At 36.2% G+C, this 72,089-nt stretch overlaps 1 pseudogene; it reads right to left on the reverse strand.

Annotated features, from left to right (window-relative positions):
• Positions 1-13,292: 13,292 nt before the first annotated feature.
• Positions 13,293-14,157, reverse strand: LOC149224323 (uncharacterized; annotated as a pseudogene).
• Positions 14,158-72,089: the final 57,932 nt, after the last annotated feature.

The following is a 72,089-nucleotide window of genomic DNA, read 5'->3' on the forward strand; positions in this document are numbered from 1 at the left end:
TCAGAAGCTAATCCATGGCCTCTAAAAATAAGTCTTCCATCAAACCTATCTTATAAGGTTATCCAAATAAATTATAAGACTAAGGCTCCACCCAACCTCGCTACAACTTACTCTATACAGGACTTCACCCTTCAAGCATGGATTCATCCATGGCTTGGTTGCAATGGATTAATAAACACTTGGACCTACACCAATATTCCATGAAGGCTTTCTATAGCACACATTGGTTTATCCTTCTAATCTTACTATAAAACCACTCCAACAAGTTCTTGGCCTTTAGATATTCCCCATATAGGAATAGGGTATTTTAGGAATTCCCATGATGGTGATCTTTCGACGGGCCTTGGCTAAGTACTTCTAATGAACTAATGAAAGGTCCCCACTATTCTTTCCACATGCCACTAGTTCCATGCTCCAAAGAAAGCATGTAAGTAACTCCATGGCATTACATGTAAGCGGGGACTAGTGCCCCTAGGGAAACGACACATGCTATAGAAAATGCAAGGTTGGAAAGCCTTTATGCAAAGAACACTGGTTATATAGTTAGGAGAGGAAGTCATCCTTGGGATCGATGCAATGCCACATAACCGTAATATGGCTTGTAGGCAACATATTTACACCGAAACTATCAAAATAAGTTGTCCCAAATGTGACCATTACACATTAATGGAATGAGTTCTTATATCAAGTATTGTTATAGTTCAGTTCTAATGGTTACATATATTTTCAATTCCTTGAAGGAATGCAATGTATGTTATTCATTTGTCATATTAGGACATGTTCACATATTTCAGAACCACATCATTTCAACCAAGAAATGTGACATATTCTTTACTTTCATAAACACCATTTCAATCTAGAAATGCATCAAATGTTCATTACACATATGCACACCATTTTAATCCAAAAAAGCAAACACGTAGTTATTACACATATATACACAATTTCAATCCAGAAATGCAAACCCATGTTTAGTGCTTGTTTAAATGGTCCATATTTCACACATAAGGAAACCTTACATATCCCCATGTCATCAACTATGGAATCTGTGTCCCTTTTGATTCAACCCTTTTTTATATTTTGTAAAATATTTAAATTTCATTTTCATGAGGAAACACTAGTTGGGGATGTCACACATGAACATAGGCCCATTAGGTAGTTGTTACACCACAATACTAAGGCCGATTAGGGCATCGTTAAACCACAAGAACGAGGTACAATTTTGTAGACCCATAGGATGGAATGATCATTATATCATTGCTAATTAGTTACAACTCATAGTGTGCATTTATTTACGGCACAAAAACCCTTCCTTTTACCCTATGAAATCCATGCCATTTGGAGTATTTTTGAACAACAAAAATATATATGTGAAAAGTTAAAAAATATTTAATTATATTAATATTACGTATGAGCAAAAAAATACTCTCCAAGTAGAATCAGTCAATTTGGCCTTTGTATCTTTGTCATAATATTTTCTCATATCACAGATACAGATGCCCAAAGAGGTCATTATCAAACAAAAGAACCAAGGTTGATTAGGGTGTTGTTACAACACAAGTATAAGGCCCATTACGTCACTAATTTTTTCTTGTTGTTGGAAAAGATTCACATTATATTAACACATAAATATACATAGATTACATGAAAAATATCTTGCAGAGTCTTTTCCCATCAACCATTGAGGAGTTTTTCCCTTGGAGAGGGAAACTAGAGAACCTTTCCAAAATTTCCAAATTAAGACTTGTAAAATGCATCATCAAAAGAATGTTTGAGATAAACATTACAAAATTTACAACCATCATTCTATGGTGGGACTGAGCCACCGAGACTTAGACCTTGAAGAGAAGACAAAACATAAAAAAAAAAAATCATTGCAAGAGGATTCACATTATATTAACATGGAAATATACATACAGTAAATGAAAAAAATATTGGGGGGTCTTCACCCATCTCTGATCAAGATTTTCTTCCCTTAGAGAGGGAAAGTAGAGAACCTTTAAAAAATTTGCAAATCAAGTCTTGTTTAATGCATCATCAAAACAATGTTTAAGCTAAACATTACAAAATTCAGAATCCTCGTTCTATGGTGGGACCGAACCACTAAGAAATAGACCTTGAAGAGAAGAAAAAACATAAAAAAAAGTAATTGTAGGAGAAAAATTGGGAGTGCTTAGTTGGCTCTGTGATGCCTTGGGATTGCATTGACTCGTTGTAGCTACTTTCGACCATCGTTGAGATGGTCAGGTATATGCACTTTAGCAAGATTCACCTTGATAATGTAACACCCATCTGGGCTTCGACAAGGAAGAAAGAGTGGTGGAGCCTTCTGATGAGTGTGATCCAGAGGCACCAAATCTATCTGATACCCCCAAACAAAGGAAAGGAAACTATCAGTAGATAGATCAATTGGGGGAGGTGTGAATTCAATGGACATATAGATGGAAGTGGATAGTCCAAGGGAGGAGGGAATGTCGGGAGGTAATTCGATGTCAAGGTCACGTGATAAATATCATAGGAAGGTGTTGGCATGGGAGTTGTTAGTAGAAATCTTAGCTATCTAATTGGTGGCCCAAGATTTCTGCTTTCCTAAGCCAAGAGATGATGAACCAGAATATTGTAGAGTGACTAGATAGTGTTGCGACGCCTTGGAGCTTCTTCAACCTCCAAATCAAAAAATTAATAGTGAATGTGAGCAAGGATAGCATGGTCATACATTATCCATTCTTACTGTATGATAGGGGAGGTGGGTAGGTGACCTCTACGTCTATCGTGCCCAGTATGATGGCCCCTTCCCCTTTCTCTACTCATGGTGCAAAAATTGGAGCATCGGGATAAATGGAGGACACGGATTTAAAAATGGTAGAAGGAAAGGAGAAAGAGGTTGAAAGAGACTAGACTATGAGTTGGGTCGTTTTCGAGAGAAAGTTAATTCTTGATAACATTAAATGGAGCCCACTATATAATTTGACCCACTGAGTCAATCATATTTATGAAAAAACTTCTAATCTAATAGAAGAGTAATACTTACTAATCACTGGATCAATCAAGATCTAGGAAGTAGTGTACGATGATACCATAATATATATTCTAAGAAATTTCTAACAGGGAAATATGTACTTGTCTTATATGGATCATGAAATTCAATTTCTCCAATGGAATATTTTATAACCCGACCAGTATTATCTTCCACATTCAAGAATATTGATGGTGCTCCAAACATTGGGAGGGTTCCCCAAAGCTATCAAACTCAATTTGAGATAATATTCCACATAAATTTATTTCTTGTACACATTCCTATATCCATAAATAAACCAAATTAAAATTCCTTGTTGGTTACCAACCCTAGAAATTGCATAAACCACTTTCATAGTACCAACTTACTTCCCCTCCAACGACCCCCATTCTAGAGAAATATGCCATACCAATTGGGAGACTAGGGATCAACTCCAAATTCCCCTCTGATTAGAAGTAGCATAGCATAGATGTTACCTTGACAAGTTCATACGAGACATTCTATACTTCTTTGTTCGAGTAATGTATAACTAGTATCCTAAGAAAAATCACGACATGGCAATATCAATCTTAAGTGTAATTTTTAGCAAACCCCACAAGTAGTGACCTTCAATAGATCCAAATAAAATTAGACATAACTTACACAAGACAATAACATCTACACCAACATAAATTGAATCTATCCAATAGTAGCAACAGTTCCATCCTAATTTACCATCCACATACCTTTCGTTCTTTAGGCCAACCACTCCACCCACCTGCTTACTGAAGCACCTTATAAGTGAATTGTTCTTAATATTATCATGTATCTATTTCACTTTTACTATGATGTAGCTTTGGTAGTAACTTCCATATATTCCATCGAAATTTCCATTATATACTACACCAGCTCCATTTAGAGCAAAAAAACCATCTAATTCTTCAATAGCAACTTAAGCTTTGATGATTATGAAATTATCATTATGCTTGTTCGACTGTGTGGGAATGCACATTAGAAATTGATATGGATTTCTTCTATGAATTTGTTGTAAATCTTAAATATATTGTAGAAAAAAACCTGCATAAAGCTTCGACTCATTAGCACTTTTAAATTTCTTCTCTTGAATTTTCTTTATAATATGTAGTAACTTTATCTTGTCAACTATAAACTTGTGCACTTTGAATAAACATTACATCAATTCTTAGCTATAATCATAGACATATACAAAATCATACCTCTATGCTTCTCATTCAACTCATACATCAACCTAATTCCCTAATCTCACCTTCTGCATGAGCTATGGCTTGCAGGAGTTGAACACCACTATACTACCTTGACGTTTTAGCGTCAAACTTACACCACAATACTTCCTTGAGGTTTTAGAATCAAATTTACATACATAAACCACCATTTACAAGTATTATTTCACATGGTAGCAACAAAACTAGTTCCTATGCACCAATCGTCACAGTGGACAGCTCCTCTAAGTATAATGTGGTTGCCTAGTAATTTCTCTTCTTTACATATTTTCAAATGTGCATAATGATGAGGGCAATGAGTAGAAGCGTGCTTGCTAACAACCCCAACGACTGCCAAATTTCAATCACCAACAACATATAAACATCCATTTGTTCAAGAGCATTCATCTTCAAATTCTTCTCTTTTACCATTGGGGTTTCAACATCCATTCTTTGTTGCACCCTGCCACATGGCCAATTTTCTTGATTTTTCAATTTTCTCAATTTGTGGTCTTCTTTCATGAATATAAGGTGAAAAACTATTTTCCACCCTTTTTTTAGAAATTATATTGTATCCATTCTCCTTACCTATTTATCTTCAAACCCTACCTAGGCCACTTTACATAATCTTAAACTTAAAACCCTAAAAAAATGTACAATATAGAAAAAAACTAAAATAGACCCTACAAACCCCAAACCTAGTTACTCCTTAAATAAGGTCATACAACCTTTTCTTATAGTGTTTGAACCAAGAAACTACAAGTTTCGACTATTAAAATTTAGGTTTTATTTTTCTTATTCGATCATCTTGTTCCCAAATACTCTTGGTGTGCATTTATGCATAGAAGACCTACCTTTTACCCTTGAAAATCCATGCAATTTGGAGTACTTTTAAAAAACACAAACATATATGCAAAACATTAAAAATATTTAATTTTATTAATGTTACCTATGAGTAAAAAAATACTCTCCAAGTTGAATAATTCAATTTGGCCTTGGAATGAAGGTTGGGCGTGCATTTTTGTGAAGCCAAATTTTCCTTGCTTCACTAAAATGCGCACCCAGGCTTCATTTCTTAGCCAATATGATTGAATCAAATTTTAGATTGTTTATTTAATGATTTTACACAGTTTTTCCTTGTTACTTTGAGCTTAAATATTTATACTTCATATTTCATACAACATTCTAAGTTTTTCTTCAACTTGCCATATGTGAATGTTGTGTATAAGTGTGAAACATAATTATGTAGGATATTTCTGAGACATGATGCAAAGTTATATCCTAAGATTAGGAATTGTCCAATCATGTCCCATTTCAAATTTCATTACCAAGGGTGTAATTGGTTTTGCCTAGGAGTGCATATTCATTCTAACTTTTGTTATTGGAAAATATTATCAATTACTATTCCAACATACTTGGATTTCAGTGTATAAAATTTCCTTTATGAAAATTACTATACTATGTTGCATAAAATGGTTTTATATTTAGGTTAGAATGATCATTATCACACAGTCAATTAACTACAAGTCCTAGTGTGCATTTATTTGAGGCACACAAACCTTGACTTTAACCCTATGATATCGATCCAATGTAGCATATTCTTGAAAAATTAATGTTAATTATGAGTAAAAAAGTACTATCGAGGTTGAATCATTCAATTTGGCCTTGAATTAAAGGCTAGGCATGCATTTTGTGAATCGGGCCAAAATTGCCTTGCTTCATTAAAAGGCACGCCCAAGCTTCATTTCTTGGCCAATCTGATTGACTAAAATTGTGGATTTTTTATTTAATGATTTTACACACTTTTGCATTGTTATATGTTTATTTCGAGTTTAAATATTTATACTTCAAATTCCATAGAGAATTTTATGTTTGGCTTTGACTTGCCTTATGTGAAAGTTGTGTATAAGTGGGAAATATAGCTATGTAGGATATTTCTTAGACATGATGTGAGGTTATATCCTAAGGTTAGGAATTGTCCAATCATGTCCCATTTCACATTTCATTACCAAGAGTGTAATTGGTTTGGCTTGGGAGTGCATATTTGTTGCAAGTGTGACCATTGGAAAATATGATCAATTGTTATTCTAGCAAACATGGGTTTTAATGTATAACATTTCCTTTATGAAAATGAGTATGTTATGTTGCATAAAATGGTTCTATATTTATGTTGGAATTATTATTATCACACAATCAATTAAGTATAGTTCCTAGTGAGCATTTATTTGACACACACAAACCTTGACTTTAACCGTACAAAATCGAACCAATTTGGCATATTCTTGCACAATAGAAATTTATCAGTGAAAATTAATGTTAATTAGGACTAAAAAAGTACTCTCCAAGTTGAATCATTTAATTTTGCCTTGAAATGAAGGTTGGGCATGCATTTTTATGAAGCAAGCCCAAATTTCCTTGCACCACTAAACTCCACACCCAAGATTCATTTATTGGCTAATACAATTGATTCAAATTATAGATTGTTTATTTAATGACTTTCCATAATTTTGCATTGTTATATCTTTACCTTGAGATTAAATATTTATACACCAGATTTCATACAACATTCTAATTTTTTCTTCAACTTACCTTATGTGAAAGTTATGTACAAGTGGGAAACATAGTTATGTAGGATATTTGTTAGACCTAATGCAAGGTTATATCCTAAGGTTAGTAATTGTCCAATCATTTCCCATTTCAAATTTAATTACCAAGAATCTAATTGGTTTGGCTTGGGAGTGCATATTTGTTCCAATTGTGAATATTGCCACGTATGATTAATTGTTATTCCAACACACTTGGATTTCAGTGAATAACAATTCCTTTATGAAAATGACTATGCTATGCTACATAAAATGGTCTTATATTTAGGTTGGAATGATCATTATCACACAATAAATTAAGTACAAGTCCTGGTGTTCTTTTATTTGAGTCACACAAACCTTGACTTTAACCCTATGAAATTGATCCAATTTGGCATATTCTTGCACAACATAATTTTCTATGTGATAAATTAATGTTAATTATGAGTAAAACAATACTCCCCAAGTTCAATGATTCAAGTTGGCCTTGAAATGAAGTTTGGGTGTGCATTTTTTTGAAATAAACCAGAATTTCCTTCCTTCACTAAAATGCATGCCCAAACTTCATTTATTGGTCAATATAATTGATTCAAATGGTAGATAGTTTATTTGATTAATTTACACACTTTTGAATTAATATATGTTTAATTTCACCGTTAAATAATTATGCTTTAGATTTCATAAAACATTCCAAGTTTTTCTTCAACTTGCATTATGTGAAAGTTGTGCATAAGTTCTTCTTTAGCTTGTTATGGGAAGAACAATTATCCTTTTAATTCATAGCAATAGTTCCAACTCTTCAAATTAATTGTTAATTTGGGTAGGTTTTGTTATTGCAAGTCTATTATGCAAAATATATGCAAGGGAAAATGATGACCAGTGATAATGAATTTCAAACTCAATTGTTGTATTCATACTCTCAGTAATTCAACACTCCCACTATTACACTCTCAAACCTTTTTCACACTCTCAGGAAATAAAAACACTTTGCCACACTGTCACTCTTATTTAGAAAAGAGGAGAACTCCTAGAAACCATTCTCTTAACAAATTCTAAAATTCACATTCAAAATAAATGAACACACCATCAAAATTTAACAGGAATTAAATAACCATCACACTAACAAAGGGACTGGTCCAAGAACTATGTTATTACATAATACAGAGGTTAGAAATATGCAATCATTAAAGTATCAACAAGACTTATAATAATAGTAACAACAATCACACTAAATTATAAATGAGAGGAAACAAATAAAATAGCTACAATACCTCCATAACCAATGATCCATACTAAGAAGGAGCACTCTTCCTTGCTAGTAGGGGCTAGTACACTACGCACCACACAAGCTAGTCAACAAAAAGGTATGGTGTCATTCCATAATTCACTAACATTTATTAGAATTGTTGCATGCTTTAAATCATTGGAATGACATCTTAGTTATATCTTAATTGAAATTGTGTTATGGTATATATGTGCACTTTGATATGATTTAACATGCTTATGGTTCTGTTTCATATGTTGTAATATGAGAAATATAACAAAAATATTAAATATTGCATGAAATAAATATTAACTTTTCGTTTTAAATATTCTTTTGGCAGAACATGGGTCTTCGAAAAGATCCAGTTGATCCTAAAATCGATCGCAATTATGTTAGGTATGGTTCAGACATCCAAGACAAAGGCAATGAGGTAGATGGAGAGGGCATTGAGGAAGACCACAATGATGATGATCATGATAGACATGATGATGATGACGATAAATATATTGGTAGTATCCATTGACATTGATCATGTATACTTCATCACGGATCATTGTTGATATATTGTTATGATGCCTCTTTTCATGTTTATTACACTACAACAAAAAAGGTCATTAGTGAGGGTCAAAAAATGTCACCATAAGCTCATTGGTGACAGTCAAAAGAGCCTTCGTCACCAAAACCTGAACGTCACCAAAGGTGCCATCTCCAAAAGTATAGGTGTTCTGATGACATTCAAGGTTCGTCACCAATAATGACTTATAATGATGGATATTGATCGCCACCATTTCATATGAGCAATGGTGACGGATCTTAGACTCTTTCACCAAAAATTGAACGTCACCAAAGGTGGCATCACCATAAGTGTAGGTGTTGTGGTGAAATTCAAATTCTGTCACGAATAATGATTATAATGACGGATAGTGACCGTTGTGATTTCATATGAACAAAAATGATTTTTTGTGATGGAATTTTCATGACCATCACTATTTATGCATATATATGGCAATTTTCATTGACCGTCACCATTTCATATGAACACCAACAATTTATGGTGATGGACCTTTCATTCTCGTTATTATTGATACATGTATATGGTGGTGTTCCTTGACCATCACCATTTCATATTTTGGTGAGGGTCAAAAATGTCACCATAAGCTTATTAGTGATGGTAAAAAGATTCTTCCTCACCAAAAACTAATTGTTTCCATTCCATATGAATATTAGGGCATGATGGAATTGAACCATCAACCTCCTGCTTGCAAATCAAGTGCTCTTTCATTGACCTAGCACCCTTTAAAGAATTCAACTTTAAAAATTTATACCTTGAAACTTTATAGATTTTAAATTATACAACTTTCAATAAATTATAAAACTTTTAAAGTCTTGGCAAATCTCTTACTAAACAAACAAAATAGCATCAAAGATGTAGGTCCCTACCTAATGGTCATGGAAGTAATGAAAAGTGGGTGGAAGGAAAATAATTACGTATAAGATACTCAATATTTTTTTGTTGAATACTCAATTATAAATGAAACTTTTAAGACATTGATAACCTATAAATGACTTATAATTATCAAACCTAAAATCTACAATTACATCAAATATTGATTTCTTGCCTTGTGAATCATGTAAATCTGTTGTGATTGATTTGCATGCCAAAAATTAAAAAACAGGGAGTTTTCATGTTGCAATTATGACTAATGAGCTACATGGTTGGATCTCATTAGCTATGGGGTCTAGAAAAATAGTTGGGAGTGCTTCTCATTATTAATTAATTCAAGATGTCAAAATACAACAATCAATAACAATGATCCCGAAATGTAACCAATAAACATATGGTAAAATTGTAAGCACAAAGTTTGGCTAATATCCATAGTGCATACTAGGATACACAGAAAAAATAATGCCTACACTCCATAATAAATAAATTAATTAATACTACAATTTCTTTAGCATTTAACATATTATATTAACATAAACAATGTGTGATACTTCACAAGTTCCAAATGAATAGGGCATTGATAATGACATGCATAGTTTCTAATTTAAAGTAATTGAAGAGCCTACCATAGGAAAAACTTGAAATAGAAAAGCATAAATCACATTTGTATAATGTAAAATGATATAAATAAATTTAAAAAAAATCATTGCAAGGTCATCAAAGCACTTGTTTTCACATTGTGTAAAAATTATTCCATTCCATACATTACCGTCGCTATTTCATCATTACTAGTTTTCATTTTCACTTCCATCTCATTCTATTTTCTATCCATCCCATATTCATCCTTGTTCATTTTAAATAAATTTTCATTAAGCTCTATCCACTCAAGAATAATTTCCATCTAAATGCTTACAAACAAGAAAATTCTACAAATTCCTTTTACTTCTACAGAGAGGCTATAGAATTGAGGAAAAGATACAAATCATTGAAATTTTCATATCCAAGACTTAAGATTTTAAATAGAATATCCTAAAGGCATAACTTATACTCAAAAAAATATGAAAAATTGGAGTACCTCAACATCTGCATTGTACCATATACCTCCATAAGAACCCCTGCAAGTAGTCATATAGCAGCTTCAAAATATAAAATGCCACTTTGTACATAGTATAAATGACACCATTATTCACTATGGGGCTCATGTCTTACACGTAATAAGTGAAAATATGAAATTATATAAATTTTCTCATAATTGGTAGAGATACCATAGTCATATGAGACAATCAACAATATTCATCCAAAAGGTGACACAATGTCATATCACCAATCGAGGATCAATGAGAAAAAAATAGTGTTTAACCAAAGAGTTCATTAAGTTAAAGGAGAACTAAAGATAATAGATGAATAAAGGTTATGATTATATTCTTCGTCTTGATCCATTTCATTTTCACCACCTTTTCTGCTCAACTATTCCTACATGTCATTTCAATTCTCCTCGTCAATTTGCTACAAGAAGAATAATTATTTCTATAGAATTAGCAACATGAACGGCTATAAGATTGCAATGATCTACAAGAAACTATAAATAGGAAGTACAATAAGCTCAATAGAATAAAATCATAGCAGTAGAAAGTCATTTCATTTTGTTTTACCTCTTCTTTGACTTTTTTTTGGATTCTTCTATACAATTGTTGCTAGAATGCATATGTTGATTGTTCAAAATTTAGAACCCTTCCTATAATAATTTCCATAAACAAAAGTACAAGATACTAAAATCAAGTTTATAAGGCAAGGAAAAACAAATATAAAATAATAGGATAACCCCCTTTCTTTCCAAAAACAACCTTCTATGTGTTCTTCTATGGAATGGGAGTAGGGTTTAATGGAAGAGAGCCCACAAACGCTGCTAGATTTTATCAAAATATTAGGGTTGTAAACTGTTTTTAGAGAAGTTCATGGTTGCGGTATTTTGAGAAGATTTTATGATGATGATGATGAGGCGACCCTTGAATTTTCCTCAGCTTTTAGAACTACAGGGGGAAAGAATATGTGGTTGTAATGAGAAGCAATACATAAGGACTACCAATAAATATTGGAAAGATTTTAAAGCTGATATTGTGAGGAATGAAGTCATCAAATAAAAACTATTATTTACCTTTTTGGGCTTAGATATCATTATCATATCTTCTTCTTGAAGTGAATGAATGAAAACCATAAGAGAAGAAAAGACAATGTTGAAAAGTCAAACTCAAACTACGCAACAAGCACAATATATATTATAGTCTCCAAAAGCATACAATTTAGTACACGTATCGAGTGGAAAGTTATATAAATTCCATGAAATAACAAAACCTAAAATAACAACAATGCAACTCATGAAAGGAGTTTTTCTTTAGAAAATATGAATCCTTGCCTTTTCTTGAGTCGCACTTACTACTTTTATGCTCCATGGTCGCATTTTCTTGAGCCAAATCATGCAGTCATCTCAGGGCCCAAAGCACTTATCAAACAAAAAATAAAACATCAAACAAGCAAAAAATGTATTGGATTTCGGACATGCAGAGACAAACTCAAATCTATTGAAACACAACAAATGCATCCCAACATATATCATCTTCTTGTTAAACAATCATGTGCTTCTGAGACACTTTCCACTCATCATAATTCAAATTCATGCCAGAAAACGAGACAAACTTCAAGCCTATTACACCAAGAATAAACCTCATTGGAGTCACCAGATCTTTTCCAACATTGTGGTTTTGATTTCAAGTCAATGTTATAAGATACAACCAAACTAATAAAACATACAAGAAAATACATCAAAAGTTGATGTAAAATAGTCAATTGAAAAACTCTAGCATACACCACAAAAACTCTATGATAAAAGAAAAAGAAGAGATGGAAATCAACATTGGCTTAAATAGAATCCATAGTCAAATGAGCTCCAGCTGGCACCAAAGAATAGAAACAGATATGCAAAACATATTGATCTCATTATGAATTCATAACTAAGAACAATATTGACATGAAAATAACAAAGCCACAAGATAAAATCACAACCTAACACTAAAGATGGACTACGAATTCATTCAAAGTTTTCTCCACTTCTTGCAAACACCCTTTTACCTAACCGCTCTCATACAATTCAATATTTTTTGGAGTTCTTATTTGCACATAGATTAACAACAACTGCTAATTTAATAATAAAATCAGTTAAGATAACAGATTCAGAAAATGGAACACATACTAAAACATACACTGTAAACCATGTTCCCTTTCTGCCCATGACATCTTGCCTACAATTTCCCTCACATTTTGTAACCATACATCATAATTATAACATAGATTTTCTCCATGATTTGGCCAACCTAACTTTAACTCCATACTTCATACAAACTAGTATCCTCAATTACCACAATGACTTATGCTTATTCTCATCACATCCCCTAGAGAAAGAAGCTAAGGCATTTGATTATTCAAAAGGGTACATTTTAAAAAGGAGTGACAATAAACTAAAAACAAGACAAAAATTTCTAGAAACGAGTTGTTTTTCTGACCTTTCTCCGAACTTATTCTCATCAATTTCCAGAGAAAGAAGTTAGAGGAAAAATAATAAAGGAGATCCAAATCAAAAGGCTCGAAGAATCATAAGTGGTGTTTGACATATAGTGGAAGAAAAAATACCAAAACAAACATTTCAAACATATATAAAGACAATTGAAAATAAAATAAAGAAAATGGGAGAAGAAGAAAAAGAATGAGCACAAACCTAGGATGTGTAGTAAGACCGCATGCCAAGAAGAACTCTTGATGATGGAGATGTCCCTAGAAGTTGACTCTAATGATATGTAAGGGGGAAATGACTTGCTTCATCATATACAACAATTTGGGCAACCAATGAAGTTGAATAAATCCCATAGTGAGATGTTACACCTCCAAAACGGATATATGAGTGACTTCCATATCCAAAGGATACATATGGACCAAGACCATAACTTACCACGCCTAGTGATTCCTGACCAAAAGTTGTTCCTTGGAGAAGAAGTTGGCAGCCCAAGTCCAACTGTGCTGAAGAGTTTAATGAACTATAAGGGAGGTTTGTTGCAGCAGGGTCTCTAGACAAACTTGGCAATGTTACATCACTTAATCCATATGGATTTAGATCGGTAATGGGTACCAATGTTGGGTTCACAATATTCCGATGACCAATAAGTGGTAGGTTGACTAGCCCATGACCTAATCCACCATATTATGAAATGTGATTTACATCACCTTTATCCTTCAAATTAGGAACAACTTGGCCCTAGTTTGCTGCAACTTTCTTCTTTTTTCCTTCAAATGCTAATTTACAAAAAAGTTTTATGCCCATCTATTGATTTAATAGGATCTTCCAGGGATCGATTTCCTGCTTCAATTGTTTTGTGAAAAATAAGGGAGTTTCCTTTGGACTTACCAATTTGTCTGTCAAAACCACCAGGGCCTTCTTCAATCTCTCCATAATGAGAGAAAAAATTAGTCATTCTAGCAAGTTTCATGTCTTTAGGAACATTACCCACATAGATCCTCCTTAAGTTAGGATCTATTGTAGCTAGTTGAAAGGGATTAGCTAGTTGTATGGGTTGTACAAGTACCATGGGTGGAAGAAGGTGTTGTTGGAGTTGAAAGGGATTAACTAGTTGTATGGGTTGTTGAAGGAGTTGGTTTAGTTGCAATTGTTGCTACCTAGCAGTAGCCAGATTACAAACAACCATTCTACCATCAATCATCTTGTTGGGTTCTTCCAACGCACTCAAGGCATAATTAGCATGTTTATAGGTGGTAAATTCATATCCCTTGTTCTTACCAGTGGTCTTGTCAGTCACGACAACTACATTTACAATTTCTCCATGCTCGGAAAAGACTAATTTGAATGACTCTAAGTAGTTTCATACCCAATCCATGTAAGAAATAGCTCATTTCTCTTATTCCCTTAATTTCTTTTATCTTATTGCATGCTCTGCATTCTCATTGAGTGCATTGTAAGCTCCCACTTTACTGTCTTTTGGTGGCTTGTTCCTTGTGAGGGCACATTTATTTTCCACCCCCTCCTTTTGTGCTAACACATCTTGTGTATCTCTTTATAGGTCCCATTAGTTGGGGTGAAATTCTATCTAGTACTCAACCTATGTGGGACCCCTCCCAATTCCCTAAATTTTTAACTCTGTCCTGGTCACTGCTCTAGTTTTATCGAGTCCCTAACCTTTCCCCATGCCTCATCAACTAGCGCCAGTGAATGATCACACCCGATGGATAAAAGTTTGAATCTACGGTTCTTAATGCCTTGAAGGGAAGTATCATCTCCAATAAGAACGAGATGTTGTAACTCTATATTTTTAATTACTCATTTGGTGATTCAAAATCCTGATTTTAATTTCAAAAAAAAATGAATTACAAGTGAGTAACAAAAATAATCAATCCCCAAGGGCATTAATAAATTGGTTTTTAGTTGAAGCTACTAAATTCCAGGAAAAAACATTTATAAGTTATGAAATTAGTTTTGAAAGTCCCATTTTTGAGAAAAGCATAATTTTTTTGTTTCTACAATCAAATTGTATGATAATGTTGGAGAGAATCAATGTCTTGATATCATAATCAATTAACTTCTTGCATTAATTGTCCTTGCTAACCATCGTTCTCTATGCGGACACCCTAACAATGGGTTGAAGCTTTGGAAGAGGTGGGTGTTGTAGATCATTCCATCCATATTCAATCAAGGTTGTGTGTTGGTCTTATTAAGCCCTTAAGAGCCTAGAGCACGACCAGAGGAATAAGAGTGAATCAATAAATGACACTCTGATCCAACAACAGAGAAATGAGTTGAGATTCATATGGGGTGTTTGAAGTGGAACGATGTTGACACAAATCAACTTACCACTCCAATACACATGTTCACTCATGATTGGTAGAAGACATTAAAATGTATTTTAAAAACACCTTAAAAATGTCTAATACCACGTATGGTATCATGTCACATCAATCTGACCAACATGTTTTCCAGTCAACTGGCATGCTACTCGAGTAGTTCGGGAAATAAAACATGCCTATGAATGATTAAGTAAAAGCAAATAAGAAGTGACAAGTGTAAATTTCAATGTGAAAAATTAATAACCGTTAACTTTTATCTATTTTTTAAAAGTCACCAGCCTTTCATTCTACTATATGTAAACACATTGAAGTTTCAAGTTGCAACAATTTGATTTCAAAACTATTATAGCTCCAAATCTCACCCTTGACATTTGTGATGCTGGATTTATGGCCTAGGGCAACCACTCCTTCCAGACTTGGTCCAAATACTTAAAAAACAGTGTTTTATTCCCTGTACGTGACATTGCCCCGAGCTAAACACGTGTGTATGCAGGTTACTGTATACCCAACCCACGTATATGTCTTAAAACACTTAAAAATATTAAATCTCCTTAATTTCGAGCGGAGATCATGGGTTTTACCTATTGACTACCTATTAGTGCTTGTGGTCTCAACTGTTCCCAATGAATTCCCAACCAAAAAAATACTTTGGGAGAAGTATAAAAAGGCTTCAATGGGAAGGCCTTAAGGAGGAGAGAAGAGAGAGAATTACTCTGCTGAGATTATCCCTGGTCAAGTCTAAAGATCCATGTGCTTCCAACACTTCCCCCATCATAGGAAACCCTTGTTTCCTTGAGTTTTGATGTCATTTCACTAGTTGAGATATCCTTGTGTGAGTCATGGAAGGAGCCTTTTGAAGACTTGGGATTGGATGGACCTAGAGGACGGTTCTGCTTGGAGCTAGCAAGAGGAAGATTTAGGTGATATCATTCCTTGCTTTGTTTTAGTTATTTGCAATAATGAAACACTTGTCTTGTTCCCAAAATCAATATTCTTTATGCATATGATGTTATTGTTATGGTTTACATATGAATAACTATTTCAATGTATATTTAACCATCTTTTAATAAGTTATGAAGCTAATTTCTATATGATACTTTGTCCATATATTGCTATGCTTCTTTGAATTGGTTGTTTTGCAGGTTCAAGGATCGAGAGGAACTCCAAGAGGGTTTGAACCCTGGCTCGATGTACCTAAACGAAGGACCCCTAGGTGCACCTCTCTTTACATAGTTTGCTTATTTAAGTATCATGTCTGCGTGGAATGCTTATTTTTTACCATAGGTAACCCCTTGCTCTACCAGGGTGTTGACGCAAAGCCCTAGGGGCTTAGTCCCTCAACAAAATTGGCCACTTCACTGGGAACAACAGTATTTTTGTTCCTAGTTTGGGTTAATTTAAGCTGATTAGGGCTCAGCTATTTGTTTTGTTGTTGTAACTGATTTGTTTGTTCCTATAGGAACTCAGACTTTAAGTCTGAGCAGTTTCTTTAGACCTCTTTTTTTTTTCTTGTGAATTGTTGTATATGCAGTTTTTTCAGGTTACATTAGCATATGTATGCAAGTTTCCCCATATGAACTCGCGTATACATAGGTTTCTTTGGGCTGAATCGTGTATACATATAACTATGTATTGACACAGTCGCATATACCCTGATTTTCCAAGATTTATTCAAGTCTTTCTATCTCAGAAGATTTGTTTGCTGGTCTGAGTATTCCCTAAGCAGTCAGTTTTTGTTGTCAGTCATTTGTTTTGCAGCAAGCTTACGGTTTTGAATTCTCTCCTATTGTGGAATGTTTTGGTCTTGTTTTGTTTTATTACAAGTGTCGTCATTTGTGTTTGAGCACACAAGATTTCTTTATGAGAATCTTGGCTATTCTGGTCTTCCAGAGTAGAAAGATTGGTTTCAATCTTTGTGACAAACTTTATCTTTGTGATCTTCATTCTCTGTGTCAAAACTACATCTTGTGGCCATGTGCTTTTCTTGCTTTCTGAAAGTTGTTGATTGACGATTTCAAAAGTTGTCTTTCTTGGTATTTTGATCATTGTCACCAAGCTATTTTTGTTGCTTTTTGGTCATTCAGGGCATCTTGAAACACCTATTTCGTTGAGTTTTCGTCCATATTGAGTTGATAACTCGCAAAGTGTTTTTTTTCCTATTTTTCGGTCTTAAAGTCTTCAATAGTATTTGGAGCTCTTTTGAAAAGTTGCATTTTTTGCTTTTGTGAAAAAGAAAACTTCTTAAAAACTTGGTTTTTGCTTTCTTTTGCCTTGTTTTAATTTGGTTTATCTTTGTGAGTGAGAGTGCATTTTGTTTGTCTTAAGATTTTCTTTTAGTGTTTGGACGAAAATTAGCATTAGGAACTTATATTCTATCTGAAAATCTAAGGTGGCCAATTAGAAGCGATAAACAATTTGCTTTCATTCTTTGCTTTAGAGTAATATTAAATTCTTGCATCTTTATTACACCTTGCATTAGGATAGTTTGCATGGTTAAAGCATTAGTAATATTTTTGTGAGTGTGAAGTGTGTTTCAATAAAAGAAAAGAAAAAAGTATTTTGTTTTTTAGGAGTTTCGTAGAACCCACATAGAATTCTCTTTTCATCGAAGGAAAAATGATTGCATTCATGTAGTTACTTTTTCATTGATTCCGATTGAATCATACACACATCATTAGTTTCACTTCCACTTTGTCCCTTTGACTTAAAAAGAACAACCTTTAAAATCAAGTGCTATTAAAATATACTAGATTTTTTTTTGTCAAATTAGACACACCAACAAGTTTTAGGATATTTAGGGCCTTGGATTAGGCTATTGGAGAGAAAAACTCTCCAAGGCCACTTTAAACTGTCAAACATAGAAGTCTGAATAAAGAGTGCAAATCCAATAGCGTTAGGGAGACCAGGAAAGATCTGGATCTGGGAGTTAAGCATGAGGGTTTTTTAAGATAAGGAAGAGAGATACCCCTCTCCCACTTGTCGGATCTCACCTCAAGACTGTTCCACTTGGATTTTGACACGATTTGGTAACCTTAGTTGCTTATCCTAGGGATCTACATAGGTGGCTGTGGAGGGGAATCCCGTGGAACCTGAAGTCGACGTTGTATCACTCTCAGCAGTACTTCTAGAGGGCACCCTTGCGAAGCTCTAGGGTTTGCGCCGACATAGGCTACTATTTGGAGGTCAGCATAACTTCCTCTAATACCTTTGCTGGTAGGCCTGGGCTGTCATTATCCCAGAATATCTTGGGAAGGCCCCTACTTCACTTTCTTGTATTTTGGTGTCTATTCCTCATCACCCAGAGCAGAAAAACTTGGAAGTTGCTTGATTGGTTGTATCTTTAGGGACTTTATAGTTGAGTGCTCTTTGATCCTTGTATATAGTTGTCTTTAGGTTTTTTTGTCTAGTCACTTTTGGATTTTTTATTCTGAGTGACTGACCTACCACTCTGCCAATTTTGAAAGGCCTTTGATCTTTTTTTCGAAGGTTGTGGAGTTGCCTCCTCAAGAGCAAAGGTTTTGATTATGTGTCTATCTTCCTTGAAAAGTCATTTCTACATTCCCGTAAGCGAAGGGTTTGCAGATATGTTAGATATGCCCAATCTTCCTATGGAAACCAACCAAGGTACCCTCCCAAAAGGGGATCCTTATGCTTTTCCTTTCTTTGGAAATGTTGGTACTCCCTTGATGGCCACTTTGAATATTCCTAGATTAAATGTTGGACTACCAGTTTGGTTGTGGGCCACTCCAAATATTCCAGATGTTCTTGAAGCTTATCATATGAATGCTTTATTTTAGGGGCAACACATGGATATTAATTGTTCATCTTCTTTCAAAGAGAAATCTAGGATTCCTCTTTCTCCTAATTCTTGTAATAAGAAATCTAAAAAGAGGAGAAAGAGGAAGACAAAGAAGAAGAATAATTCTATCCATTCATCATCAACCTCTGCCAATCATGTTGAAGATGAGCCTTCAGCCACTGCAAGTCATGCTGGGGACACAAGTCTAGTCATTGCGAATCATACTAGCACCTCATCATCAACCTCTGCCAGTCATGTTGAAGATGAGCCTTCAGCCGCCGCAAGTCATGTTAGGGGCACAAGTCTAGTCACTGCGAGTCATACTAGCAGCTCATCATCAACCTCTGCTAGTCATGCTAAAGATGAGCCTTTAGCCGCTACAGGTCATGCTGGGGGCATAAGTCTAGTCACTGCAGGTCACACTAGCAAAGAGTCATTGACCTCTGCAAGTCATGTTCAAGACTCTCCGCAAACCATTGCTAGTCATGTTGGTGGAATGGATGTTGATAAGAAACCTAGATGTAGAAGTTTTAAACCTAATTTCCCTTGTAAGATATGCCAGGGAGACCATCTTACTCATTTGTGCCCTGGTATTCTAGAGGTACAAAGGATATGGTCCGAGTCTAAAATTTCTTCTACTCCTTGATCTGATATGGTTTCCCAATAGTCCCATCAACCATTGGTCAATAATGTGGTTGATCCAATGCAATCTATGGCTGATTACACTCCTCTTTTGGGGGGTGAAATGCCTAACAAAAGAGTCTGTTTGATTTCTAGTATAGAGTTTTCTGGTATATGGGGCATTCCGACTGCTTTGAATGTTCTCCCTCCAAGTTCTAGGAGTGTCTTCGTTGATTGGGATAGTCTTGTTGAGCCTCGTCTTCCTTCCCCTGCACCTTTCCAAATAAAGGTCAGAGTTAATTCCACAAACATCTATTGATGTGTGGTAGATGAAGGATCCTCTACAAGTATTATATCCTCTTTGACTTGGAAAGCTTTGGGTTCCCCAAAGTTGTTGACACCTCAAAGTCATTTGTTAGCCTATGTTAGAAGGCCTGGTGAATCTATGGGTGTTCTTCCTCAACTACCTATTACTTTAGGTGGGAAGACTGTCTTAATCGATATGATGGTGGTTGATAGCCTTTTACACTTTAATATGCTACTTGGGCATGATTATGTCTATGCTATGAATGTTGTGGTGTCTTGCTCTTTTGAGTGATGTATTTTCTCATAAAGGGAATAATGTCACTATTGATCAACTTGCATACCACCCTATGTAGAATTTGCTACAGAATACCCCTTGGTCTATTCCAAGTGTTCAAATAGACTCTACCCCACCATGGGTGAATTATGTGGCATTGAATCCTCAATGTTCAATTGCTTTTGAGAAGGATCCTTTGACCTATTATTCTCCTTCTTGGGACTTGTTCCCAGCAGTTGACTGAGAGATTCTTCCTATAGGGACATGCGACCCCTTAATTCCCTCTTTTGATCCTTGTAGTTCTCATGATTCCTCAGAATCTGATTTTCCTTCACAGAATGAACTCTTTGAAGCCATGAGTTTTGACTACCAAAGGAGTCCTTGGCCTGAGCCCTACAAGGGGTTTGTCCAGAAGAACTATATTGCATAAGCCACAAGGTTGAGTTGTTCCCTGTACCATATTGTATATATAAGGTACGCATTTTCAAGTTTTGTATTTTATAACATAAGATTTTATATGAAGTTTATATTGGGATGTATTAACTTAGTGTCTAGTGTTCCTTTTATGTTTACAGAACTTGGAAGATTTCTTCTTTGTAAATTTTTATGGTTGATCCATTCTGACAAGTAATGGTTCTCAAAACTGGCATATAGATTAGGTTTTTCCACCTGCATTATGCACTTATCAGTTTCCTTTCCCATTTTGGCCTTAGGATCGACCCCACCAAGTTATCGTGCAAAACCTTCTCATTTCTTAGAAGTATCATGACTTGTGTGGTAGAGCCTACCATATCATGTGTGCCCTAGTTAGTATCTTGTTGTCACTTGGTACCCATGCTAATTTTTTGTTCCTAGGCTCGGGAGTCCTCTTTAGTCCCTCCATGACTTATGTATTGAAGACTCATTCCTCTTTGCTTCTTCGCTTCGTTCTGGACTTATACCCTAGAGGCTCCTTTGTGTTGAGTTGTACTACTGCATTGCATATTCACTATGTGCACCTTTTGTCCTTGAGCTAGCTTCACTTGGACTCGTGTTTAAGCCACTTTTTGACCATGTCTCTTGTAAAATCAACCTTGCAATCCCTTAACTTCTGCATCTTGACGCACTATGACCCGTGGAAGGAACATACCTTTGAGTGTCCTTGACCAGTTTCACCTCCCTACATTGAGCATAGGAATGTTCCCATCCCAGGAACTACATCATATGTTTCACTGACACTTGTTCTTTCCATTGTATTATAGCATTCTTTTATTCTTTTTCAAGCTTAATGAAAAAGACAAAAAAATTATATATTCCGAAAAGAGCGGGAACAAGAAAATATTTCCATTTATTGTTGGCAACTAGAGTTGTGTCGCCCTTGAACAAAGCACTCAAACAAAGTGTCTCCTCTATTTGGGTGGGATTTAGCTTGACTTAGGTATTCCTTAACCTTGTTATTGATTCAGTCCTCGTCCGATTGGTTATCTCTTCCAATCACATGGAGAGTTTGCTCATGCCTCCTGCGTGACGAGCTTATACAAAGTTATCATATGCTGCCACAGAGTCATCATTTGAGTCGTGCTTTTGTTCAAGGGAAGTAAGCCTGAGTCAACCTATCTATACTGTCTCTTGACTCATTTTTCAATCGACCATTCCTGGTTGTCAGTACATTATTTTGTATCACATCAGTTATATTAGTCCTTTACTCATGCCAGTTTGAGAAGGTACCCATTGACTTCTTGATGGTGGGTCTTGTCCTTATCGACAACAATGCCTTGCTCTGAGGATAGGCCTAGAGCCACACCCTGGCCCTATTTTCATTATTGATAGGTCCCCTTGTGCTCAGCATCGATCAATATCATGGGTCTTTGACTGAGTGGTTTCCCTTGTGTTCAACGTCAGCTTACATTATCACACATTGGGATTCATGTAGTACCTTGGTTTCCATTTGACCCTATCGGTGGATACCTCGTCTCTGTGTCAGATTTCATTATTGGTTGGTTTAGAGGGTTTCTGTCGTGCGCTAGCTACATCTTGCGTATGCTGGAAATGTGATTCGGTTGGGTTACTACATCTTTTTCATCTGATTCCTTCTAGATTATTCGCTTACATGTTACACTCGTGCTATATTAATGAAGGATGCCTTAATGCCTTCCTTCTAGTAGATCTTTCCCTATCGAATACAACTCATTTCTCTGGGGCAAAGGTCTAGAGTCCATTTGGCAGTACCTTGGGGTTTGCAGTCATCAGTGGAAAATCCTTTGCTATCGATGTTAGGTCCCTATAATACTAGTGATTACCCCATTACTATTGTAGTTATATCCCTTGCTAACATTGTTGTGCCCCTATTGTCCTCATATTGTTATTATTGTGCCCCATAGAATCCCTCTATTGTTATTTTTGTGCCTTTATATTATTATTGTTAGGTCGGCTGGGTTATATTGTGACTTCATAGACTCCTATATATAGAAAGGAGGGTTTTTCATTTGAACCATCAAAGAATCATTCATTTGTGTAATGTAAAGGAGGTTGCCCCCTCGAAGAGGCTGAATTCTAAGGCGTTGATCTTTCTTTTCTATCTTTTTGTGAGCTAGTTTCATAACATTTCCATTCCAAGCCAACGTTGGGAGGAGGTTTCAATGGGTTTTATCACAAGTTTACCCAAGTCTGAGGAAAAGAGTGTCATCATGGTGGTAGTTGACAAACTTACCAAGTATGCACACTTTTGTGCATTATCACATCAATTTAAAGCCAGTACAGTTTCTATTGCATTTATGGAAACAATTCAAAAGCTACATGGAAACCCAAAGATTATTGTAAGTGACAGAGATCCCATTTTCATTGGAAATTTTTGGACAGAATTATTTTCTTGTCTCGGTACTCAGTTAGCTCATAGCTCATCTTATCATCCTCAATCTGATGGGAAAACTGAGATAGTAAACAAATGTTTGGAAGGATATCTTCGTTGCTTTGTATCTGATAAACAGACACAATGGGTCAAATGGTTGCCTCTGGCTGAATGGTGGTATAGCACTTCCTTCCATATAGCAACAAAAATGACCCCATTTATGGCACTTTATGGATATCAGCCACCATCCATCACATCATATTTAAGAGAAAAATTTAAGGTTCAAGCAATGGAACATCATATTGAGCATCAACAAGAAGTCCTCCAACTCTTAAAGGATAACCTCATGTTGGCACAGAATAGAATGAAACAATAGGCAGATCAACATCGCAGCGAAAGAAGTTTTGATGTAGGTGATTGGGTATCTCTACGGCTACAACCATATAAACAAATTTCCCTCAAGCAAGCTAAGAAGGATAATAAATTATCACCAAAGTATTATGGTCCATACAAGGTGTTGCAAAAGATTGGTACTATGGCATACAAATTGGAGCTTTCTGTAGCTTCTCAAGTGCACCCAGTTTTCCATGTTTCATGTTTAAAGAAGTTTATAGGCGACAAGCTCCTAGTTCAAACAATACTGCCAGAACTTGATGAGGAAAGAAAAATTATATTGGAACCGGAAGCAGTCACAAAAACAAGAACTCGACAGCTACAAAATCAATCAATTTCAGAGTATCTCATCAAGTGGAAAAACTTATCTGCTGAAGATTCCACATGGGAGGATGCAAATTTTATACAAAAGCATCCAAAACTACTCAAACGTTGAGAACGACACTTTTTGAAGAAGAGGCGCATGTTAGGTCCCTATAATACTAGTGATTACCCCATTACTATTGTAGTTACATCCCTTATTAATATTGTTGTGCCCCTATTGTCCCCATATTGTTATGACTGTGCCCCATAGAATCCCTCTATTGTTATTTTTGTGCCTTTATATTATTATTTTTAGGTCGGCTGGGTTATATTGTGACTCCTTAGACTCCTATATATAGAAAGGAGGTTTTTTCATTTGAATCATCAAAGAATCATTCATTTGTGTAATGTAAAGGAGGTTGCCCCCTTGAAGAGGCTAAATTCTAAGGCATTGATCTATTTTTCTATCTTTTTGTGAGCTAGTTTCATAACAATTGACAATGGGAAACCATCATTGTCTCATGATCGATAGATTCTTCCAGATGTTTGACTTCGGATCATTTATTCACACTTGTTAGATTGTACTAGGGTACCTTAACTCTCATTATCATTATTGGTGAGTAGTCTCGCGTTTGTTAATGGTATACATCAATGACCGTTAATCAAACAATTTCTCACATGGTCGACTTCAGCTCATTGATTCCCATTGTGTAGAAATGTACCAATGTGGTCGATGAAGACCTTGAGTTGCATTAGCATTCATTGGTTCACTTGACAGTTGCTCATGTTGCTGCTAGTTGATACCATTCCACCTTTTATGTTGCAGTCATTCATTGTGACATTTTATATGCTGACAGCTAAGTTGGTAGTGTAGTATCATCTTATTCCATCATGTTCATTTGGTACTATTGGGATTATTTTTGACATTAGTGATCAGCTTCATCTTTCAGCTTCATTGATCTTCTTATATATGACATTCAGACATGTACTTGTTTGATCATGATCAGATGATCCATTACGTATTTCCAGTCTCCTATACTTATATACATAGTGGATCCACTTGTGCTTGATATGCAGACATGATTTACTTTCTCTGAGCATGGGTATGCCCGCCTCAGACAATGTTTCTTTCTGATCTCCTTTTGTGGCTTAGTAGGCTAAAATCTAGTCAAGTCCTTCTCAGTTTTTGACAGGTTTCCTTTCCATGTACTTAATACATTTCAGCCATCATGTACCCCTTCTGACCTCATATATTAGGGGGCATCTGTTATAGATCCAAATTTCACCCTTGATATTTGTGATGCTTCATTTATGGCCTAGGGAAACCCCTCCTTCAGGACTCTATCCAAATACTTAAAAAAAGTGTTTTATTCCCTTTATGTGGCATTGCCCTGAGCTAAACGCGCGTGTGCGTGGGTTAGTGTATACCCAACCCATGTATATATCTTAAAACACTTAAAAAAAATTAAATCTCCTTAATTTCGGGTGGAGATCATGGGTTTTACCTTTTGATTACCTATTAGTGCCCGTGGCCCCAACTGTTCCCAACGAATTCGCAACTAAAAAACTACTTTGGGAGAAGTATAAAAAGTCATCAATGGGAAGGCCTTAAGGAGGAGAGAAGAGAGAGAATTACTCTTCTGAGATTATCCCTGGTCAAGTCCGAATATCCCTGTGCTTCCATCACTTCCCCCATCATAGAAAACCCTTGTTTACTTGAGTTTTGATGTCATTTCACTAGTTGAGATATCCTTGTGTGAGTCATGGAAGGAGTCTTTTGAATACTTGGGATTGGATGGACCCGGAGGACGGTTCCGCTTAGAGCCAGCAAGAGGAAGATTCAGGTGATATCATTCCTTGCTTTGTTTTAGTTATCTGCAATAAAGAAACATTTGTCTTGCTCCCAAAATCAATCTTCTTTATGCATACGATGTTATTATTATGGTTTAAATATGAATAATTGTTTCAATGTATAATTAACCATCTTTAAATAAGTTATGAAGTTGATTTCTATATGATATTTTTTCCATATATTGCTATGCTTCTTTGAATTGGATGTTTTGCAGGTTCAAGTATCGAAAGGAACTACAAGAGGGTTTGGACCCTGGCTGGATCTACCCGAACATAGGACCCCCAGTTGCACCTGTCTTTGCATAGTTTGCTTATTTAAGTATCATGTTTGCATGTAATGCTTGTCTTTTACTGTAGATAACCCCTCGCAATGCTAGGGTGTTGACCCAAAGCCCTAGGGGACTTAGTCCCTCAACAAAAACATATTTTTAAATATGATGTCTACTCAAGTCAACGTAAAGCGTTAATCTTTATCTATTTTTTTAAGTCACCAATGTTTCATGCTACTATATGTAAACACATTGATGTTTTAAGTTGCCACAATTAGATTTCAAAACGTATTTTTAAAGTTAGTGTCTACTCGAGTCAAAGTTACATTATATTACAGGTATTTTTACAAGAACCTCATTTCCCAACAATGTTTTCCTCTAAAAAACTTTTTAAAAGGGGATTTCTTTAAATATCTAATAGAAGTAGTAGATGATGGATAGAGAGAAATGGATTCTATGAAAAGGAGACAAGCTTCCCAACAACTTGTTTCATAAACCTAGACATAAAATACTTTATTGATAAAGACCAATATGTTGTTGAAAACAAATTTTGAGGAACTTCAAAACCTGGCTTTTTCAAGGTTTAATGACATTTCAAGTGATATTTCTGCTTAGGAATTATCAGGGAAAAATTATGAGGAACTTTAAAACCTGGCTTTTTCAAGGTTTACTGACATGTCAAGTGATATTCTTGCTTGGGAATGTGGTCTAGAACAAGTTATAATCCCTATAACTTTCCATTTTCTTCAATTCATTTATATGTGCTTTAATTTTATGACCCTATTCATAAAGTTGTGAAAGACAAGAGTAGTTTGTATGTTACTTTTCATGTATTATAAAATGCTATATTAGAACTATTGTTCTTACCTGATAATCAAGATAAATTATTTGAGGATGAATTGGGGAATAATTTCAAATTATTGATAGAAAAACAAAAGATGAATTTTTTTTCCAAGCTATTACCAGTGGATCCAAGCATGCATGAGTTAAAGTTTTCTTTAAGGTCATATTTATTTAATGAATTGTTGATTAAAGTTGTAGCTATGATATGCACATTACCAAATATTTTACTTCTCTTAAATACCATGCATCTCCAACCCAACTGCACAACAAGAACATCTCAAACTATGCAACAATGAATACAATAAGTGCTACAATATCTAGCCAACATTCTGAAATAATAAGCTATATCTACTTACATGGGAACATCAATTTATATGTCCATAAAACTTCAGATTTCTCTTAATACTTTTTTCACTATTAGTGTGTAAAATCCACTAAAAACAAAGTAATTGCTGAAGAGAGATATTTGTAAGAATACCTTTTTCTCCATTTCTTCTGCATCCTTCTACCTTGATTTCAAAGTGTTATGTTCATCCCGACTTAGCTGATTTACAAAATTAATTTCCAAAAATATCACTTGGGACTTCTGTTGAACCGGCTATTCATTATTCAGTCCACTTTGAGGTGTTTGAAATCACCCTCACATATTTCGAGGAACAACACATGCATACTAGGCCAAGAAATGATGACTGCATGCAGTTGTAACCCTATGTTATGTTAAAGTGCAATACCCAAGTTCACTTTTAATAGACCACAAACAATCAAAAAACATTAACCAAACAAATGGATATTCTTCCAGTGAATGTTATTGTAACTAAAAGAAATCTACTAAACAATTACCAACTTTGAAGAAATCAAAATATAACTGCATCTATTCAAAAAAACAACTGATGCACAAACCTGTATTTACAAGACTTGAATACAAAATGAAATGAATGTGTGAATTTCAACCATATGTATTTTTTTAGAAAACTATAGTAAAAATGAAAAATACTTGGGTTATGCTGCCAAGGCATTCCACTGAACGTTGTCTAGTAGCTTTCACCTCAGCTCCAGACTTCAGTGCTTCATCAATATGGATACTAGGAAGAAGTACTCGAGGAAGGGGAGAGCCTTATCTATATCGTTCCATCAAATAGAGTGCAATGCAAAACTCCCTTAGAGAAAGCATACTGTCCCCATCCTGGTTAGAAAAATCCCAGACCTGCTTTAAAGCCTTTACATGATGCACCAAAAAGAACACTAGCAATTAAAGTTAGGATAGTGTGCACATGGATTTCAATCCTCAAATGATGGAACCAGAATATCTAATGCGTAGCATTATGATAGAATTATTGATTGAAACAACATAAAACACATAATGAAATGAGCATTAAGAAATTCATAGGCCCACTAATTTATTCTTTCATACAAAATTGAGAACCTTTAGAAAAGTTTCGTGTGTCCACCAACATGTCTATATCAGCCTTCAAAAATGTTACATTAAATTCAAATTTTAATAAGCCAACAACCATGAAGATATTGCGTAAACTCACATAACGAATTAATTAATCCAACACTTCAGTCAAATGACATAGAAATAATCATCAACTTTATATTCTCATTTTTCTCTTCAATACCTCTTGGAAGCTTCCAGCTCAGGAAAATATCATGAGCTTGTTCACTAATGATTTTTCCATCCCTCTCAATGTCCACCTCAGAGAAAACCTTGGTATACTTTTGAGCATCAGACTGCATCATCCTTGGCCAGGACAATTGGGCATTTCCTGTCAGGCTTGGAGTAGTTGCACCAACTCCAATAGATACCAACACAATTGATGTGCTCTGTGACATATCTAGCTGATAGAGTTGGAGAATGTGCAACTAATGTTGGTAAAGAGCCATAGAAGATGTAATATTTTTTACTAAAAATAGGGGTTGGGAAGCTACAATATATTTAGATTGAGAGGTGGTAGAAGAAAAAACATCTCTACTGAAAATTGAATATGAAGAAAAAACATTCCATCAGCAGACAAGCCTTTAACATCATTTAGTCCTGCAGATAAGCTAGAATTTAATTTTTATGTTATCTTGTAGGGGATTTGATGGTACTAATGGAATTAACCCTCCCTAAAAAGCTGAAATTTCTTGCTAGAGACCATCTTGCTTGCGTTACAAGGGAGAATTCCCCCTAATTTGAACACCTTGTGTAGTATACAAATTGCTAATAGGTACAACAGAAGTTGGTCCAATAATCCTTGAACCTGGTTACACTGCAAAACCACTAGAAATTTGTGTATGTTGAACTATTGTACCAACTCCATGAATTCCCGTGGAATCTCCCTACAATGGGGTTGGTGTTGGAATAGTTGGTGGAGATATAAGCCATAAACATTGATTATTTCCTGGCAATTGATCAACTCCCGCACTCGGTTGTATCATTGGACCTATAATGCACACCGAGGGAAGAACAGGAGATGGTGTAGCTATAGTGCTTGGTCAAATTTTGGGTGCAGGAATTTGAAATGTTGTTGGTCCAAACAAATTTGCCTTCATAATATCTTGTGTCAACTCACGACCACTCTATGCTACTGTTACTAGCTTTAAAGCATTGTAAAATTGTGACCTTCCAAGGAAGCTTGTGCCATTCTGATAAGCTCCTTACCATGCTTAAACCTTTTCAGGTGATGAATATCTAATTGTAGTTATGGATCATTTTAGAAAAATGAACATAATGATATTGAAACTAACTCCCATGGTCTACTCAGGAGTGGAAGTGGAAAATATTTTCTCAGCCTTTCATGAATTTTACCAACTACACCACATCGATCAATAGAAATACATATTCAAATTCATAGTCATCTTCTTTGCTCCTAAGTGTCCTAAAATCTTGGATTTATGATCCTAATGCAATAACTGCAAATAAGTGATCTTCCCAAGAAACACAAAAAGAGGTTAACTTGTACCAAAATATGTCCTTTAGTAGGTAGTCAACAAACTCTTCATCAAGCAGTTTTTCACAAAGTTCTGCAAGACTACATAAACACACACAAAGTTTGGACATTGCGTAAATATTTTCAAGACTCAATCTGAATGTTGGTGGTTGCAATAGGAAATATGCCACTATTTGTGCTTCCTTTCCAGTGCTTAACCACTTATTGAACTGTTCCAAATAAGTAATAATGAAGCATTGCTTTTGCATTGAACCATCATCACCACGTTATAATCTCAATAGTCTTATCCCAAAGATACTTTTGTTCTTTCAATAAAAGCAGAACAGAATAAAAGATGAGACAGAAAACTAGATTATTTTTGGTACTATAAACAATGTAAATTCATACCAATGACATCTTCTATTGCATCTCTTTCTTTGCAATTTTAAAATCCTCTACATATGCAACTATTGTGTGTTTCTGTTTGTTTGATTGTTTTTTCTTTATTTCAAACCACTGACGTGCATTTGCATGGGATAAAAGTGAGAATTCAACTTAGACCTACATACATGTTAGGTCAAACAAGTGTCAATGTTCAAAAAATAAAGTATATAATTAATATTACAATTTTAAAATGTAGATGCCATATCGAGTTCCTAAACACCATGATTATTTGCATGTTTCACTAATTTGATTACTTTCCATCAAAGTGTTCCTATAATGTGGTCATCCCTAGATTTGAAACTTGATAAAATCTCAAATTAATGAAGAAAGAATAACAATAATGACTTCGAGAGCACCCTCTTACATCACACAAGATGAAATATTATTTACCTAAAATCTAAACCCAACATATGTAATAATTCTAGTGCTTAGTTCTGTGAACTATATATTTGTTATCACCTTCGCACATCTTAAGGTCCTCTAACCTCAAATATCTCATTAAGTTCAAGAAGCTTAAATAAACAACCATTTGGTGAAAATAAAAGTATATACACATCAATTATGATGATACGTCACCCCTCCCAGAATAAAATTGCTACTATATAGTACAAATAAAGGATTTCCTTCAATTTAATATAATCTTTCTTGGTTCCATATGTAACAACAAAATGTCATCCCAAATTGAAGGAAATCCTTGATTTGTATTGTATAGCAACAAAATTGAGGAAAAAAATAGGAAGCCTACAATTTATTTCTTTGGAATCAATGATAACGATGTTAGATATTTATCTGAGTTGTATCCTTATCAATAGATTGAGTTTCAAAGGGATTGAAGTATTTAGGATTTTATCTATAGCCAAATGACTAAGGCAAGAAGGATTGGGAATGGCTTATTGCACAAGATAGAATGAGGCACTTTTTTTGCCATAACTATGGTTGTCCAAGGATGTCAAGATTATATTAGTAAAATCAAGAAGGATTGGGAATGGTTTATTGCATAAGATAGAAAGGAGGCTCTCCGTTTGACATAAATGTGGCTGTCCATGGATGTCAATATTATATTAGTAAAATTAATAATTGAAGAAATGAAAATGTGTTGGATGAAAACAAATTTTATATGAAAATGTGAATGGAGCACTGGAGGAGAACTAGTTATATGTTCTTATGGTCTAGCCATCAAGGTAAAAAAGGAATTCCTAGGAATTAAATAGAAAAAATTAATAGCACCCAAGGATATAGGAGGTTGGGTCATATTTTCTTTTTTCCAAAGCCCTATCTGCTAAAAGAATATACAAGTTAATAATGGGAAAGGGTTTATGGTGTCAAGTGATAATTCAGAAGTACATTGAGCTCGACTCAATAGAAGATTACATAAAATCTTCAACAAAGTTCTTGTCAAAATGCCTCAATTATTTGGAAGGCTACTATTGTTTCTTTCTCTTATTAGGAAATTATTTAATCAATACTCTCAAAGGGAAGGGAACATTTACTCTTTTCTCATGTAGTAGATATCAACCTTACTGCAATTTGGAGTGAAGAGTCAAAATCACTTGAATAACTCGGTCTCAGAGACGAAGAATCAGAGATGTGGGAAAGATAGATCATTTCTAAGATGAAAACTAGTCACACACAAATCAAGGTAATAGGATGAGCTACTCTGGTTAAGGAACAAAGTTGGGGGTTCATACTATCCAAAATTAGGATATAAGACATTATGTGTTGGACATGATATTGGTACTCCAATGTGGTGGTGGAAGAAAATCTGGAAATATAAATTCTCTTTAAATTTCATATTTTCATGTAGTTAACATTAAAACAATGAAGTTCTCACTGGGGACAATCTCCAAAAAATGAATAAGCTCAGTTTTGGAAGATGTTCCTTGTGTATGAAAATGAAGAATCTATTCTACATTTTTTATGCTTGTGCTCTTATGGAATACAAATTTGGAGGGAATTGGCTAATCAATTTGAATGAAATGTCGATTGAGAAAAGTTGCAGCAATTGGGATGGAAATGTGGTTGCGATGAGTTTCAAGGCATTACCTATGATTGTGACCATGGGGATAGCTATCTAGGAATTTCAATCTCTTTGAATACATATTTGTACTTTCTTTAGAGTGTGCAATAAAAAACATGAAAACACTCAAAATATTTTCACAACCAAAGAACATAAAAGCCTCCAAGGGTGATTGTGAAGGAGCAAATTGATAATCGGGGGCATATTTTTTTATGGAGATGCTTATGGGGAACCTTAGTGTTGTGGAGAAGGGGATACAATTCATCTGTCAGAATCCCACGGGATCAAATTCACGTCTCAATTGGGAAGAGGTACAAACAATTATGCAGAGTTTATAGCCTTGAAACTGTTTCTTAAACTGGATGCAGATAACAGGGTTTAAAAGGTACATGTATTTGTATATTTTCAGTTCATAATTAACTGATTGAGGTTCCCATTCCTTTGAAAATTTCATTTTACACCAAATTGTTGATGAGATCCTTTACATTATTATCAATTTTTAACTCTATTTCACATCAACACATTTATAAGGAAATGAACGCTCAGGCAGATGTTCTTTCAAAAGAAGGTTTTTCCTTGGAGTCAAGATCCTAGAAGACCTCGGAGGAGGAGAATGGATTCTCTTCTGAATTTGAAAATTATCTCTTTTAATGATTTTTATTTTCATACTTCATATGATGCGGGGAAGATTGTTTCTCTGTTTCTAAATCTGTAATATTTTAGACTGTTGTCAGAATTGTTTTCTTAATAATTATGTTTAAGGGGTAGGTATAAGCAATGTTTAATTATGTTTCTTAATTATGTGCATTTAAGGGGTAGATATAATATTTTTTTTAAACTTGGAATCAGAGAAGGGTCAAATCAAAGTAGGACTCGAATCGATTTGATTTTAATGGCTCGGTTTAATTTAAAAAAAATACATAAAATATTTAAATGCTAATACCAAATTATATTTTAAAGATTTCAAACCCTGTTCCAAAGGTACCTATGCAAGTATCTTCTTGGGAAAATTGACCCCATGAAAGAAGATCAAGGCTTCCAAACCAATGATCGTGCCATCGTAGTCCAAATATGCCCTGCTAAAATAAGTGTCGAACAAATCGATGTTTGGTGGGCGATCCATTGAAGTGATCCTCCTCGATCCATCGATCCCTCATATCATCCAGATTCAACCCTGAAACCCTAACTTCCAATGAATCACTACAGCATTTCATTTCAAAATATAGAACAAATCTTCAGCAAAGACATCAAATTTCAATCAATTCGAAGAACGAGAATCGATCTAGATATCCTAAAAATTGATCTAGTAACCTATACCTATTTCCATATAGTCAAAGGGCATATTGGAGATCGATCTTGGTGTGGTGTGATGCCCAACTATTGTTCTAGCCTTTCCCTTTTTACAACTTCAACATTCATTAGTATAAAATATTATTCAAACCCTGATTTTTCAAAACCCCCAAGAAAGGAAACGTATGAAAACAGTTTGTCTCATGTGGGTGATGTGCTATAATATGTCAAGCATTTGGATTCTAATACAGCCTCGTTCTGTCTAGCATAGATATACAATTGCATGACCGTCGTGCTTTCTCTCTATCCGGACTAGTGTTATGTCAATCTGGCGCTACTTTTTCCTTTTTTTAGGAATTAGCTCTAGCTCAAATGTTTATTTTGAGCAATCTAAATTAAATCATGGAATGGCGCTACTTTTTTTTTGTTTGATGTTTATTTTGAGAAATGCTTATTAATTTATGGGATGGATATGTTGGATTGGGCATTTTGGAATAATTTTGAGAATTTTAAATAATATTATAGAATATAATTTTTTTTATAATTTTTTTAACTAATTTTATTTTTGGATCGGGTATTTTGGAATAATTTTGAGAATTTCAAATAATATTATTGAATATAATTTATTTATAATTTTTTCAAATAATTTTATTTTTAGGAGTTGTTTAGTTTTAATTTTATATAATGTTATTAATAAAAATATATTAATATAATTGGAGAAATATCTAAATTATTTTACTTTCAATGTTTGATATAAAATTGTGATTTTCTGAGCTTATAGCATGTTGGATTCTTTTTTCTTTCACTGGAAATAAAAATATATTCATTTACAAGTTTATGGAGATTCAATCTGTATCTTATAATGGTTGGTAGGTATTCTCTATAAGTTCTCAATCTAAGCTACTAGCTAGATAGGTTATTGACATTAAAGGAAAGGTTTCATTATCTCACTTTCCAACATATTTACACGAAATGAAATAAAAGGGCAAACTCCTTATTGAAAAGAGCTCTTTCCTCAGCTTCTAGAATCATTTTCTTTGAGGAATGGCAATCCACTAATCTAGTTGAAAGAGGCAGTTTTTTGGTTAATTTTAACGAAAATTCGATGAAGATTTTTAAAAAGCTTGAGTTTAAGTTGTTTAATCTGTAGAATTCGAGTGTCTCAGGAGTTTTTTAGGGTGTTTAATCCATTTATGCATTCAAAAATGTATTTCAAACAACAAAAATTCATAATCTTACTTAAGATTGTATAGTCAGATTCAGGTGAAAAGGCCATTTCGTCTATAAGTTAGATTACGCCAATTATAATTTTATATGTAACTCATCTTAATTTTTTTCATAACTATGAAAATATTTAAAAGTTTTAGCTTAATTATAACCTAAGTAAAGCCATAAGTAGCAATTGAAGTCAAATCACAAAAGATTATTACCCAATGTCTCTTTTCATGTAATTTATGTCAATCGTGGTTCACATTATCTTTTATTGTGTGGAGGCCCTCTAACAAAATAAATGCTACTAGGTCACACTAATTTTATGTCGTCATGTAGGATTTTCAAATTTCCATGAATTACGATTGTGCTAAATGGTCATGAAGAGCACATTTAACTAGGTTTTAGGGTACATTTTAGCACCAACCATTAAGTTTTAACAAGCATGTCAATCCATAACTGACTATAACATGCTGATGCAATTCATTATTTTTCTTCGTGTGGACACCCTTATAATGGAACAAATTCTACCACAACACAACAATTTTATGCCCTCACAAACTTTTCAAATTTGCATGAATTGTGAATCTACTAAGTGGTCTTGAAGGGCACATTTAAGCATCGTATGGAGCTTTGAAGTTTGACGGCACATTTTATTCATTGAACTAAACAAAGCGAACCTGAATAGAACCAGAAGAACCTCAACTGAACTTAATTTTTCTTTTAAGGTTTGTCAAACTTAAACTTCAAAGTTCAACTTTGGCAAACCCTATGACATTGATGGGGATTTGCTGTGTTTGAAAGTTTCTTTTATGTTGGTTTATTTAATGGAAGATGATATGGTAGGTATTAGTATATTATATGTAAAAATCAATGTGTTATTTAGTGGCTAAGGGATAAATATCAATGATTTTAGTGGGTTTTTAAGATAAAAAAGTTTCAATTTCAAGATTTGAATAGAAAAATTATTTTTGTTTATGATGAGTTGTATTTATGTAGCTATTGAAATTAGTTAGCTAAGGTTTTTTTTTACCATGTCAAGATGTGTACATGGAAAAATGTATAGATACCATTGTATGGGTTAAGATAAGGAGTTGGATGGTTGAGCACTGAAGCATTAGGGAAATTTCTGGTTGAACGTTGATCAAATTGTTATTGATATGATGTATGGATCATAGTGTATATGGTGGTTATATTTGAAAACAATGGAAATATACCTCTTGTTATGGGATTTTTTTATTCTGTGATGTATGATGATTATATATGTGTCACATTGTTATGCTTTATATTTATATTAATGCCTGAATCCCTCTCCATTATTAATACCAATTAGAACAATCTAATTTAATGTCGTAATATATCCAGATGACAAATTATGGTTGTTGTTGGATTGCATAGTGTTAAATGAATATATATGGAATGTTACTTGAAAGCTTTGTATCATAACGTGATAACTTCACTACATAGATCTCCCGACCTATCCAACACCTTGGTAACACTCCTCAAGTGAGACCTTCCTTTCTTCAGGAGTTGATAATGTTAATGCTAGACTAGTAAAATGCTTGTTGGACACTTAAGTGGACCCTACTTTAACATTAGAGCTAAGAAATGGTTATGTTTTTGGGACCACAATGTGATTCTGAGGCTTTAGAAAATTGAAGAAATAACTAGCTAAAGCAAAGTGAAAGATTGTTTTGATGATGAAACAAAATATTTTCTAGCGAGGAAGCCCCACTACTTTGTTAGAGGATGGAAAAATTCAAGGATACATTCATGTATGAAGACACATTTGAAATTTTATGGATAGAGTTTTCTAGTGAGTTTTTGTGAATGGTTGCATATTCTTTATGAATCCCCACAACACCAATGATGAGACAAGAAGATAAGTAAGATGAATCTTAAATCAAATAACTTTGGAGCATTGTGATCACTTCATTAATCGAGCAATAGAATTTTGGGGGGAGCATACAATGGAAGGATACATTGTATCTAGTTTGTAGTAGAATTGTATTAGTTTTACTCAAAAGCTAAGGACCAGTTTCAGAAGGGGTTGTAAGAGAGATTGGTGAACACAAACCCTACAAGGATAAAAATGTCATTGGTGAAGGTAAACTCCTTTCCTACTAACCCACTAAGCATGGTGGTGTAAAACATTGCATTAAGGAATGGGTTACAATCGGGTTGGAAAAGATGAGAGCTCAAAGGACTAAATGACCATGGAGGACACAAAGCTAAAGAGAAAGTTGAACAAGCTTTGAGGAAGTAGAGAGAACTGTCCAGTGGTTCTTGAACTAGATGTACGAAAATGAATAAGGAAAGGAGGAGTTACAAAATGAGATTAATGAGCGAGAATGTAATCAAGTGAGGATGAGAGATTTGGAGAATTTGAATGGGAAAGGTGATTTTTCAATGAATGGTTGTGAAACAAATGGTTGATGATAAAATATAGCTCAATAAGGAGTATTATCCAAGGCATCTCAATCAAGACTGATGAACAAGATGGAGTAGGGTTATGAGAGATATGTGATTACAAAGTGACAAGTTGGAATCAATGTAGAATGATATTGTGGATGGGAAAGAATCAAATTAACTAATGGGGAACCATATCCTAAGGCTGACATATGTGTCCCAACTATTTAGGGAGTATGAGAACCTAATAGTGGACATGACAGTAGACAATAACAAAGTTGGACTCATAACAATCCTACCCCTTATGCTTCTTAAATACAATTAGGTAACAGTACACTAGCTTTTTAATAATGGTTCAAGTCCACCTAGTAGTCAACTTGAATATGGAGGAATAATAATAATTAGAGAAATTAGTACTAAAAATAGTGCAAGTTTGAATATTAGGAGTAGCGAGTATTAGTTAATTAGAGAAAAAAACAAGTGTTTCATGAGTTTTAGTACCTATGATGCTTTGAATTATAACCTAAGAGCATGTAAGAGAAATAATATTAAAGTGATGTACTATTTTAAAAATGTAGTCATATGATAATGTTTTGGAAAAAAAACATAATGATCCACGTACCTTGATATAAAAGAAGCCCTAAAAATGTCAATCTTAAAATCTCTTGTGTAGTTATTTAATATCATTCAAGCAGAATATCACAATTACTTATGCCTATAATGGTGTGGTCATCTTTTTCATGAACTCTTTCTAGACATGCACCCCATCAAGCATAAATCATCCTAACATATAGCTTTGAACTAATATAAATCATCCATGCATTCATCAGCCATTCAATAACTTATCAAAACATGCAAGGAACCATAGATAGAATACAACATATAACCATCTTATAACCAAAATAGAAACCATTAGACAACCATCATAATCAACACATATGCTCATAGATCACAATAGGAAGATATCTCATATTAACATAATAAAATTCGAACCAAGTTAGGGACTTCCACGTACCACCCGACCATAGCTTGGGTTGAACCAAATATTTCTTTTAGCCATTCACCCTTGCACCAAATTCCAAGCATGAATGCAATATCTCATGGAATAAACCAAGAAAAAACCAACCAGGGCTTCTAGAGGCCAAACCACCTCAACCCTCAACCATAGTGATTCCACCTCTATGGTCTAGAAATCACTAACCTTAACCAAATCTATATCTACCCAATTTGTCTAGGGCTCTAGGAACTAATAAACCCACAGTTGTCGTAGGGCTCTAGAGCGTTTGTCCAACCCACCTCCAGGGACTAGTATCTTAACCCACCAAGGGCTCAAGAGTGTTTGTCCCAACCTAGGCTCCAAGACTTGTAACTCAACCCAGGTTTTCCAGGCTCCAAAGAATTTGTCCCAACCCACATCCATAGGGAAAACTAAGAACCAATTAGAAAAAAAATCAAGTGGAAAAACCCACAACACCATGGCTATCTAGGAAATATCAAGGTAAGGCTCAAACCACTATCAATTAGGCAGTCCTCCATGCCAAATATAACACATAACCAGATAATCACATGCATATATCATGCATCCAAAAATAGACAAGGAGATCACACATGCAACCAGTTACCTGCAAAGAAATCCAACTGTAGTTATTGATCCCATTGTCTCATTGTGCTTCCTTTCTTTCCTCCACTTGCTCTTTTCTTCCTTGCTCTTAATCCAAGTGAGTACACGAGTGCTCTAAGCATGCTCCAATAATTCTCTAACTATGCAAGAGTATGAGAGAGAATGAACAATGGATCCAAACCAAAAACTGTCAAAAGGATCGCAATTGTCTCTTTGAAGCCTTTTGATCATTGATGCCCCTATTTTTTTCATTTTCCTTCATTATTTCTTCAATTTACTCATGCAAATTTGTGACTCTTCATCTCACTTTTCTCCTATTTTCCTTTATTTTCATAAATAAATATCAAGTAATGCCTCTTTTCCTTTTCCAATTTCCATAGTCATTAATTAATCACAAGTGATGCCCACTAAAGTATTTTTCCCAACATTCAGCTTAGAATATGTGTCCCATGACCTTGGTATTATTTTATTTACATGGAAACTCAACCAAGGGTTTTTACAAAAAAAATATCCATATCATTAGACTTTTGACAACTGTTGACAAGAGAGACATAATCCAACTAGAAAAATATTGATTTTGTCAAACATCAATATTCAGATAGATGGAAAATTGACCTAGTCAAACGTCGTGTATCTGATGAACATTCAATTGTCGTCACATATATGATGAAAAAAATTATCATCATATATCTAACTAACATATCACCAGATATCTAATGATAATTTTTTGTCAGATATCTGATAATGTAAGGGTCCTTTTAAAAAAAATACAAAAAATATTTTCAAGTAAAATCCGACAGTATGATCGAACTATTGGAGTATGGTGTTAGATTTTATGCCCATATGTACTAGCAGGGGTTAGGGATTAAGAATCACAGGTTAAGAATAGGACTTGTAGGAGGCAAGCCTATGATTGTGATAAGGGGCTTGACAAAAGAAGTTTTAAACAAAGGGAGACTTTGGGCTAGGAACAACCCTATTTTTTCAATGGCTTGGTTAGGTTCCCAAGTCACAAAAAGGGTAAGGCTATATATAAGGACATGACAAATAGGGAGTGCCAAGGTGTGCCAGGGAATTCCAAGAAGTGATAACACATGCTAGATGGTTCCAGGGCATGTTAGGCATGCCAAGACATGCCAAGTGCTAAGGCATGCCAAGATGTGTTAGGTGCTAGGGTCTGATACTAATGCATGCTAGGCAGTGCCAAGGAAATACAAGGGAGCACTTATATTGGACGGAAATGAATGAATAAGAGTATGTGATAGGGAGTGCTAGAAAGTTCCAAGTGTGCTAAGGATGGATTGACAAGGTATGCTAGGTAGTGCCAAGGCATGCTAGAGTTCTACGGAAACATGCCAATATGTAGCAAGTGCCAATGTGTTCCAATGCATGCTAAGGAGTGTTAGTGAGTGCTAGGGAAACTCAAGGAAGAACTAGGTCAAAATGCATGGAGTGTGTCAAAGGGAGTGCCAAGGAGTTCCAAGTGTGCTAAGGAGGGAGTGACATGGTATGCTATGCAGTGCTAAGGCATGCTAGAGTATCAGGGAAACATGCACCCAAGATGTGCCAGGTGCCAAGGTGTGCCAAGGTGTGCTAGGAAGTGTTAGGGAGTGACAAGGAAACATAAGGGAGAACTAGGTCAAATTAATGCAAGGGAATGAATGAATAAGAGATTGTGACAAGAAGTGTTAGTGAGATCTACATGTACTAAGGAGGGAGTGACAAGGTATGCTAGGTAGTGCAAAGGCATTCTAGAGGCCAGGGAAATATGCCAAGATGTGCTAGGTGTCAAGGTGAGTGAATACATGCCAGGGACTGTTTAGGAGTGTCTGGGAAACACAAAGCAGCACTAGTTTTAAATGCATGGAAATGAATGAATAAGAGTGTGTGAGAGAGAGTGTCAATGTGTTCTAGTTTTGCTAAAGAGGAAGTGACAAGGTATGCTAAGTAGCGTGAAAGAATGCTAGAGTGCCAGGGTGACATGCCAATGTGTGCCAAGCGATAGGGTGTGTCAATGCATGCCAGTGAGTGTTAGGGATTTCCATGGAAACACAAAGGAGAACTAGCTCAAAATGCATGGAAATAAATGAATAAGAGTGTCTGATAGGGAGTGTTAGAAAGTTTTAGGTGTGCTAAGGAGGGAGTGACAAGGTTATATGTTGGGGATTTCCAAGGCATGCTAGAGTGCCATGGCATGTCAGGGAGTGGTACTGTGTTCTAGGGAGTGCCAAAGAATGCCAAGGAATGCAGGGGATGCTAACACCTTCCGCATAGTGCCAAGGAATTTAAGACATGTGAGGTGATATGGCATGTTAAGATGTAAATTGTGTTGTTTATTTCTTTTACTACCCTAATTAAATGTGAGCCTTGTCTTGGTAACTTGTTAAGTGTGATGAGTTGAGATTAGACACGGGTAGCCTAAGATTAGTTATAGGTGGTTCTTAGGTGAAAAAATCATATGTTTAATTTTCACTGCACATGAGAATTTTTGTTTGGTCTTAGAATATTTGATGCAAGCACACTCAAGTGCCACAACGCATCTACTTTATTGCATAATGAAATATACACACATCAGGGAATCAACTAGTGGACATGACAATTTTTAAATTTTTCAAACCCTTCTTCATTATATTAAAAATTATAATACAAAAGGATAGAGCTCTCGTACCAAGGATCATGGCCCTTTACAATAACACTGATACAAGGAATACAACTAGGGATTGGTGTTAGTCCTTTGACTACCAATCTGTCTCGAACAAGAAAACACTTGACCTACTTGCTAATGGTGGCCACACACAACCCTTTCGATCCACATGTCCTCGACACATCTAGTAGGTCCTCTTGCCTCCCATTTTACAACTCCTCAATCATCCTCTATCAATGAGCTCATATCCTTTAGGTTATTGAAATCGACTCAACAAACTCTACCCCTTAGTTGCCTCCTTTGTCCTTGAAGGTCTACAATACTTAGGGTCTTCGATTAGCTATTCACAAATTTTTTTTTCACAACTCTTTGGACTTCCCACTTTTTCCATATTACTGCTCCAAGATGACAAGTTTAGGGCTATGGAGGTTTCCCCTCTTCTTATTGAATCAATCCTCTGCAATATAGTGAACTAGGGCTAGTTGGATGGCCCACTTTACTGTTATTGTTCTTGTTTACCAATTTATTTTTTGTCCAATCTATGAATAGATCTGAAATACTATTCTTATCATCCTTCTAACAATGTTTATATGACTGAACTAGGGTCACAAATCAGCCACTAATAGTCCATTGACTAATTGTTTTAGGTTCCTTTAGATCTCTGTCAAAAACTCTATGAACAGTCCACCAAAATCAACTCAATATTTTTGGTCAATTTTATAGTCAGGTTTGACCCTCCTTTGGATCTAATATCTCCACCCATACTTCTACAACCATCTTCCAGATATGTGGTCTATATTGTAGAGATAAACCTCTCTCTAAGGGTCACAACCCCTCTTCTTCAACGCAGTTTTGTCACAATATTAAGGTCATGCCTTTTAGACTAAACATGCTATGAAACCTCCCTAACTAGGGCATTATACTTTTCTTCTAATTTCTTTAGAACAAACCCTATCCACCCATAGAAAAAAGAACAACTATTGGCTCCATAAGAGACTCGGCCTAGGTCATACGGATCCATAGATTATGGGCATTTCCTTGACTGAATCTTGACATTAAATTTAGACCTCTACGACCCTCAACTTAGGTTTACCTCAACCAATATTACACTCTACTACTTATATTTTGGCCCTAAATTCTAGTGCAGGACCTCGTCTATTTGCATTGGTCTTTATCACGAACCTTGCCACCTACTAACCACCACAAGACAGGGTCTCAACCCTCTCTTCTATTTCAAAATTTTATGTGGCCTTCACACAGAGACACCACTAAAATTATGTGCCCATATTCTTGTGAGAAGCCTCTCTTGAGCTTGATCTACCAGAAGAGGACCAAAAATATGCCATCCGACTTCCTAGATCAAAGCCATTGAGGTATGTGGCATTCTTGTGAACCCTCACATGATGATCCTTTTCTTAGTGGATGATCATGGCCTCCCTTTAACAACCCTTACTTAGCCCTATAAATTAGCCTACTTTAGGACTACATATCTCCTAACCTCATTTATTGTTATAGCTCTGATACCACTTGTTATGGATCTGATCTAAAAGTAGATGATAATAGAAATAAACCCAAGAAATAATAAGATTGAAATATATAGAAATGTTTTTTTATTGATCAAACCCTTAAGGTAGGGAAGCACCATACATTCTCTCCTTAAGGAAGGAGAACACTCCACAAGCCATATGCTTGTCTATACAATATTCCTTGACATCTCTTAATGGGGGCTCTCTAGCCTCTATATAGGCCTCATACATACAATACCATGGGTCATTAGCATGGTTCCCTCAATACCATCTATCTAATACCATGGTCTTATTAAATTATTGCTAACTATTTGTGGTCCCCTACATGATACGGGTTAACCACCTTATTTATTACTATGGCCAATCCCATCATTACATTATTCCCTTGGCTACCTCCCTCTATACCCCATATTGTCCCCCCTAGGTATATTACATTCCACCCCCCTTAACATGTCTCATCTCCAAAACATAAGAAGAACTCAAATAATAAGATCTACTAAAAAGAGTAGTCCACTGGCACCATGCACATGCATCTAGCCATCCTAGAGAAAGGTGAACCCTCAATCTAGCTGGTGCCTTGCTCACTTGAGATGGAAGCTAACCCTGTCGGCTCTTCTATGTTGATGTGTAGTAGGTGGATCGGTGCCCCTCTCTATCTGTCATGCTGGGGTTGTTGTCCTTGTTGCTAATTCGTTGCCATCTTGTTGGTTGTTTTCTTCCAGCGTGATGTGGGTGGTGATATGCTGAAGTGTTAACCAATGGTGTATCTTTATTTAATTCACCACCTAATGGAGGCTAATTGGTATCTGGTACATGTTGTGGTGCATGTTTTTGTTTCTTAGCTTCCAATATTACTTCAACCAGTGAGTCCTCGTCTGATGTATCAATACCTGTAACACTTTCTGCTTCAGCCTCCTTGGATTCTCACTATTTTTTTGGTACCTGGTTTTATGTTTATGTTTGGATGTCGACCATTAAAATCTCATCATCTGATGTTTCAAAATAATTAGAGCTTTTTGCTTCTTCCTCCATAGTCTCTACTCATATCTTAATAGAAATATCCTGCAATGTTATTTTCTTCTTTTTATACCAGAGTTTCATGAATTTTTTATGCACATTAATATTGACAATACCCACAGATTCCATCCAAGGATATTCCAAAACAAAATCCATGTTATCCATATCTGAAATAAACTCATAATGAAACACATACTTATCCATAGAAAGCTTCAAATCTTTATAAACTTGCACCTCCTCATTATTAACCTGTGTGTGGTCCATTTTTTTGCTAGAACTTGCAATTTTTTTGCCAAATTAACATTGATAAAATTATGCTTGCAACTAGGATTTATAGACACAAGGATCTTCTCCTTTTGATTCAATCCATGAACCTACAATAAGGAGATACCAACATAAAATAACCCTTTAGGTTTCTTGGTTTCCTTCTTTCCTTTAAAAATAAAATCTTTGCTAGGTTATGTGCCCGTCTATTTGAGCTTAATAAGAGGACCCAAAAAATTAGTTTTATGGTCAAAGTGGTCACAAATGGATTTTGTGAACATCTGCCAAGTAATTGTCCTTGAATAGCATTTAGAATGCCCTTGCCACCATTGCCATGTTCCTTGGTCCAAGTAAAGGTATGTCATACGTAGTTTAGTTTCATCATCTACGATGTGATTCAGAGTGAAATATTGTTCGAATTGTTCTAGCCATATTTCTGGATTCGAGCCATCAAATTTTTACATCTTCATCAAATTCCAATCTAGGCACTAAAATCTTAGATTCACACTGTCGCTCTCCCACTTTCACAAAAAAATCTGAAAAAGAGCTATTTTTAAATCAGCGATATCTCCCTCATCCAAACTCCAATTCGACTGTTTTTTTTTTTAAATTGGGTAATTTTTTGCAAAGAACTCAGATATGCAATTAGATTCTACAAATGTCGCCCCAAAATGTACATATCCGATCTACAAACTTGCCACCCTGAAAAATGTCTGCAACACAACTGATTTTTAAATCAGCAATATCTTCCTCATTTGAACTCTGATTCAGATGATTTTTTTTTAATTGGGTATCTTTTCACCAAAAACCAATATTTGCAATTAAATTCTGCAGATTTTACACCAAAATGTATAGATCCGCTTTGCAAACTTGCCCCCTGAAAAATGTCTGCAACACAACTGATTTTTAAATCAGCAATATCTCCCTCACCCTGCTAAGAGTAGCCCGCTGAGGAATTTGGATCTTCCTACAATTTATTAATGAGTTGGGATAGAAAAGGACATGAAACCCATTCCTTGTGAGCCTCTTCGATCCACTCTTGAATGGGAAGAGAGATTGCTAACAAGGTGCTTTCCTCCTCAAATTGAGGTGATAATCATATCCCCTTGTAAATTATCTCATAATCATATCCCAACATTTTGGCTAGCCATTTATTTTGTTGTGGCGAGGATAGGTGTTGCTCCAAAAAATATTTTTAACGCTTTGATGGTCTGTGTGGATTTGGAAATGCCGCCCCAATAAGTATGGTCGCCAAGTATCCACTGCATGTAAGATGGCCATCATCTCCTTCTCATAGGTACATTGTCCCAGATTTGTCCCACTTAGTTGTTGGCTAGGGAAGGCCAAGGGTCAACCTTCCTGCATTAAGACAGCCCTAATACCTGTACCTAAAGCATCACATTCAATCACAAAAGATTTGGTGAAGTTGGGTAGTGCCAATACGGGAGTGGAACATATATCATGTTTGAGAGCTATAAATGCCTGTTGTGCTTCATCATTTCAGAGGAATGAATTTCTTATTAGAAGGTGAGTGAGGAGTCTAGCAATGCGACCATAATTGCAGATAAATTTTTTATAGTAGCCGGTGAGACCCAAAAATGCTCTCAAGCTTTTCAAGGTCTTTGGTTGAGGCCAATCTTACATTGTCTGGATCTTTTTGGGATCCACACTGACACCTTCATGCCCCACAATGTGGCCCAAATACTCAACTTCTTCCATGCCAAAAGAGCACTTGGACAATTTGTCAAATAATTTATGCTTCCGGAGTAGTTGCAAGAGCATATCTACATGTTGAAGATGCTTTTCCTAGGTGAGGCCATAGATGAGGATGTCATCAAAGAAAACAAGGACAAATTTTATGAGATATGGTTTGAACAGGTGATTCAAGAAGCTCTGAAAAGTGGATCAGGAATTATAGAGATCAAATGGCATGACCAGGAATTCATAATCGCCTTCATGAGTTCGGAAAGCAGTCTTTCGAATGTCTACTTCTTTCATGTGAATTTGGTGATAGCCCGAGCAAAGGTCAAGCTTAGTAAAGAATTGAGCCCCATTTACTTCATCTATCAAATCATCAACAATCGGGATGGGAAATTTATCTTTGACTGACAGCTTGTTGAGGGCCTTGATGTCTGGACACATAAACTTGTTATGGAGCTAATCCAAAAGTAGATGATAATAGAAATAAACCCAAGAAATAATAAGATTTAAATAGATATAAATGTTTGTTTATTGATCAAACCCTTAAGGTAGGGCAACACCATACATTCACTCCTTAAGGAAGGAAAAAACTCCACAAGCCATATGATTGTCCATATAATATTCCTTGACATCTCTCAATGGGGAGTCTCTAGCCTCTATATAGGCCTAATACATACAATACCATGGGTCATTACCATGGTTCCCTCAATACCATCTATCTAATACCATGGGCTTATTACATTATTGCTAACTACTTGTGGTCCCTTACATGATATGGGTTAACCGCCTTATTTATTACTATGGCCCATCCCATTATTACATTATTCCCTTGGGTACCTCCCTCTATACCCCATATTATCCCCCCTAAGTATACTACATTTATCAAATGAGATCCTTCTCACATGTTGTTCTTTCCTTCATCCTAAGGTCTCCTTAAAAAAATTTTCCTATGCCTCTTAGGAATCCTATAGACCTTATGGGTTTTATCCACTTAGACCTTAGGAAATATTAATTTTCCTGTTTAATTTTCTTTTAGATTTTAAACCCCATCTTGGGTCCAAATACCCTTCACTTGGCTCCTTTTCCGACAAATCCTTTTGTGACCCAACTAACACAAACCCAGCTCACTAACCTTGTGGAGTACCTCCCAAGATACACAATTCAACAACATAGTCTAGTTGTAGTAACTGGAACTTGTTCAAGCTCTTGTAGTCAAGTGAGGACTTGGTTGGGTTTCCAAGTTGCAAATTAAGGGTAGTTGTGAGGGCATGATAGTTAGGGAGTTTCATGGCATGCCAAGGAATAAAAAGGTGTGCTAACACATGTTGGACAATGTTAATGCATGATAAGGAGTGTTAGGGAGTGTCACAACATCACAAAGGAGAACTAGGTCAAAATGCATGGAAAGGAACAAATAAGAATGTGTTCCAGGGAGTGTAAACGAATTCAAGTGTGCCAAGGATGAAGTGTGTTATGAGAAGTTCAAAATAGGATATGCAAGACGCAAGCCTAAAATTGTGATAAGGGGCTCAACATAGCATTTTTAGACAAAATGAGACATTGCACTCAGCAAAACATTGTTTTTCCTTTAGCTATTATTTTTATATGAGATGTGGTGCACTTTGGTCGTATGCTCATGTTTTAAACTATTCTAGATAATTGTATATTGTACATTATTTTGTATAAGTTTTGGGGCAGTTAGATTGTGTCGGCTTATATCTTATGTGCATTGTGCATCTTCTAGTTCTTGAAAACTCTCAATTAATGCTCTATTGTTTATATATACTAGACATACATGTGAAATATTGCATGCGTAAGTTATGTTGCTTAGTTTTTTTATGGCCATGGATAGATGTGATCCTTTTCTTGGTAACTAGATAATTGGGACAAGTTGAGCTTGGACATGAGTGGCCTAAGATGAGGTACATGTAGTTTTTATGTGAACGAGGAACAATCTACTTGTAGTAGGTGCAATTGGTCAAGTTTTTACAGCTAAAGTAAGCCAATGTCACATGAACTGCAGTAGCCAAGGACATGATTGGGTTCCCAAGTCGTGAAAAAATGTAACGCTAGATATGAGGGCATGAGTGCGAAGGCATGATAGGGAATGCTAGGGCATCCTAAGATGTGCTAGATAATGTGAAGGAATCTCAAACATGCTAATATGTGCCAAGTTCTAAGGCATGCCAAGATGTACAATGGTGTGACAATGCATGCGAGGATGTGTCAAGGCAATGAAGGTGAAAAACAAGTTAAAATACAAGGAAATGAACATATAAGAGGGTTAATAAGTCATCAATTTACCCTTTCCAAGAGGGGCATGCTAGGCACACCAACACTAGTTGCAATTATGCGCCAAGTGCCAAGTCTTAGTGCATCCTAAGTAAAAAAATTCCCTATGTTGCTTCTCATCATCTTTCCAATAATTGATCTCAAATAAATTTAATATTAAACCATGCCAAAGCATACCAAGACATCTCAATGCATGCCAAACATGCTAAGCCTTGCCAAGTGCCAACATGTGCAAAGTGCCAATGTGTGTTAGGGAGTGTTATGCATGATATGAACTGGAATGGCATGTCTAAGAGTGCTAAGGTGTGCTAGAGAGTGCCAGTGCATGTTCAGGAGTGTTAGGAATACTAGGACAATTCAAGGGAGAAGTATATCAAAACGCATGGAAGTGAATGAATATGAGGGTGTGTTAGGGAGTGCCAATGAATGTTATCTGTCATGCCAAGGAGAGAGTGACATGTATCCTAAGAATTGGTAAGGTTTGCTAGGAATATCAGAGCATGTCAAGAAGTGTCAAAGTGTGCTAGGGAATTCGAGGGTGTGCTAACATTTTCCAAATAGTTCCAATTCATGCCAAGACGTTCGAGGTTAAGGCATGATAGAATGTGCAGGGTGCTAGGGTATGCCAATTTGTGTCAAGTAGTGTCAAGGAAACAAAAGGAATAACCAAGCTAAAATATAAGGAAATGAACACATAAGATGGTTAATAAGTTGGGACTTTATATTTTTCAAAAGGGGCATGCTAGGCACACTAATAATAGGTTCCAATACATGTGAAGTGCTAATGTGTGCCAAGTTCTAATGTATGTAAATGCATGCCAAGGTGTTCTAGGGCATGCTAGGGACTACAGGGCATGACAACACATGCTAGGAGAGTGCTATGTTGTGGTAAGGCATGCCAACATGTGCTTGGGTATCCTAGTCATAACAAGATGTTCCGGGTACGAAGATGTTCCAAGACATGCGAAGTACAAAAGAATATTAGTGTGTGCCAAAGCATATTAAAGTGTGCTAGGAAAACTGAGGAGTGTTAGCTCTCTCTCATTAATATAATTGATAAAGCTTGATTATGTATTAAATAATATAGTTCCTACACAAACTAGTGGAACTTTATCTGAAGGGAATTTTCTTGATAATAAACCTAATAAGGATGAATCATGTGTTGAATCATAGGAAAACTATATTCTCATTATTTGAGTTAAATGATACACACCAATTACTTCTTAACAAATTGACTGACTCTAACCACTATGGCCCTAGACACATAATGAAAAAGACTCCACAACAATGGTCTTAAATCGTTATCTTTTGAAAAAATTATAGTAATAGGCACATACCGTCAACAAAAACTAATTAGAATGATCAATGGTGATGAAATTTTTTTGACCATTGCCAAAAGTAACCAAAAAGAGCATTATTGAGGGTCAATAAAATATTGTCACTAGAAGTGTCACCTAACAGAGATTTAGTGATGGACCTTTAACGACCCTCACCAAAAGTGTCATTGAAAATTCCTTTGGTGACAAACATTAAAGGAGCATCACTATATACACTTACAATAAATTTTTTTAAGGAACGTCACCATATGTGACATTGGTGACGAACCTTAAAGGTCAGTCGTAGGCATGACACTCACCAATGACCTTTTTGGTTGTAGTGTTATCATATGTATCATTTTCACTTGCAGTACTATATTGAATTGTATCATCTTGACATGTATCATTTTGACATGTATCATTTTGAATTATATCATTTGGACATGTATTATTTGGGCCTACATTATGTCTACTTGGCCATGGACCAACAACTTTTTTTATTAATAATATAAAAATACAGGTTATAGTTAAAAATTAAAAAGTATCTTGTTATTTTATTCCAATGTTGTGGTGTCGTCTATAACTATACGAAACCTTAAAGAACTCTACTCTAGTGATATATATGATGTGAATCAAGGCTTTCATTATGTGTAGCTACTCATGACCAGTAATTTTGTTTATTAATATTATAAAAATATCGGTTGTAGTTTAAAAAAAATGTTGTTAGTTTGTATGGATGTCAATTTCCCTAAAAAATATTTATAAGTGGTATGCTATAAAATATTTCAAATGCAATATGAGTTGCTCTATAATCATATAAGTTATTTAAGAGGTATGACATACTTAATAATTTAATTGAAATAAAAAATATTAAATTAGTAAATGGAAGTTATAAAGCAATCATCATTAGTTGTTAAAATGGAAGTAGAATGTCGTTGTTAAATGGAAGTAAAATTCGACATTAAATTGGAAACCATACTTGGAGCTATTACTGGCTCTAAATAGGAAGCTAAATTGATTGCTTAGTAGGAAGAAAAATTAGAGGCTAATTTAGAATAAAATCCCAAAACTAAAAGGAATCAAAACATGGACCTAAAAAAGAAGCAAACCTAGGTGCTAGAATGGAAGCAAACCATGAGGCTAATAGAGAAGCAAAAAAGGAAGAAAAATAGGAAGCAAAAATGGAAGCCAAACTAGAAGCACACTAGAATCAATCTTAGAAGAAAAACTTGGCATTACCTAAGAAGCAAAGAAAGAAACAATTTATGTAGGAAACCAATACGTAATAATGGAAGTAATACTAGCAACCCAACTAGGCATTACTGATAATAAATAATAGAAGCAATTTAGGTAACTAGAGAAATAAGTAATTAGGAAGCCAAAAAATAAGATATTTGTTATGCCATGTCAGAAGTAACATAGGAAGCGCAACAAGGAGAAAAAATAGAGATACAAATGGATGTAACAGTGGAAGAAAGAATGGAAGAAACAACTTTTGGTGCTATTCCTAGTGATATGCCTCAAGATATTCCCAATGCAAATAAAGGTGCTAATGTGAACATGCCTTTTTTCATCGAATATTACACTAGTTCTTGAATCTAATTCACGTGCTTGGTGTTGGAAATAATACTGAGAGGGGGGATGAATGAGTATTATAAAACTCTTTTCAATTTATACAAATATTTGCAGATTTTACTAATGAAACTTGCATATACCTTCTAGACTAATAGTTTAATATATTCTTTAGATGTGGATTATTAATCTGTGTGTCAGAACCATATAACAGTAAAAAAGAATAAAGCAAATAGTCACACCAAAGAACACAATATATAAGGTGGAAACCCAATGTGGGTGAAAACCACCTATTGCAATATGTCTATATCTTCTTTCAATTAGAAACTTCTTTTTACAATGATTCTGTACTGGTGCAGTCTTATACCAGCACGCAGGCTTCAACCTACAAAAGGCTACAACCTTCTCTTTTTCCTCAAGGACCACGTTTCATGAATTTTCAGACTGGATCCATGAATATCAATCAAACATCAAATAGATCTGAAATTAACCAACTTCCTTATGCAACTACTGAATCAATAACTTCTCAGAACACAGTACCAGAAAACAATTCGGAACCCTGAACACTGCAGTAATAAGCAAAAGCAGCTAAACAATATTTCAAGAAAATGTCCGTAACTTCACCAATAGTAACCTATGCACATCCGCACCTTATCTATGTCGAGTCTACGGGTCTCTGCACCCACACTGTGTCTGTCCTGCGAACTTCGCACCTACGGTGTGCAAAACCTACGAACCTCCACACCTCCGCCTTGATAGGCCTACGGGTCTCCACACCTACGCCTTGACTGGCCTGCAGTTCTCCACACCTGTGCCTTGTGTGCCCTGTGGTTCTCCACACCTGCACCGTGTCGTGCCTGTGGTCCTGCAGGTATAGATATTTTTCAGACTTCAAGTATACCCCAGACTAACAAATTTACAAATCTGATCATGCGCCAAGGAGATATCGACCCATCAGTAGATCCATCTTGTAATGCTCATGTTTCTCCTTGATTCAGATCTAGCTATCACTCACCAACCGATCACCAGAATTTCAGATCTTCCTCTGCTTAAGATATTCAACACATGAGTGCTTAGCCGAATGATCTCCTTTCCCTTTTATAGATAAGCCCTCACTCAAACCATGGACCAAAGCCATAGAAACCTAATACAAGGGACCAAAAACTTGGGTTCAATACTTTATAAGCAAAACCATGGACCAAAACCATAAGATCAAAATCCTCGGACAAATACCATGGACTATCCATAAGATTTCCCACGTGTGCACGTTTTCTCTGCATGAAAGTTCGTGAACTTTACGATCGCACTTTTTGTTCGGCACACCTGCAAACATGTCCGCACCTTTTGTTTTGCGCGCCTGTGGAACCTACTGATGACCATAGCTTTGTGAATATGAACCTGCAAACCTACCATTTTCTACCATTCTGAGAGCCTAAACTTGTGATCTGCTACTTGAGTGAATTACCATCAAGGACAACACTTATGTCATTGAGCGAAACCTGTGTCATAATGCCTGTTAGAGTCGGTCTAGTATCCCTCCATCAGCGATCAAAGCTCTTTACATTTGCATAAGTAGGTGTCTCATCAGTGTCATCTCATTGCATTCCATTAGGCATGCCATAACCCTGATGGAGGAGCTGGTGTCTTTATTCCCCTCTTGGCACTGCTGGATCAAGTTGTTTCAGTCAATAAACTCTTTTAAGGTTGATTGTCTTGTCTTGAGGTCAAAAGTCCTAGGTCTAGGTTTTGGGTCCAATTTGTCTTTAAGGTCAGGTCTTTAAAAGTCAATAAATGCCCAGTAGGCCAGAGGGATGACTATCGAAGTGTTTCTTCAAAAGATTTCATCTTGTACAGCTAATTTTTAACTTGGATTTAAAAACCCTGTTTTTAAATCCAAGGTCATTTTCTCAAAGTTTTGTAAAAAGTTGTAAAAATTCAAAATTCTTTGAAAGTCAGCATGCAGCCCTGGTACCCTTTGCCAAGATTCCTCAGAAGCTGTCCCTGCAAAAATTTTCAAGAAAAACATCAATTCAACCAATTTTAGGTCAAAAGGAAACCATAAAGTCAGCAGCATTCAAAGTTTGAAAAAGTTTCATGATAAACATTAGAAAGAGGGTTTGAAATGAAATTAATTTAAAACAAGACTATAAAGCCCCTTTCTCCCTCCATTTAGTCTTCATTGTGCCTCAAAGCAATAGAGAGAATCGTTTTGAAGAAAATTTGGGCGAGTTTGTCTAGTCTGCCTGCGCGCGACCCATTGAGACTGGCGCGCGACCCGTTGGGCGAGCGCAACCCGTCAGGCTGCCCATTCCAGTTCAGAAATTACACAGGCGCGACCCGTTGAGGGCGCGTGACCCGTTGGGCAGTGCGCGCGACCTGTTGGGAATTCCTCTGCCAAATTTCGCTAGTAAGCTGCTAAATAACCCCGGATTGATTCAAGGTTGTAGGCAGGCCTCTCATCATTAAAATACATTGTTTTCCAAAGCTTGAAAAGCATGAGAATGTATTTGAAAGTCATCATTTTGAAATAATGAATCCAATGCATATTTGCTCAAGAAGGTTAAAGTGTTGGTTGAGCTAGGGTTTGTCTTGTTGTTTTCAAGGTTATCCTTTTCACCCCCACTTTTTCCCTACATCCTATTTCCACCTCCCTCATCATTTTTACTCAATCTCTCTACCAAAAATACCAAAAGCCCTAAAACCCTACCCCTATTCCTAAAAAATAAACAATCGAATCCTAAACCCTGCTTCTCATAAAAATTTTGCAAATGATAATTGTGTGATGGGATATATCATCATTCCTTCCCTTAAACTCCCTATTTCATATATTTTTTCCAATTTCCCTTAAAAGTTTCCCTTCCCTAACATTTCCCTTGTGCTATTTGTCCCCTTGAAATAGCATTTCAACAATTAAACTAGCAGATTTTTGAGCAGAAGCAGCAGTACATTCCAGCCACTTTGCTCTCAAAACCATGTCAGAAATCGAGAGCGACTATGAGCAAAGTGATGACCATGAGTCAACTCCGGAGGTTGAGGTACAAAGGAGGCCTCACAGGGGTGGTAAGAGTGGTCACCATAAGAGAGAGGAGCCCACCTCTTTGACCGATTTGCAGGCTTGTCCAATTGCAGTCACATGTTTCCGCTACCTGTCATGTTATGAATTTTGTGAGAGGATCTCTCAAATCCAGCATCACAGGGAATTGGCCCGCTTGTTTGTTTTGCATTTGCATGATGGGCATGTGAACCTTGCAGGGGTGGATTTTACATTGACACTTGAGATGATTGCCCAAGCAACAGGGATACCTAATGCTGGAGAAGTGTGGAACAAGCGCAAACTGTTGGATAGATTTCAGTATGAGCCCTACATTAAACCTGCCTTTATGAGACACATGAATGGTGTAGTTCCTTTTAGATTTTTGAGGGATGAGTATGTTTCCTTGATGATGCTTATCATGCGCTATTTCACCTGTGAGGGCAGATTTTCACGTGTGTATTCATACCATATTCGTTTGTTGATGCATTTCACACGGGTACGGATGATGAACATCCCTATTTTCCTGTGCCAGAATATTGAGAGGATGGTGCCCTTGGTGCAGAGAAGGAGTCCAGCACAGCAGCATAGGAGCATCTATCATTATGGTTTGATCCAGCTTGTGGTCATACATCAGTTGGCTCAGCAGGGTATCCCATGGGAGGATTTTATCTCTCGGGATTTTTTCACAGCATCAGCATCATCACCCCCTGAGGTTGTTCATGAGGAGGGAGGGCCTTCACAGCAGCATGATATTCCTGAGACCAGACATGTCAGCTCTCCTCCATTGGTCACATATCAGAGAGGCCACAGGGCCTTATTTGCAGCAGCTAGGCGAGTATTTTCTCCACACCAGGTGGAAGGGGTCTCGCCTTCTTCATCAGCACCACGAGTGTTATCTCCACACAAGGTGGAAGGGGCCTCGTCTCCGATAGCAGCACAGGTACCAGAGAGAGGCAAGCAGCCCAAGATTGATGAGGGGCCATCAGGTGTTCCAGGCATAGAGGTGGTTGATCTTGACATCAGTTCTCCTAGCCTAGAGTCAAAGGAGATCATTCAGCACCTAAGAGCTGAAAATGATTCATTGCAGCAAATATTGGAAAGGGAAAATTGGACAATCACCTACTTAGAGCAGCGCAACAAGCAACTTGAGGAGGAGCACACTCTTGATGAGTTGCGGAGGGTCCATGAGGACCGCAACTTGGCTCGAAAGAGACCCGGCGATTTGGTACCCGTTGAGCGAGAGGCTATGATTCTCCAGGTCAATGCTCATTTGGAGAGGTTGCTGGCCAAGGCCAACCAAGATAAGGACTTGCTCAGGAACATGAAAAACTACTATTGGGCCCGAATGCATGTATGCAAGGCAAGAATGAAGGTGCTCCAAAGGCGGCTGGCCAAGGCACAAAAACGAAGGAAAAGGTCTGATCCCCTCCATATCTTGGCTGAGGCTTCCTTGAAGGAGCATGATGCTAAATAACTCAACTCCAACACAAATTTCAAAAAATTTTGAGCATTTTGGGTCATTCGTGATTTTTTGGGCAAAAAACAGGTTTTCTCCACCAATGGGTCGCGTGTCGCGCGCGACCCTTTCGTTGGGCAACTCCATTTTGGGAAAAATCAGCATTTCTGGATTTTTCATGGAAAGTTACACTTGCTCAGCCATTGCCAAGAAATTTCACCAAGTTTTGGGCCTCCAGAAAGTCAAAAAAAAAAGCAAAAAATGACTTTCTGCCACATTTTTGACACACATGAAGCAGTCTTGGGAGATTGCAATTTTGGAGGGGTAAATGATCACCAAATTCTGAGATTCCACTTGGGTTGGAAAGTAGACATCCAGACCTTTCCAACAAGCCCAATTTTGCCTCATTTTGACACATGGAAGTACCTAAAAATCAGCTCCAAAGTAGCGCGACCCGTTGGGCAGTTTTCACAGGAATTCATCTACAGATCAGGAATTCGCCCAACTTTGACCAGTTTTGACTTGTGATGGGATTTTTCACCCTCTTTGATGTAATTTATGTATTTTCATGTTGACATGACACTTATTTACCTATTCTAGAAGATTCATTCATGAAATAGCAAACATTTAATGAGTGAATTGGTTTCCTAGCTTATAGAGGCAAGTTGTTTTGACTGCCTAGATTTTAGTGCTCAGTTTAGAATTGGTTGAAACACCTCCTAGGATGATGAGCTCGACCCCTAGAGGCAAGGAAAGATGTTAGATTGCCTATATTATGTACTTTCTTGGTCATTTTCATGGTTGGACTCTTGATGGAGAAAGCTCTATTGTATTACTCATTGTATCTCTGCAATTTTGGCAAAGGAAGAAAGACCAGGGTTTTGCAGTCCTTTTTGGGATTCCTGTGGTTACATGTATTGATGGTGTGTTTCTCTTTGTACTTGTAAGTTTGTTATGTGATTCATCTTCTCACCTTTCCTTCTGCAAATTAGGCAAATGAAGTGTTAAAGTAGAATTCATGATTGCCATGCTCTGCTTTTAAGTTTGCTTAATATTTATGTTTTCATCTGTCTAAAGAGAACTCTTGAAGGTTTCTTGCTCTCTTTAGCCCCTCATCGGTCATTCCTATCCATTCACTTAATTCAAAGGCATCAATACAGTCTCCTACCTTGCCCCAAAGAACCCCTTGCAAAAACTGTGTCCAATCCCCGCACCCAAAATTGCCCTTCCCTGATTTTCCACCAAAATCTTAAAACTTCCCAATTCAAACCTTTTATCAGTTTACTAGCCTAAAATCAGTGTTTCCTTATTGGTTATCTCACCCTTTGAAGATCTTTATCGAGATAGACTGGAGAGAGCCCTCTCCTGCCCCGTAGGGCTAGCTACGAGGCTAAGTGGTTTGATGTTGCCTTGGAGTTTACCTTTTTCAGCCTGAGGTGAAATTTCAAGCGCTAACAATGCCAACATTTGGAAATGATGGATTCTGACACTATTTGTGGAACTAATGGTCTGTCTTGTTTTAGTGCATAGACACCTGATCAACTTACCATGAAGCACCAACTTCATGGATTTATCCGATCACCTATTAGAAGGAGACACCAACCACCAAGCCCTCCTTAGACAACCACTATATGGAAGCCCCAGAACCTTATTTACCAGGCTTCAACCCACACTTAATATGGAAATCTCTACTCTCCATAATAACACCCACTTGGCCTTATTTCAACCCTGTGTTCTTCAATCCTTAGCCCTCGCTAGAGAAACCTTTAACCTAACAGTGGCCTCCTAAGGAAAAATAATAAAACAAGAGTTCTGAATTTAGGAAGGAAAATAAGATAACTACATTTTTATTGTATTTTTGGCTTATCTCCTTATAGGTTTACTCAAATTTCAAGTGTAAACACTCATTGGATGCAGAATTAAATTCAACATCCAACACGTACCCATTATGTATACTTCTGAGAAGACTCACATTGATAAAAAAATAATATACATTAAAAAAATGTGTTAAACACACTTTTCTAATGTATCTTGATTTTTTTTATCAATGTGTGTTTTCTTAGAAGTAAGCATAATGGGTGCTTGTTAGATGTGAAATTTAACTATAAATCCAAAAATTAAAAAAATTGGTTTTCTTCTTTTCCCTCCAAAATTTTTACATGCATCTCTTTTTAATTTTAAATGATTTTTATAGGTTTACATATTATGACATGGAAGTTATATGAAAAATTCATGGCCAATTTTACGCTGAAATTTCCACTAATACTAAATTGGCACTAACCTTTGTTGATTTTATTCTCTTCTCGTTACTAATTATCATCCTTATATACATCTAAACTGAATTCACCCAACCTTTTCCTCACTCTATGCACTTTGCAGTAACACTCAATTTTATACACTTGACTCTCATATAGTCTCCACTATTCGTAGCTCTTGGTAATCATTCACGTCAGGCTCTCCTGGTGTTTCATGGTAGCACACACACCAGATCTTTTTGCTCAACTTACCAAAATGTTGCATCCCCCTCAAAATCTAATTTTGCATTCCAAATTTTTGTTCCTATGTTACACATGGAATGATGTAGCCCTTATTGTCATTCACACACTATCTGTGAGAGTACCTCAACATGGCTTACCATTGTATTGTTCCATCCAATTACTAAATATTATAGATGTATTAAATTTGAGAATGGTATCTGGGGGATTTTCCAAGATGATAATTCAGTGTACCCTGCACATTCAACAAGTACCATTGAATTGATTTTTTCTTGACCAAATCTATAAACATTAGACTAGCACTCCATTGCCACTATTTTAAGGCTCACAGGGCTCAAGATGTACTTCAACATGGCTTTTTGAGCTTGGTCTGATCACAGTACCCAAAAAGCCATTTTCTCATTTATCACATTGTGGTGTGTGGAGTACTTAGGTTTAACTTGTTCTGTTTGAACCAGGCTCCATTATTTCTCTCCACAAATCATGATTGTCTTAGTCTCATTTCTCTAGTCCAGAAATTGCCCATTAACCCCAATACTTAAATTTTCACCGGTTCTTTTATATTTATCTTTTGAGATGTTCAAGATTCGTAAACTCCAGTATGGTGAACTTTGTATATTGAGGGATCTACCAAATGTAGATGTTGAGCCAAATTAGGGCCATAAAGTAATGCTCGCACTATTACATTACACATTCATAGCCCCCTTGACATAATCCATCAACCCTTTATTATACATGACCTTTTTCATTATAATAAACCTAAAGGCGCTTTAAACATGATTTTGTAGTGCCTCTTTAAAGCATGAGGTGATAGTTCCTTATAATAAGCCTAAAGGGATATAACTCTTATAATTAACAACATTTTCCATAACAGCCCCTTGGTCACATTATACATGTGAATACCACACAACCATCTGCTTGGCACCCCTTTCATGAAGACTAAATGGGTTTAAACAAGATGAACTTAACCTCCTGCACCCATGGGTCACAACGCACACATGAAACATAGTCCTGGAGCTTTACCTTATTCGCCAGTAGAAACCAATGGTGTACCTTTGTTTTCTTCCAGGGTAAACCTTCTAGGATTACATGTCCTATTGGCTCCCCTTTCTCCACACATGCCTATCTAAAGCCTTTTTTGTTTACATGGCTTTACCAACTCACAACTAGGCCCTAGTTTTTTCGTGCCATTGTGTCTCAGAGCTACCTCCATGGTAGTTTAAGCCTATTCATATTCCAGATATTCTAACGCCAATCCTCCCGACATACATGTAATGTTAGGACTTCCCTCTAACCACATTTATGATTTCTATTGGTCCACTATCCCTAATTTTTTTACCACTTATTTTGCTACCATGTCCCAAAGCTTTGTCACCCAAGAGATATAAACTCAAGCCACTTTTGAAATCACTGAGAACTATCCTTTGCGGTTACGTTTCCTAATGGGGACACACGTCGTGTACAATGACCAACTACAAAACAATTGAGATGACCTATTAGTTCCAACTCACATTCCACTATGTCCTGATGCTCAGTCACCTTAAAATTTTACATTTTCCCTACAACAAAAACTCATGGGGACTAACGTCCCAAGAGATGTGGCCCAGTTGGACCTCCACAATGAATACGAGCCAATCAACATCCTACCAAGCTTATGTGTATTTTCCACCGCATTGACTTGTCTACTACCTATAACAACTGAAATGTGTTAAGCTCTAAGTGGTTCCATGTTTTATCCATTTTAACCCACTTAGCTACCTAAGAATGTCAAATCTGCAAGCCACATGTGATAGTCTTAGACTACCACCTGCCTATTTCTTACATCATGCTGACATCATCCCTACCCTTTAAGCTACTTATTTCATCTACCACTATTACTACGACCTATGCATCCACCTATCTCTGTCATCGAATTGGAATTCACCATGTGTCTTATGTATCAACTCACTATTGTTGACACACCATGCCACACCCACCTAGATCCCTATCCCCAAATGTTTGGCTTTTCACACCCTTTGGATCTTCCAAGGTCTGTCTTCTGAGGTAATGCAGATATGGGGCCCATGGCGAGGTCACCAAAATTTGGCTTTTGGCCTTCTAAATTTGACTGGCCATATATTATTTTCTTAGAGGTCTCTATTGAACTTTGACATACCACTAAAAATCTATTTTTGAGCACTATCCAACCACCCCAATTCCAAGAGAATTTGATCTTATATTTTGAGGAAAAATTTCCCTCAAAGCCTGGGAATCATAACTACCATAGTTATAAGATTTTATAGCTTCTTTACTTATCCTATTACTATGATGGTTCTATATAATATACTAAAGCAACACAAAGGCTCCCCCTAAGATTGACATTATATGCACACTATGATTTTGAAATGAATTCAAGCCTAGTTGACATCAATGCCATCACACTTGATGCCGCCTACCATCCTAATAGTGTCAATATTCCAATAGTTACAAAATGTAGCATATGAATTCCAACAGAGTCCCTTACATCTAGGGCAGGGTTAGATGTCGAGTTAGGAATCAAAGTAGGTAGTGATTCCCCTCTCCAAAGAATTTTCCATTTCCTTCTCATAGAACTCCATTACTAAAGAAACATAAAGACTCCCCCTAATATTGACATTATATGCACACTATTCTTTTGAAATGAATTCAAGCCTAGTTGACATGAATTCCATCACACTTGATGCCACCTACCATCCTAATAGTGTCAATATTCCAATAGTTACAAAATGTAGCATATGAATTCCAACAGAGTCCCTTACATCTAGGGCAGGGTCAGAGGTCGAGTTAGGAATCAAAGTAGGTAGTGATTCCCCTCTCCGAAGAATTTTCCATTTCCTTCTCATAGAACTCCATTACTAGTGCCATCCACCCTTTCCTTTAGATTGATTAATTAACACATTCATCAAAACATTAAAAAAAATCCATATCCAATAGTAGAGTAACATTGCATTGAAATAATGGGAAAGAAAGATCAGAGTCCAACATAACATAAAGAACAAATTTACACTAGATGTTTAAAACATGAATTCTAATCATCTGATGTCCGTTATTTTACAAGTTGTTCATGTTGACCTAAAGATGATTTGATGTTGTCATTGATGTCAACCTAAGTAGCACCTGGGGCTACCCTGATCTTGCAAGGGAATTTTGACTTGAAAGATTACTCTATTTTAAGTCAAGGATCTTCTATATAGATTCTACTCGTTGAGATGTTTTCGTTGATATCTGGCACGTCAAGTAATTCTTCACGGTTTGAGAGATATTCATGTTTAAAGTTAGTAACCCTAGTTAGTGGCCTAAAACCCTATGGGGTTGTGGCATGGCATTCATAATTGGTTTTGGTCACTGAATAGTCACTAATTAATCATTTTTTAAGCTCCTAAAATCCCTCGAACATTCTCTATAGAAGCCACTCTCAACCCTATAAAAAGAAATCTCATATATCCTCCAAATGTAGTGACTGTGGAATTTTTGCTATAACTTCATTTATGTGAAGTTTTAGATTGTGAAATGAAAACACATTTGATTTGAAATCCTGATGAATTCCGTGACCAAATTTTAGATCTTGGTTCGTTATATTTTCGGAAATATGCTTTGTGGAAGTTATGGTTTTTGCAAGTTTCCGAATTTCATCTCAAAGAAATGACCTTATGAAAATCATCATAACTCCCTGTCTTTGAGAAGAGGATTGGAATTGTATAAAAAGTGGTGGATAGTGAATGGAATTTAGTTTTTTTTTTTATTAATTTCAGAGCCAAAGGAGGAAACAATGACACATGGCACATCATACAAGTTCGCTCTACTAAACTAGTTCATAATTAGGTCATTGTGAGAGATTAGGCACAACCTTCCCTTGAAGAGTCCAAATTGGGTCAGACCAATGGCATTGGAAAGAAGACTCAGAGGGCTTCTACAGGATTGAAGATCACATGTTGGGGATTTGAAATCGCAGAGATACGTAAGATTAAATATCGTGCTCCTAGAAGGCAAGAAAAACTAGATCAATTGTTGTCAAGGGGTCCAAAGGACCAGACTTTCTACGGGAGCAAAGAGCAAGGTGCAGTAAAATGATGTAGCAAAGTTAAACTATAGGTAAGTATCTTCTATATATGAATGTTCATCCCTTAATTGCATTAGGTTCTTTGTACTCTAATTTGTTGTTTTGTTTAGCACTGACATATGCTCTACAGGATGAGGTAAGTTTTGTTATTATCATGTCATAAGTATTTCCTTGAAGACTTTTTGTAGGTATTATATATTCATTAAGAGAATACTCAATGAATAATCTAATTTTTTGAAGAATGAGAAAGGGTAACATGACAACAGAAACAATCAAGATACAAAACAACAGCAAGAAGTTCACCATATGAAGTCTTCAAGTGGGAAGCACTACATACAATCATTGTAAAAGTATCATTGTATAGAGTCATGCAAAAGTTGTACAAGTGTCTATCTGCGAAGAGTTTAAGAGGTAGTGTTGGGAGGTCTAGGATCATCATTATGTTGTTGTGTCATAGTTGGGGTTATGGTCTAGTCAGTCTTCTTCTTCTACATCATTCTATATCATTGTAAGGTGGACCATTTTCCTTGGTAAGAGAGTCCATTTTTCTTTTATTATTCTATAGGGTGGTAGGCTGGTGCTAGGTTGCTGCATGAAGTCACCAACATGTTCAAGCCTGTGAAAACTACAGGGTGGTGATAGGGTAAGTTGCAGCTCATTGGGTGTTGGGGCATTCATTTAGTTGACTACTAAAGAATCTCAGGCATTGGAGCATCCATCCAGTGGGAACTGGAGAAGAATGATTTTATAGAATTCTAGGAAGTTGTTGCTTTCATTTCAATTGGGGCTGAATGTTAAAGAATTTATTAGAAAAACGTTTGGTCATTTTTGACCCGGAGGTGCTTTTCCACCTAAAATCTTTGTGCCTCCTGGGTTCTTTTATTTACTATTATTACTGCATAAACGTTAATAATAATTGAAGATTAACTAATGCTCTGAAAGATTTAAAAGTGCTAATTTCTAAGGAATATTGATTCACCCCTCCCCCCCCAAGTATTTTCCAACAATTGGTTTCAGAGCCTGGTTCCTTCATTAACAACTTAATCGTTGGAAATCAGTTTTCATAGCATAGAGATGGGAAAGTCAAAGAAGTGGGTTACAAGGATTTCAAAGGAAGGTACATGTACAACAAAATCTCAAGAAAGTGAGTATTGTGTACCAATCACTAATTTTGATGTAGATAATTAATAAATATGGGAATCTAGGATGAAAGTATCTTTGCAGGCACATGGAGTATGGGAATCAATTGTTTCTAGAGACACATCTATTGATGAAGCTAAAAGGTACAATTCAAAGGCCATGAATGTAACTTTGAATTTTTTGCCAAATTCTATGAAAACAAAAGTTGGTCAATGTCCAAAAACTAAAGGTCTTTGGGAAAAGATTCATAATCTCTTTTCAACAAAGAAATCAAGTCAAGATGTTATTGAAAACATAGATCCTTCTAAGTATGATGAAGAGGGGTTGACCATAGAAGAATTTTCTAAGGTGGTAATCAAGCTTATAAAAGAGCTCAAGGCTGAGAAGATCCATTCCTATACTCTTGAAGAACAAGTTCAAGGTCTCAAAATTGAAGTTGAAGAACAAAAATGTATTAAAGAGTCACTACAAAATAAGTTTGAAGAAATCAATAATACAATGACACGATACCTCAAGAGAGAAGTCCAACAGAAGCAACCAGAACTCGACACATCATTTGCAGAGATTAGTAGGATCACAAAACATATGCAGGAAGTAGAAATTGAAAGGAAGGAATTTGATCAAAGATACATATCCATCACTAACCAAAAGCAAAAGGAATTAGAAACATCTTCAATAGAAATAAGTAGGATCAAGATTGCAAATGAGAACCAAAAGGAATAGATACAAGTTCTCAATAAAGAAGTAGAGAAGACCAGTCTTCTCAAGCTACAGGTTGAGGAGGTAGAAAAAAGAAGGAAGATCTTGAAAAGATGGTTTTAAGAAGATCTTGATCAAAGAAATAAGAACTTGATGCAACTCATGATGAGATCAACAAACTCAAGGGACCACAAAAATAATACTTACAAGATAAGACAGATGAAGAAGTGAAATGAAGGAAATTAAAGTTGGTAAAGCTCTAGTTGATGAAGGTACAAGCTCCACAAATTTGCAGGATGATTCTAAGAAGGAAGTTGATCAAAGTGAAAAGCCAAAGAAAAATTTTTCAACTCTAAAGAGCAAGACCAAAGCAATCAAGAAAAAAGGACCACAAGAAACTACAACAAAGCCTCCAAAAAAGAATGAAAAATCTTCCAGGTATGTTCGTTTATTTAATGGTTATTGCCTTTTATGTGCTAACTATGGACATATGGCTAGGGATTGTGAAGTTTTTGATAGGTACAATCATTATTTGCAAAACCCTATAAGCAATTTTGTAGGATCACGAGACAGGTTCCATGATGACTTTGTTAGAAGAGAATATGTGCTATATGGGCCAAATATTGAATGTTTCAAATGCAATAACTATGGCCATAGAGCTCATGGTTGCAGATATCAAATGGAATCTCCTATGGACAACATTGAATGCTTCAAGTGTCATAACTCTGGGCACATGGATCGAGATTGCAAGAATAAGAAGTTCTGGAAAAGGAAACAGGTATTAAAAGACAAAGAAGATAACAAGGTTTCACTAGTTATGCTTTCAAGATTAGTGAAAGCAAAAGGTCATGAGGAATTAACAGTTGCTTCAGATAATGACTCAAGTCAAGATGGTCGATTAGGTGACTCACTAGTTTGAACAATATGTCTTGTTGGCTACTTAATGTTTGTACAAGAGCAGTCTATTCAGCAGTATATGGCACAAGTCTACATTTGACAGGAAGGTAGTCTGAAAAATATGGTAGTTTCATTAAAGGTTCAGGGGGAGGAAAAAAATTGAAGGATTACAGGTTACAAAGAACAAGACAAGATTAGTCTGCAAAGGATATGCACAAGTGGAAGGAATTGATTTCAACAAAAAATTTGCACTAGTTTCCAGAATGGAAGCCATCTGGATGTTTCTCGCCTATGCATGTTCAAGAAAAATAAAATTCTACCAAATGGATGTCAAGTCAACATTTATGAATGGAGAATTAGAAGAAGAAGTTTACATCGAACAACCTGAAGGTTTTCTACTATCAGAAAAAGAACACTATGTTTGCAGGTTAAAGAAGGCTTCGTATGGTCTCAAGCAGGCTCCCAGAGCATGGTATGCCCATCATGATGGATATCTACGTGAAAAAGGGTTCAATAAAGGTATTGTTGATAGCAATATTTACGTACAAATAGATAAAGATAATTTAACAATTCTTGAGGTATATTTGGATGATATAATCTTTGGTAGCAATGATGATTGACTATGTAAGAAATTTTCTACAAATATGGAAAGTGAGTATCAAGATGTCTTTACTTGGTGAGTTGATATACTTCTTCGAGCTTCAAATATCTCAGCATGAGAAAGGAATATTTATATTTCAAGACAAGTACATCAAGGAAATTCTCAAGAAATTCAAAATGGAAGATTGCAAACTCGTCCTTACTCCGATGTAAAAGATTGCAAGTTGAGCATAGACAATGCATCTAAGGATGTGGATGAAAAGTTGTATAGATCTATGATTGGTAGTATTTTATATGTAACAACCTCTGAGTCAGATGTTATGCAAGCAGTTGGACAAGAAACAAAATTCCAAGCAACACCAAAAGAATGACATATTATTGTCGTCAAAGTAATTCTTTGATATCTAAAGGGAACAACAGAATATGGCTTATGGTATCCCAAGGGAAACAATCTCATTATTCAATCCTTTACAGACGCAGATTGGGCAGGAAGCATTGATGATCGTAAGAGTACTAGTGGAGTAACATTCTATCTAGGTGGTTGTCTCGTATCATGGTTGAGCAAAAAGAAAACCTCAATCTCATTATCCACAACAAAAGTAGAATATATCACAGCAACAACTTGTTTTACTCAAGTACTCTGGATGAAGAATAATTTTCAAGATCTTCAGGTCAAGTTTGATGAGCCTATTCCCATATTTTGTGATAACACAAGCGCCATCAATAACTCCAAGAATCCTATGGTTCATTCCAAAATGAAGCACATTCCTATTAAATATCATTTCGATAGAGAGAAGGTTTTTACAAAAGAAAAAATCATTGATATCTTCACTAAACCTTTACCTCATGAAGCATTTGAATATCTTTTCCAAAAGCTTGGGATTCTCCCAAGTTCTCATTAGCTTTTCCTTATTCAGAAAATAAAAGGGGAGTGGAAATGTGTAAAAGTCCACAGGATGGTTGTGTGTCAGGGGGAGCTACCCTTTGCCATTGATGCAAAAGGGACATAGAAGGTAGTAGGAGGAGGTGCCTTGATCATAGGGGGAGTGCTTGTGTAGCCATCAATGCCAAAGGGGGAGATTATTGATCTAAAGATGATCTAAGGTTTTCATTGATGTCAACCCAAGTAGCATCAGAGGCTACCCTAATCTTGAAAGGGAATTTTTACTTGACAACTTACTCTATTTTGAGTTAAGGATATTCGAGATAGATGCTACTCGTCGAGATGTTTCCGTTGATATATGGCACGTCAAGTTATTCTTCACGGTTTGAGAGATATTCATGCTTGAAGTTAGTAACCCCAGTCAGTGGGTAAAACCATATGGGGTTGTGGCATGGCACTCATAATTGGTTTTCTTAATTGAATAGTCATTAATTAATAATTTTTTAAGCTCCTAAAATCCCTCTAACATTCTCTATAGAAGCCCCTCTCAACTCTATAAAAAGAAATCTCATATATCCTCCAAATGTAGCAATTGTGGAATTTTCGCTATAACTTCATTTCTTTGAAGTCGTAGATTCTAAAATGAAAACCCATTTGATTCACAATCCTGATGAATTTGGTCACCAAATTTCAGATCTTGGTTCACTATACTTTCGGAGATATGATCTGTGGAATTTAGGGTTTTTGCAGGCTACTGAATTTCATCTCAAAGAAGTGAGCTTGGGAAAATCATCATAACTCTCTCTCTGAGAAGAGTATTCAAATTTTGTAGAAGGTGGCAGATAGTGCATGGAATTTATTTCTCTGTGTATTAATTTTAGAGCCAAAGGAGGAAACAATGACATGTATCACGTCGTACAAGTTTGATCTATAGAACTAGTCCATAATTAGGTCATTGTGAGAGATTGGGCATAACTTTGCCTTGATGAGTCCAAATCAGGTTAGACATGTGGCATTGGAAAGAAGATTTAGAGGGCTTCTACAGGACCGAATATCACATGTTGGGGATTTGAAATCACATAGATACCTCAGATTAAATATCATGCTCTTAGAAGGCAAGAAAAATTAGATCAAGTGTTGTTAGGGGTGCAAAGGGCTAGACTTTCTAGGGCAGCAAAGAGCAAGGTTGTTATCAGGAAAATTAGTGTTCATTCGGAGCTACTAGTCCCACTAAGATGGGTAGCTATCTTAGAAACAAACAAACTAAAGTTACTTGTGTTTTCCTTTATGAGAGATAGCTGAGAGAGAAGCAAAGAGTACCAACCTCAGTCTTTTGCTAGTCTCCTTGCTCGTTTCCTCTCTCCTTTGATGAATTTTTTGCCACTCCTTTCTCGCTTGTCCCGCTTCAAGGAACACCTATAGTGTGGAGGCAGAAAAATACCATCAAAGCATAGAGATCTGTAGCCATAAATAATGTAGGATCAGATGTTCATTAACCATTTAAAAGCATTCATAAACAAGATTCAGAGATGTACAAGCATATGGAGGAAAACTCTAATAGCTTTATTGATAGAAGTAGTAGAAGAGAGGATTATAACCAAGCTATCTGATCCAACATCATCCTCCCAGCATGAAAGCCCTCTTCACCTCATACAAAGCAAGATCACCCAACAATGTCTTCAAAGAGAAACCAACAACACTTCCTTGTAAATTACAAAATTCCAACCTTTGGATCTCTTGGATGATATAGATGTTCACAAGAGAGTGAGTCAACTTCTGGGATTTTGATTAGTGTCATTTCACTGATAGTTCTTGGTTCTACTTGGAGATTTCAGATCTCTTACTCATCCCTGGGCGAATTCAGAGAGGCAAGTGTCATATGAGAAGTTTCTAGAAGATTCTCTAGGTTTCCACCTAGGAAACTACTTCTTCCATTTGTCTGCTCATCACACCCTATAGAAGGGATTTCCAGTATGCATTGCACCCCCCATGTGTAATAGGTGAGATGCAATGCACACTATGCATGGAGCAATTTGTATGGTCCTGTTTTGACCCATTCTGAGTAGTTTTTCATGGAGAAGTTCTGGGAGATGATGTAATCAGCTGACCTTGTTCCTTTAGGGTATAAAACAGCACTTTTAGGGGTTTAGGAGCCCTTGGTTTATGGACATATGTGATTGGGGTTGCAGTGCCCAAATATGTCTATAAAAATTGTCCCCTAAAGCATGAGGTCGTAAATCCTTTTGATGTCGGGTAAAATGTTTTATAATGCGGATCTGAGGTTTTTCGAACTGGAAGGTGACCTATAATAAGATACAATAAAATACATTATCTTCATAATAATTTCATGATCTAGCTGAGGCGGGCATTCCCATGCTCAGCTTTATATATTCATATTCATGTACATAAGACAAACAATCGTCCGTGTGGCAGACTGATGATTCTGATAGAGCCATAATCCTTTAGTTTGGATGATTATTTGTGCAGTTGTGTTGTACATTTGATGTCTTTATTTTCCTGAATATATCGCAACTCAGATGGATGAAACTAGATCTGGGGCCTTCAAACTCGTTCAATCTTCGCTTGAAGTACAAGTCGATCCATGTGAAAAGATATTTTGATGTCGAACATGGAAAGACATCGCTTGACTACCAGCCAATGATGTAAGCTATTAACAGACGTGAGAGGAATCACTGATAATGATGATGACCCTCAAGGTACTGCAGTACAATTCACGTGGTGTGAATACATGAGTTAATGTTGAAGACCACATAAAATCTTTCAGTCAAAGGCCATTGACGTAAACCTGTTGCCGAAAGTTAGAAACTTGCCATTGAGGCATGCAAGCTTCAAAGTACTCAAAGGGTTGTTCCTAAGTCAACTTCTTGTATAAGGAGCTGATGTCAACAAGAAGTGACCCATCATAGGAGGGTCTTAATGAATCCCACATCTACAACATAGATTGGAGCAATGATTTTGTGGAGGTGAAAACGATCTGACGATATAAGGTTCAGGGTGGTGGTCATGAAAAATGGAGAGCGAAGGTATTGCATTGGATGAGACATTAGCTAGGTTGGTGAATTCTCTGAGTGACTTCTCTTGAACATATTGACAATAACGAAACGGATTGGTAGTGTTAACCCCAAGGTGGATGGTACGGTGGACCAATGGTGATATGACCGGTGAACGGAATAAACCAACCCGACTCAATCATGGTGACAGAGTGAAAGTGTCATGTTCAAGAGCGACCTGCTACCAATGAAGCTATTCAATTTTTCTTCCCTTTTTCCCCAGTCATTGCTGACCAGTACCTCTTTATTTTTGTCAAGCTTGAGGAGGATAACATATGCTTGTTCTATAATTTTCCCTTTAGGCAAACCCGTCGCTATGTTTTAACGAGCCTAGAAATAGTGAAACTCGCTCTTGTCTGCATGGACAAGTTTGTCATTATTGTTTTAATGAGTTTAATGGCAAAGATAACTCGGTCCTTTTCAATTTTAGAGAGTCTAAAAAGGGACGTAAAGGCAACTTCAGTGGTACTTTTTTGTAATGTAATCCCTTAAGTCTGAAAAAGTGTAAAATAATATGAAAGGGATGACTTTTTGATAGTTTTAACGAGCTGAACAAGACAAGCACTCAATATTTTTGTGTAATAATCCCTCGGGTCCAAAAAGATTAAAATATAGAGGAGGGATGGCACTTCCGGTCACTTTAACGAGCTGGAGAGTCCAATTGCTCGGCAATCTTTTCATATTTTATGAGTCAAATGAAAAGAGCTTAAAGGAGACTCGCTTTTTGAGGAACGAGTGATGTTTTTGGATAGCAACTGGGTCTAGATAAGGTTTGGAACTTTTCAATCATAGCAGTGTAAAGAAAATGGCTAATGGAATCACTCATCGTAGCTGTTCCTCAAAAGGGTAAACAATCAAATGGAAGCGTATGATCGGCTAAAAAGAGTGGAGGTGATGGTAAGAACATGACGAAGCTTCAAAAACTGATATTCATGCGATCAAAATGGCTATTTACCAGAGGTGAGATTCATTTTTTAATGAGATTAAACTCTATGGAAACACTTGCTCATTGCTAGGTTCATTTTTTTATGAGCTTGAACTTCGCGTAAAACTGCTCATGGCGAGGTTTGTTTTTTAACGAGCTTGAAATTTACATAAAATTGTTTGTGATAATAGTCTGAGATGTTGATTTCACCATTAACACTATGTTCTTTTGACAGTCGTGCTGCCTGTTCAATTACTCCATCAAATTCATTAGAAATATGAATACATTCTTGAAAAATGAGTTAAACAACCATATTTTACTCGAACTACATGAATAGTAACATAACAATAGTTTTTACCTCTCATTTTTACATTTCATTCAAATTTGGGATTTTTGGAGCTCTAGAGGTGTTCTCCCTTTGATTTTCACCATCTGATTCTGGCAGATTCTGTGGACTATTTTTGACGCCATCTGGACCAGGTAGGAGCTAACCCTGAGCTCTTCAATTGCATTCTTTCCTTTTCTGATTTTGAGCATGCTTTCCTGTTCTTCTGGGCCTCTGGGTTTGAACAATTCATTCCCTCCCCATCGCACCCAATGTACATCAAAAGGTGTGATGCATATTGAGTTGGACATTGGCCAGTCAGGATATATCTCACCCAATACACAACTGGGGTGCGATGGGTGCAAAAGGGAAAGTTTATGCACTGTTTTTTCATGGAAATTTTTCCTGTTTTTGCCTGAATCAGGACCCTAATTCTTCTCTTATTTGTTTTTTATAGATTCATTAGATCAAGATGGTCATTACATGGAATGAACATGAGCATGAAGAAGAGGACATGGTTTCTTTACATGATCTGGGTATGGTGACTGCTTTGCGGAACGATGGTTTGCTCAAATTCTTCTGCATATCCAGCATGAGGCAACAAATTTATTTGTTGCAATATTTTCTAAATGCATGGGATCCTACAAACCAAGTGTTCTAGGTTCGAGGTATATCCATCCCTTTGATAGTTGAGGATATCTACTTCTTGACTGGTTTATCGAGGCATGGTGTCCCTCTCTCACTATCAAGATCTACCCGTGGAGGTGAATCTGTGAGGGATTATATTCCCCGATTCTATAGAGATGGATCTCAGCCGAGCAGGGATGGCAAGATCAGTATTATAGATGTTATTGACTGGTCCTTGAGGACTATCTTATTCACCTTTTCTAGATTGGCTGGTAGTGCGGCTCTTCATTTGGCCAACAGGTCTTATATGCAGTATGCTCTGGAATGCCTTGAACCAAAGGTATTTAACTGGTGTGATGCAGTACTTTTGGTTATAAAAGAATAGCTCACCAAGGTGATGAACAGAAGATCTAAGAAATTTGGTTATGGTTCTATTCTCACCGCCTTCGCCTTGGAGAAGATCCCTCTCATGTAGCCACAGTACATTTCACTCGGACCACCAGTACCAACGGAACCACGGATGCCGATATGGGTCGATCTTATGGCCAGACATGATGGTCAGTCACAGATTTCATTCTTTTATGCCTTCTTTGAGTGGCTTGACTGCCAGGAGATGGTCTTTGCTAAGTATCCATATGCTCGGATGGATTTCCGGGGTGACTCAGTTTTGGTGCTGCCAGCTAGCGAGCAGTGGGGTGTTATAGGTAAAAGA

Source organism: Pinus tabuliformis, chromosome Q, assembly GCF_031772625.1.
Source record: "Pinus tabuliformis cultivar Carrire ecotype Pingquan chromosome Q, CPIR1, whole genome shotgun sequence".
NCBI lineage: Eukaryota > Viridiplantae > Streptophyta > Pinopsida > Pinales > Pinaceae > Pinus > Pinus tabuliformis.